The sequence below is a fragment of the Mesocricetus auratus genome, unplaced genomic scaffold (assembly GCF_017639785.1).
Source record: "Mesocricetus auratus isolate SY011 unplaced genomic scaffold, BCM_Maur_2.0 Super-Scaffold_6730, whole genome shotgun sequence".
Lineage (NCBI taxonomy): Eukaryota > Metazoa > Chordata > Mammalia > Rodentia > Cricetidae > Mesocricetus > Mesocricetus auratus.
In genome coordinates this window covers 93,935,749-93,996,696 of record NW_024429184.1, presented here as the reverse complement: position 1 = coordinate 93,996,696, position 60,948 = coordinate 93,935,749, and the positions used below count along the sequence as shown (strand labels likewise).

Sequence of the window (60,948 nt, the reverse complement as noted above, 5' to 3'; positions counted from 1 at the left end):
CAGAAATTCAAAGTCACCTTTAGCTACCTAGTGAGTTTGAGGCCAGCCTGGGCTACGTGAGACCCTCTCTAAAACAACATAATGCCCTTACAATTCTAGATCCTAAGGCTTTAGTGGTTCCTTTGACAGAGACCAGGAGCAGAGGCTAACGATCTTGCTTACTATGTACTTACAGTTGCAGGCACAGATGCGGTTGATAAAACCTTGCCTGTGCAGTTAAGTCTCCATGACACCCCGTTCTAGCTCTCTGCTACCCCTGTTACACTGGCACACACAGTCTCAGCATTGGGAAGCAGAAGAGAGTGGCTAAGAGTCTGGGCTTCATCCCCGTGAGCCCAGGCACAGTGTCTACACTGCAGTCCCCACCTGAAAGAGGGTGCCAGAACACTTCTCTAAGGTGCTTTAAAGGTCGTGTACAACACGACCATTTACGATCTGATCACAGTACCTCACAAGGATGCCTTAGTCAGTGAGGCAAGAGTCAGCCGAGAGCTTTCACACCATAAACAGGAGCAGAGGGGACACCAGTCCAACCTCTGCCTCCAGTCTGGAAATGACATGCAGATCACAGAGAAGGGGACTTGCCTAAACCCCTTCCTGCTCTTATTTATCCATGGATAAGCGGGGGTGGGTAGGCAAAGGCATTTTCTGCTCCAAAATGATTCCTTGTCTAGGGAGATTGCCTGCTTCTAGAGACGTCCAAAGAGCCTCAGGAATCTAGAGGTCTGCCTAGAAACAAGTGATGAGAGCCCGGGCCAGCCAATGGGATCATGCAGGCCTTCTACCTGCTTAGGGAACTCCCCCTGCATCCTGCCCAGGGAGGGCAACTTTGAGTGAGTGGGGTATTTCCAGATTTGTGGCTTTCACTTCCACATCTACCACGTGGGCAGAGTGACCTGCTGTGGACGAATCAGATTCCTCCCAGCACCAGCTTCAAGAGGTGATTCCAGGGCTCAAGGGTCTCAGACGCAGCAGCAGCAGCAGCAGCAGCAGCAGCAGCAGCCGCAGCAGCGCCTGTGGGGAAGACTAGAGGCCAGAGCCATGGACGACCAGCGCGACCTCATCTCTAACCATGAGCAGCTGCCCATGCTGGGCCAGCGCACTAGAGCCCCAGAAAGGTATGTGTGAGTACCAGCAGGGAGCCGTCAGTCCTGGAGGGCACAGAATGCAGGCCTGGGAAGGGGCACTGGGCTGAGTCGCAGGAAGGAAGCCTGGGTGATTTTTTTTTTAAGGCAGGGTCTCTCTATACAGCCCTGAATTTCTACATAATGAAACACCCTGTGGAGACCAGGCTGGCCTTTAAGTTACAGAGATCCACCTGCCTCTGCCTCCCAAGTGCTAGGATTAAAGGGGTGCACCTTCACAAGTGGCTCTGAGTAATCTTGAACCTAGCCCTCCTACCCCCTACCCCCGCCCCCCGCTAAGGGTATTGACTTCCCCGTCTGTTAACCAAGGGGCTCCTTGAGGACTTTAAGAGCTAAGAGAGCCCTGGATTCACTCCTCAAAGTTTCGTAACGTAAGGACCCTCTGAAGTTGGGTCATGCATGACACTAGGCCGGGACTTCAGACCATAGCGTTCCTCCCTCAGATGAGTTCTCAATTTTCCTCAATAAATCTGTTTGCTTTCCTAGCCTCAGAGCTAGAAAAGGTTCCGATGCCAGTAGGGAAACCATCTCTGAGGACAATGGAAGTGATCCCGTTGTTCCTTCACTGCCAGAGGCGGTGTATGAGCCTAGATGAGCACAGCACTCGCTCCGAGTCTCTCTCAAATGCCTTTCTGCCTGGAAACAGCTGACGTCACAGTCACATCCGGTTTTAGTTCCCCATAGTCAGCTTGGGGGAGTTTGGGAGCTTGGGGTTGGGGAAGGTGGACAAGAGGGCAGGTAAATTCTAGTCCTGTTTGGGTTTTGTTCTGGGGTGGAGGCACAAGGCTGAGTCCATACCCGACACAGGACTAGCCTTTCTGTGTGTGCAGGAGCTGGCTGCCATCCCAGCAGCTGCTCCAAGAGAAGGGGCTCCTGCTGCAGGAGTGGAAGGGGCTCAGCGCTGCTGTGGGTCAGACACAAGAACGCACCTCTTCTTCCTCCTTCTTGGCATCAAGAGACTGCCCCAGCCATCCAGAGAGCCCCAGGCTCTTCTCCCAGCCCCCAAATGACTTTCAGCCTTGTGCCTCCACCCCAGAACAAAACCCAAACAGGACTAGAATTTACCTGCCCTCTTGTCCACCTTCCCCAACCCCAAGCTCCCAAACTCCCCCAAGCTGACTATGGGGAACTAAAACCGGATGTGACTGTGAAGTCAGCTGTTTCCAGGCAGAAAGGCATTTGAGAGAGACTCAGAGCGAGTGCTGAGGAATTGTGCTCTGGGAAGAAGGTAACCAGATGCAGATTAGTAGAGCAGTGGGGAATTTCAAGGCAACTTACTGCTGTCATAGGCGACCACAGAAATATCACAGCCTCTTTCTGGGTCCCAGCTTAATGGCAATAGGTGGAGCAGTCCACCTTTGTGTACTCCCCCTAGTCCTCAGATGCTGCTGACTGTCACTGTTAACAATAGTCAAGCAACAGACGCTGTCTTAATCCTTACAGTTACTGTAGCTAGGAGTTGGACTATTTTTTTTGTTGTTGTTGTTTTTTTTTCGAGACAGGGTTTCTCTGTGTAGCTTTGGAGCCTATCCTGGAACTAGCTCTTGTAGACCAGGGTGGTCTCGAACTCACAGAGATCCACCTGCCTCTGCCTCCCAAGTGCTGGGATTAAAGGGGTGTGCCACCACCGACCAGCAAGTTGGACATTTTTATTATTTGTCCCTATATTTGTCTTTTTTTTTTTTTAAAGACAGGTCTCACTATGTAGCTTTGGCTGGAACTCACGGTGTAGCCCAGGCTAGCCTTTAACTAATAGGTATTTGCTTACCTCTGGCTCCCCAGTGTTGGGATTAAAGGTGTGTGCCACCATGGCTGGCATTTTCCCCGTTTTTACACAAAAAGGAATCTGAACTTAGATACTTCCAGGTGGTCTCAGTTGGTGAGTCCTGCACATAGCCTTAGAACCTTGACTAGGCTGAGTTTGTTCCCCTATGTGTGGCCTTTAGAGGCCTCATTTGTGGAGAGGAGAGGCTTAGGCTACTCAGGGGGATGGGGGCTGTGTTCAGAGATGGTGCCTTTGGCTCTCGGGCCATTCCACACAGGGTTTGATTTGGGGCCTTTTTCATGAACACTTCTGCCTGGCAACATCTGTTGTCATGATTCCTGATAATTCTCATTGGCCTCTGACTTTAGCTAGTTACTTTTTATTATTATTATTATACAAGGAGGAAGTACAAAGGAGGAAGTAAAACCAAGAGATGTCAGAGTTTGCACTCAATCAGAACCGAGGGCCAGACGAGGCATAAGAGGCTGAGTGTGATTGTGCATGCCTATAATCCCAGCATTTGGGAAGTGGAGGCAGGAGGATCAGGGGTTCAAGGCCAGCCTCATCTACGTAACACAATCTCAGAAAAACAAAATAATAGTAAATTTAATAAAAGAGGAAGAAGGGCAGATGCTAGATTTGACATCCAACTTCCCAGAGAGCAGTATTATTGATAAAGATGTGTTAGGTGTTGGAGCCAAGTGTCTCCCATCTCTACATTTTATTTATTTATTTAGTGTTTTTTCAGGCAGGGTTTCTCTTTGTAGTTCTGGCTGTCCCGGAACCCACTCTGTAGACCAAGCTGGCCTTGAACTCTGGGATCCTTCTTCCTCTGCCTCCTGAGTGCTGGGATTAAAGACGTGCACCGCTACCATCCCCTCCATGTCTGTTTTATTTAACAACCTCTCATTGTAAGCTCTTACCATTTCACATGCAGAAGTGTCGACTCGCTCACACTCCCAGAGTCAGGCAAGCAGAAGAACCAGGATGCCAGTTATGGCTACCTGCTCTCATCTTTAATACAAACCTTGTTCTTCGGCCTTCTGAAAGACTGAAGTTCAGAAAGGAATGTGGCTCCCCTAGCTTGTATCTGATTATGGGGTAGTAGAGGGGTTCAATGAGTCACCCAAGTAGATAACACAGCAGAGAGGACCTTGAACCCAGGCTATATCTTCCTTCAGAAGGCCAAGAAGTTAAACTTAGTCCCCTTCCCCCCAAAAGTGGTTTTGCTTTCTCCTTCCAAAATAACTCATGCTTTCGTCAGCCCTTGGCTTATGAAATACAGTTGGCAAGCATACAGCCAATGAAAATTCGCTGTGTCTGTGACATCATAAGTTACTAGGCAGACAGGTCTTCTGGAGTTTCCTAAATCTCCCTTCCTGGTTTCAGGAGGAGGCAAGATGAAGACTCATCATGAGAATTTCTAATAGAGTCTGTCTTAGTCTGAGCTACTATAATGTACTATATATATATATTTCCAGAGATTTCCCACAGTTCAGGAGGCTGGGAAGTCCAAGATGAAGGTGCTAGCACCTGATGATAACTTCCTTGCTGTGTTGCAGATGTATGGGTGGAAAGGCAGGAGCCCAGCTCCCTCTGTTGAGCCTTCTTACAGTAGAGTGCCTGATTCCATTCACTTAAACACTGTTCAAACGGCAGCAGAGTGCTGGTACTTCTTCCCACACAAGGACTAAGTGGGGGGAGGATGGACGGAACTCTCAGGGTCTGTAGTCAAGACCCTTATGTTCCATACTGTAACATGTGCACGCACCCCCCCCAAACAGTATTCAAAGTCCAGACTGTAAGCAGTCATGAAGTCTGAGGGTCTGGCCACCTAGGAGCATGAGACATTCATCCAGGCCCAACCGTCTCTGTTGCCATCGAATCTCCCACTTGGATATCACTACACAGTGCTTCTATGGCCACAGTACGGTCTTGTCTCAAGGGAAACTGTGCTCGGGAGGTGGCTTGGCTGACGAAGCTCTTGTTACAGGAGTACAAGGACCCCTGTTTGTATCTCAAACACACACTAGTCCTAGTGGAGACAGGGACAAGAGCATCCCTGGGTTTACTGGTGAGACAGTCTAGCTGGATCTCTGAGCTCAACGTTCAGTGAGAGACCCTGCCTCAAAAATAAAGTGGAAAGCAGTTGAGGAAAACATCTGAAGTGGACCTCTGGTCTCCACATACATGTACGCATGAGTACCCATACATTCATGCATATGCAGCACACATACCACACACACACACACACACTACACACACCTACACACCTCCCACACACCAACACATACACACACACTACATACACCTACACACCTCCCACACACCAACACACACACACTACACACACCTACACACCTCCCACACACCAACACACACACACACACTACACACACCTCCCACACACCAACACACACATAACACACACACACACACACACACACACACACACACACACACACGAGGAAGAACCACGTTTTGAAATTGCTGAGGTGAGAGTTACTCATATAACACATAACAGAAGCTGGGAGACTGGTGAAGATTTGTTCAAAGTTCCCAGAGGCTGTGTCTCTGGGGCAGGTGGTGCCTGGCCCTGCTCCTCCAGCCCAATGATGTCCCCCCCTCCACTTGTAAAATGTCTAGGCTCCACTTCTCTTTTTCAGGCATGATCTTTGCTGTCCCCATTACATTTCTTTCCCTTTTCTCTTTAAACCTGATGTACTGCAGCGATTGGGAATAACACAGGGGATGAAAATCTTCTTCCTCTTACACAGTAAAGGCACCTATCTTTTTCTGCCAACTAAAATAAATAAATAATAAATAAAACAAAACTAAATCCTTTTCCCCTGAGGGGCTCTGCTCCTCAGATCTCCAGGGCAGAGGGACCCTGAGTAAAGAGGGGGGCACTCCACTTTACCCCATCACTGCACAGATGGGACACCAAAACCCACCATAGGCAAGGACCTTGGCTCATTTTTTCCCGCAGAGCTTGGGTTCCGGGTGATCTGATTTCTTCCTGGGACGAGCCAAAGTCCTTACCCTTCTGAGAGGGCGTTAGTGAGGCTATAAGTTCCCACTCTCAGTCTCTAACTCTAGATCATTCTCTCACTCCCTCCTCACAACAGGTGCAGCCGTGGAGCCCTGTACACCGGCTTTTCTGTCCTGGTGGCTCTGCTTTTGGCTGGGCAGGCCACCACTGCTTACTTCCTGTACCAGCAGCAGGGGCGTCTAGACAAGCTGACCGTCACCTCTCAGAACCTGCAACTGGAGAGCCTTCGCATGAAGCTTCCTAAATGTGCGTGTTCTGCCTGTCCTGACCACCTGTCACTCACCTCACAGGCCCCACCCACTTCCCCATCCAGCCCCTCCCCGCTCCCCGGGGTTTCAGATCCTAACCAACCCCTAGTGCCCTATTTCTTTGACCTGAACTCATGCTGTCTGTCCTTCCTGCCCCACAGCTGCCAAACCTGTCAGCCAGATGCGGATGGCTACTCCCTTGCTGATGCAGCCACTGCCCATGAAAAGCATGCTCTACGGGGTAAGAAAGGTGACATGAAAGACTGTCTGGTCTAGGCAGAGAGAGGGCAGACGCCGAAGGGGACGGGCACAGGGTAACAGCTGACAAGGAAGCCAGGCCCTAACTACTGGGAAGGAGTAGGACACTCCTCAGAGAGGTTTGCCAGGGTGACAGGGCCAGAGCTCGTGGGGCTACCCTGATGGGGAGAGGGCAAGTCCTACAGCTTGCAAAGTCCCTCTTACCTTCTGCAGCACCCTCTCGTCCCTCACCTCCTCCAAGCCTCTGAGCAACGTTACTCATAAAACTACTATTGGTACCTTCCCCAGGGAAGAGCACGCTGATTGCTTGTCCAGTGCCAAATGGTCAGCTCTGAAAGCACACATACAGGTAGCATTATGTGGACTGAACCGGCTTTATTTAGGAATATACAGTATATAAACATATACGCAAGCAATAACAATGAATGAAAAAAGAGGCTATGAATTTGAAGGAGAGCAGGAAGGGACATATGGGAAAGTTTGGAGAGAGAAAAGTGAAGGGGAAAATGTAATTAAATTATAATCTTAAAAAAGCAAAAACTGCTTTTGGCAACTAAATAATAATAATAATTAATAAAAGCACAAACTGTCAGGTGGCAGAGCTGAGCTGGTGAGTGCATGGACCTGACTATTACCAGACTCCAGCTGCTCCACCCCCACAATCCCACTTTTCCACTAGTGCTGCTAACTGTTCCCTTTCCACAGCCTGTGCAAAACGCTACCAAGTATGGCAACATGACCCAGGACCACGTGATGCACCTGCTACTGGTGAGTGTCAGGGCCAGTGGGCGGTCCCATGAGACCCTGACCCTCATTCACATGCTAGGCTCACTATATAAACTCAACATCTTCTCACCCCAAGGAATATAAGGTGACCCTTAAATATTGCATATAGTCCACCCCTCTCCCGAGATAAGTGTCTATATAGTCCTGGAACTGGCTATGCTATGTAGACCAGGTTGACCTTGCACTTGAAGAGATTTGCCTGCCTCTGCTGGGATTAAAGTGCATCACTATGTCAGGCTCTAGCTTCCTCATTAAAAAAAAATTATTATTGTGAGCCACCATGTGGTTGCTGAGAATTGAACTCAGGACCTCTGGAAGAGAGGTGACTGCTCTTAACCTCTGAGCCATCTCTACAGTCCCTGCTCCCACAGTTCTGAGTTGGAAAAAATTAAGGTCCAAGTCTTGGATGTGACTTGGTCACTGTACCCCATTCTCTTTCCAAAATTAGTATCTCACATGCCTGCTCTGTGCCGGGCACGGGTTTTGTGTGGCTAATACCCATTCCTCAGAATGAACACCTGGGAACACGGGGTCACACTCCCATCCACTTGCATATCATGGAGTCCCATGAAACGTTCCTCTTGCCCTGCCACTCGGCAGAGATCTGGACCCCTGGATTACCCAAAGCTGAAGGGGACCTTCCCAGAGAACCTGAAACACCTGAAGAACTCTATGGGTGGCCTGGACTGGAAGGTGAGCAGCTTCTTTTGACTCTCAACACGGTAGCCTCAGGATTAGAAAGCAGGGAGGGGTGGGCTAGGGGAGGTGTTCTCTGGGCTACAGGGGACACAACACCCACAGAAATCCTGTGGGTCTTTAAGAGGCACCCAGGCTGCAGCTGGACTTCAGATGTTGGGGCTGTGTGATCCTCCAAGTTTGTTGTCGGGTGGAGTATGGTTGGGTAGGGTGTTGACCCCTGACCCTGATGACCTGTCTCTATTCTCATTAGGTCTTTGAGAGTTGGATGAAACAGTGGCTCTTGTTCGAAATGAGCAAGAACTCCATGGAGGAGAAGCCCACTGAGGCTCCGCCTAAAGGTATCAGGATGGGAGTTTCAGGATGCCAGGGCCCCATGGAGCTGAAGTTAGGACTCCAGCACTCTTGCGCGAAACTTGGAAACTCAAACAATTCCCCATCCTCTCAGCTCACTGTCTCTTCTTGCCTGTTCCTTCAGGCTTTGGAACCCCAGACACGCTGTTTGGGCCTGTTCTTTCACACACATACCCAAAGTATAGAGGCCTTTTGTTTCTCTGTCTTGGAGCAAATCCAACTCAAAACATACCAGGCAGGAGTCCTCGGAAGGACACCTCCCAGCACTAGCTCAGCACTGGGGAGGCAGAGGGCCAGAGTCACCGAATGCCCAGGGCCCTAAGCACCTCTCACTTACCAGCCATGCCTGCACACAGGAGCCCAGAGACCCAGAGCATTGGGGGATGCCTTGCTTTACCTTGGTGCTGTCTCTTACTTGTGCAGAGTTGGGCAAGCCTGTTCCCCTGGGCTTCTGTGTCTCACAAATGCAAGGTTAGCGGTCCATTCTGCTCTGGACCCCAGTTTCTCTGATACACAGAAGAGAGCTTGCATGTGTTCTCAACCAACTTCCAGCTAATTTTTGAATCCCCCTTTCAGCCCCATTTCTGCTTGGGTTATCCCAGTGATACTAAGGTCCGACTCCCAAAGGTGTCCCCACTACTGTCCCCCAGAAATCACAGTCAGAGGTAGTTACTAACTGTAATAGAATATGAATATGTTCCCAGGCAAATGACTCTAGCCGTGCTTTTTCCTTTTTTTGGACCTCACTGGTTTCAGCCTGGGGCCTCAGTTTTCCCATCTGTGCCGTGGGAGGAATAAGGAAAGCAGCTTGGATAGGCATTAGGCCCACGACAGTAGTGTGTGGGTCTCTGCTCTGTTGAGATCCTGGCCCAGAGCCCACTCACTCACTGTCTTCATCATGCCTGTAGCTTCAGTACTGACCAAATGCCAGGAAGAGGTCAGCCACATCCCTGATGTCCATCCGGGTGCGTTCCGTCCCAAGTGCGATGAGAACGGTAACTATATGCCACTCCAGTGCCACGGGAGCACTGGCTACTGCTGGTGTGTGTTCCCCAACGGCACCGAGGTCCCTCACACCAAGAGCCGTGGGCGCCACAACTGCAGTGGTAAGCAGGGGCCACTATGTCAGTAATCTAGAGAACTAGGAAGCGATAGGAAGGACGAGGGTACTGAGGTGCGTCCTAGTAAACATGGGGTCAGGACAGGGGTTGCCACTCTCAGTCACGCATCTGGCTCTTCATCCCCTGGGCACTCCTGTGCGTGCCGCTACCCTCTCTCCTCGCACATTCTCCACACGCTGTCCTACACTGGAGACCCCCATCTCACCACATCCCTAACCACTATACACTGTGGTGCCTCCTATCCCAGGCTCAAGGCCATACCCGGTTGGGAAATACGCCTTTGTGTACACTGGCAACAAAGTGTGTGTGTGTGTGTGTGTGTGTGTGTGTGTGGTGGGGTATGAACAGCATCGTGATTCCTTTGCAGAACCACTGGACACGGAGGACCCATCTTCTGGCCTGGGAGTGACCAAGCAGGATCTGGGCCAAAGTAAGGGGGGCCGCCCATACTCTGGTGGTGCAGCATGATACTGGGCCATTCACCCCCATCACTGGGCTAGCTGGCTTTTACAGAACAGGCTGGTGGCTGGGCCCAGCGTGGGGGTGCCGGGGGATGCTGGGAAGAGGCAGGGTCAACGACAGGTGTGACATCCACGTCCGTCCGCTTCTGCTTCCCTTCCCAGTTATGATGTGAAGACGGAGGCCAGCTCTGCATAGCGGCAGCTTTCCTGGGCCCCAGCCTTCCTACCTTCCCTGACGTCACACCCCACTTCCTGCCTCCCTGCACCTTGGGGCTTGAGTGGTGTCTGCTTCATCATCCCTGGACACGACAAACCAGAATAGAACGAGGATGCTGGAGGGCCCTGCTGCCCACCCCATCTAAAGGGAGACAAAGCTCAGAGTGGGCAATGCTTGGTGGACGCCCATTTCTGACCCTTTACAGTCTCCAATGTGGGGCTTTGAGATGTAGGCCCACTCAGGGATGGGGGGGGTGCTCGACTCATAACCCACTCCGGACACATCTGCCATCTTCTCCTCAAGGAAGAACTCACCCTCCTTCCAACAACCTTTCTCAGCTCCTGCCAACCCCCAAGTCCCTTGCTCAGCCAAGCTTGTCAGCAGTCTATAGGATCATGGCTCATGTGACAATAAAAGGTAGTAAGTAGAACATTCTTGCTCCTGGCTCTTCTGTTGAGATCCAATTAGTTTACCCTAGGACAGTCAATGAAAGCCTTAAACCTAGTCACCTAGGTAGGCAGTGTCCGTGGAGCCCGGCGTGGTGGGCCGCAGATACTTAGTACCTGTTTAACATTCAGAAAGAAACAGACTCTTACCCAGTTTTAAAAGCACAGCGCATGGTGTCCCAGCTTCTAATCCCCATGTCCCCAATTCCATTTCTGTACTAAGAACAGCATAAGTGTGAAGACAGATGGCAATGGACACAGGGGCCTAGTGTCAGGAATGGATGCAAATGGGGGCTGCCACCAGCTGGCCGTCTGTGCAGGACCCAGGGCTACTCAGCTCAGTCCATTGCTGCTGGAAAAGGGAGCCGATCCCTGGTAAGCCCAGGAGTCTGACGTGAACATTAGTTCCGTTTTTACCTTTAAATACTTCTGAGTCAGCACAGTCAACGAGACCCTCCTCTGCAGTCTGATGGAGACCAACACAGAGGTAATGAAGGGAATGGCTGTCCACGTTGGGTGGTGTCCCAAGACTCTGCGCACAGGGTCTCCAGGACCTCCAGCAGGAGGATGGAGGGCAACTCTGGGCCTCGCTTACTGGTCCTTCCACCCTTCCCATGGGGCCGCTGATGTCCCTGCCTCCCTCCACACCATCCTAACTCCAAAACTTCCAAAGGCCCCTTGATCACCCCCTCGAGCTCAGAGGCCACCTCCTTCAGGGAGCCCTCTCTTTGGCAAACTGTCTCACGCACAGTATCGTAGGGCTTGGCATGCAGGCAGGCAGGAGTCCTGTGCTCCCCCAGAGTTGCCATAGTCTTTCCTAGTCAGTAACAGTGCAGGCCCAGATGCACAGGGGAACTCAAACCTTTACATTTAAAGTTTTTTATTTTAAGTTCTTAAAAAAACCAAAAAACCCCCAACAGCTGGAAAGCTGATAGGACAAGGCCTTGGGATAAGCCAGGGATCCAGGGAGTGGGGTGGACTAACTGCAAGTGGGACCTGGCTGGGTCTGCAGAGCAGAGGGAGGGAGGTCCTGAGGCCTTCGCGCACGGCGGATTTGCAGGGGGAGGCAGGTCACTTACAAAAATATATATACTGTACACATCTTATGCAGCACTCAGAGGGGGTGGGTGTGCTTCTCCCCACTGCCTTCTGGGACTGCCGCCTCCTAGCAGGCTCACTGGCTAGGTCAGCAGCACACACTGGAGTTGGCCATCGTCTTCTGTCGAGGGAGGGAAAGTTAAAAAGTCCAGTCCCAACTCACACTGGCCAGAGGTCAGGGGTCTGGGGACAGTCGCACTCTGACAGGACTCTAGAAGGAAGCAAACCAGGCTTTGGTCACATCTCCCGAACTTTGCCTCCACAAGGAGAGCAGAGCTAAGGGAGGAGCACCAGCCTCGCTCAGGATGGGTCTTGCGCAGGTGGCTGATACACTTGCCGACAGTGCCCCTCAGTCCCTCTGACACCGGGGAAGGGAGTTGCTGTCTCTGGCTCCCTCCCTTACCTGCTTTATGTGCTGGTCCTCACACGGCAGGCTCTGCCGTCTTCTTCTGTGAAGAGAGGAGGACAACATGATCTTAGTGCTCACCACTGTGGCCCCATCTCGCAGGGCAGGGCTCCCTGGAGGCAGGGGCTGTACCTCATGGGCATCTCCGGAGCCACACCCCTGTAGCTCCCACTGCTAGGCTTGCCTGTGCTTCCAGGCCTGGACCTCAGGAAGTAAATGGCTGTCTCTTCGGTGGGCAGGACATGTGGGCCAGGCATTTCCCCATCCCCTCTTCTCACCTGGGGGCTAGCTGGCTGTAGCCTACCCAGTCCTGCCCGTGGAGGTCTCTCCTATCACCCCTTCCCCGCTCTTCCTCACATGGTCCCGGTGTTGGCAGGGGAGGGTCTGAATTTCTGGCCCAAGAGCTCCCAGGAACTCAATCTACCTTTTTCTTCTTCTTCTTGATCTGTGAGTCAGGGTCTTTGGCTGAGGTCTTCTTTCCTTTCTTCTTTCCCTTTTTGTCCTTGCCTTTTTTTTCTGAGGGAAGAAAGGGAGTTCTGACACTGAGTGCGTCAGTGTTAGGAGGCCCACGGCAGCTCCCAGCTCCTACGTCACGGGGAAGCCAGCCCTGATGGGGCCAGGGTACCCTTCATGTGCCAGGGCTCCATGCTTCCTGTCCATGGACCACACAGTCTAGGGCCTCAATACTAGCCGTGCAAGGTCTTTACCACAGAGCTATATATGTCCAGTCTTGAACTACCTCACTTTAAGAACCCCTCCCCCACACTTATTTTTAAAAAGACAGGAGCCCCATGGGTTCCCGACATCAAGGGGCAGCAGGCCCTCACAGGAGGGACCAGACGGCCAGATATCTCTTCTCCCAGACTCTTGCCACAGATGGGCAGACAGTGCACAAGAGGATTTCCATGCTGGGCGTGGTGGTGCACCCTTTTAATCTCAGCACCCAGGACACAGGGGAAGGTGGATTTCTGTGAGTTCAAGGTCAGCCTGCTCTACAAACTAAGTTTCAGGCTGGCTAGGTTACACAGTGAGACCCTGTATCAAAACAACACAAAAGGGGACTGCCCAGCAAAAGTGGCCTCTCCTCCTCAGAGCCTGTTTTCCATTTAGAAAATGAAAACCAAAGTCCCCACTGCCTGGGGCTGACAGGGCAACTCAAAAAGCCCCTGGGTGCAGGTTCCAGCATGGAGGGCAATAAATGCTGCTTTCACTGAGGAACTGGGCTCTAGAGGAAGATGGGTCCCGGATGAGGATGCAGGCACATTCTGCACCTCCAGAACCCACAGTGGACTCTGGTGTGACGCAGGTTGGAGTGGAGTGCTTCCTGTTCCCATCCTTGTGAAGCTGGAGTTGAGCTTATGCTTTCTACAAGCTAGTGTGGGTGTAAACGCTTGGCACTGTGAGGGTCCCCTGGGCTGTGGGGAGCAGGCCATGCTGCAGAGGCCCAACTGCTCGGCAATCGACGTTTGGCTTTGCCACCAGACACTCGCTCTAGACAAGCCACTCCCCAGGCTCTTGTTCTTTGTGGAAAGAACGAGCCAGAGGCCGCCCATCCCAGCCCTGCAACACAGCATTCGCCGGGGCAGCAGTCACTTACTTTTACTGGATTTCTTCTTTTCCTTCTTGTTCTTTGCGTCATTCTGCTCTCCACTCTCAACCTGTGACCCCGGCTCACTTTTGGACTTCTCCTTGGCCCCTTGGGAGCCAGGTGACCCCTTCTCCTTGCCATCAGCATTCACTTCGGCCAGCTTGGATTTCGTCTTGGAAGTCCCGGAAGCCTTCCTTTTCCTCTCTGGGGCCCCGGCTGCTAGCTGGTCCCCCGAAAGCTTCCGCTTATGGCCCTTTTTTCCACTCTCCTTGATGGCCGCTGTGGCCTTCTGCCTTTCCTGCTCCAGCAGTTCTGTCAGAGCCTTCACCACAGAGGCCTGCACCTGCGCCTCGCTCAGGGGCCAGGCCTGCTCCCGGAGGCACTGGCTGATGCTGTTCTGCAGAGCCTGTGTGGGTGTTGCTGAGGTCCACGTGCTCTTCTTGGCCTTCTTGGCCTTCGGAGGTGTGGTTTCTGAGGAGGTCTCTTTCCTACCTGTGGATCACAGGTCTCGGAGGTCACAGGTCTGGAAAGCTGAGGGACAGATCTTATACAATATAAGAACTGATGGGGTTCATCTCCTTACAACTGTACAGATGGAAACCGAGGCCCTGGGGGTCACTCTCTACATCACCCCCATGCTCCTGCCTTACACAGGAATCTCACCCTAACTTCCGGCTCTACTCTATGTCCTCACACCAAAGACTGCATCCAGTTATGGCTGGGGATGGACAGTGACCCCAGAACGCTAATGAGAGGGCGGGCTTGAAGTCTGCCAACAAGACGGAGGGGACATCAGGTGGGACACAAGCGACTCAGGTGCTAGGTCTGCCTTTATCAATTTACTGTAAGGCTCTGGCCAGGTCACAGGCCTGTTTCTCATTGTAAAACAAGAAGCTAGAAAAGCAATGGTGTCCTCCGCCATGAATTATAGATTTACACCGCAGGAGAAGGTGCTGCTGGCTACTGTCAGCTCCTGTCCCTGGACATATGATGGCTCCTTGACCCATCAAGGCTGGGGCAAGAGGCAGACCGGGAGAACTCTGGGTATGCTGTGTACGCATGTGGTGGCTGACTAAGCAGGTTTACTGCCTGCCAGAGTGACTTCTGGTACAGCCTTTGTTTAGAATTTTCCACGCCTCTGCTTGCCTTTGATAATTGTGTGCTGACTACACGTGTAAAAAAAAACCCTTCCACAGCCCCCTCGAAAATGTCTCCCTGTCGCACCCGCCTCTCACATAGACAAGAACACGGGGAGGAAAGTGAGCAACAACTCCGCCTCTGACCCAGTGCAGGAGAGCTGAAGCTAGAGCCCAGAGCTTTCGGTCCTCTGACCCAGTGCAGGAGAGCTGAAGCCAGAGCCCAGAGCTTTCGGTCCTCTGACCCAGTGCAGGAGAGCTGAAGCCAGAGCCCAGAGCTTTCGGTCCTCCCGACTTCTAGCCTCCCAGGTCACTCGGGCAGGCCTCTACCATTCTGTGCCGCACACAATCCCTACATCTTGTGCTCAGGGGTTGGACCCTAGCAGCTTGCCTCAAGCAAAAACTGACAGGAATGGAGTGGGGGGTGGGATGGAATGTCCCACCTAATGTCATGTGACAATTTTCTGTATGTTGACAGTACATGGAGGCATTCCTCTTGCCTTGCATGGTGAAGACATCGGGGCCCAGGAGCTTTTGCTACAGAACGAGTCAGAGTAGTCCCAGAGACCAGTCCACTATATAGCAAATTCTAGAGACAGGGTTGCTGGCCAACTCTGAGTCATTCTGAGTCCCTATACCCAATGCCCTGGCCCACTAACTAAGAAAAGTCACTAGGGACAGCTGGAGAGCCAAGGCCTCCTCCACGAGTCCATATCAGCTGCTACAGCTTCATTAGCTCCAAAGGGGTAGCTATACTTGCTCCCAGGGTGCCCAGGGCTGGAAACCTGGTTTTCCTTTCTGGTTCCTGAGGTTCTCGCTTCTCCCAGCTGCATTTGAGGGTAGTTCCAGTCCCCACAAAGGACCCACGGGCTTGCACTTGAGACATGTTGATGGAATACAGGCAAACATTGGTGAAACTGTTGCCATGACAGCAAGCAGGGACCAGCAGCCTTGACCCTCCATGCCCTGCTGTCTCCCGACTCACCGGTTTTAGGGAACATGGTGTCTGTTGCATCCTGGGACTTTGATCTCTGCTTGCCATCTGGGTTATCTTTGGTAGCCGGAGCAGAGGAAACCAAGGGGTTGGAGTCTGGCCTAGGAGTGGCTTTTGAAGCCTGGGCCACAGTCACCTCAGGAGTCACATAACCTGAGAGAAGAGACTGAAGAAGCCCAGCGTGAAAGACTGAGCCCCTACCCTTACCCCTGGAGGCAAGGCCTGCTCTGAGGAGATCAGGTCAATGACCCAAGATCAGGCTAATCCAGCAAGTAGAGAAGTGACACTGGGCCCCCAGAGCCCAGAGGCCCTCAGTGTACGGCTTCTAAACTATGGGAATTAATGTATATTTCTGAAGGACTGTGAGTTCAAGGCTGGCCTGGTCTACAGAGTGAGTTCCGGGACAGCCTGTTACACAGCAAAACCCTGTCTTGAACCCTGCCCTCCCCCAAAACAAAGAAAAAAAGGGGGAGGGGATTTATCGCCAATAGACCATTACCATCACAGAAAAGCATTAGCATTTTGGGCTGTTAAGATGGCTCAGAAGGTAAAGGCACTTGCTATACAAAACAGCCAGGGTTCAACACACACAAAGGTGGAAGGAGACAACAGATTCCACAAAGTTGTTCTCTGACCCCCCACACCCGCTCCCCGCAAATGAGGAAATCATCTGTCTTGTACAGAGAAGAGTCTTAAGAGAGATCCAAGGAGTGGTTTTCCGGGCATGTCTTAGAGTCCATCTGAATCCCTTCCCAGACCCCAGGGCAGAAGATGAGGCGCTATTCTTTTGACTAAGGGCATCCCACAGATGGGACCTTACCCAGGGACCCGGAAATGGGAATCTAGACACTTGATCCAAGGAGTAGCTGAAGTCTACAGCTGCAGCTCCAAGCTCTAGCCCTTACCCTGGCAAGTTACCTGTGAGGGCGCCACCAACTCATCTTCACTGGATTCAGCAGGGGTCTCCTCCACCACAGTCTCCTTCTGGGAAAGGTCTGGATCTAGTGCAGAAGCACAGGTCTCCTATTGGCTGTGGGTCCCTGGCAGCCATGTTAAGGCTAGGCAGAGTGCCTCAGGAAGGCTACAAAGCCTGGGGCTCCCTATGCTCATCATCCTCCTGCACAGGGCCTCCCATTTCCCACCCATTGATGCCTAAAGCACTCTGCCCGACACATTTGAATGTCATGGTTTTCCTTTCTGGTTCCTGAGGCTCTCGCTTCTCTGCTTTCCCCTGTAAGGAAAGCAGAGTCCTGAGACGTGGGACGTTCAATAAGAGAAGCCCGATACCCAGGAGTTGCCCACGGCTAAATAGCAGTCAGGTCTTTTAAGTCATGCAGTTACACCAGTGGATGAACAGGCCCAGGGTGGGGTGAGAAGGCCAGGGCCTACAGCTCTACCAGGTTGTGCCTTATCTGAGAATGCTCACCCAGTCTGGGGGCTGACTTGGCCATCTGGGGTCTCTTGGCATCCTCCTCGCTCCCTGAAGAGCTGTCACTGCTATCACTTGAGCTGCTGGGGTAGCTTGAGGGAGGCTGCTGTTTTGCAGGAAGTTTGGGTTTTCTGGGCTTGTTGGTTGTTTTGGACTGGACAGGTGTGCTCTGGGGAGGTGTCACAGGGAGTGTCTGCACGGCACCGCTGATCTAGTTCGGTACAGAGAGAGTGCAAGAGAAGATATACATTGAGAGGTACATAATAAGGCCAGGCCTTATGTGGGAGGCTTCATAAGTGGCTTCCCATGATTTTTCCCACAGCTTTCTGGTGGGCCCTGCAGCTTCTTATTCTGTACCAGGACACTGAGGCCCAGGGAGGTAAAGTAAGGGCTAGTGGTAGGAGACACAACCATGCTGGGCTCTCACTGAGGCACGGCAGAGAGAACCCAGCCATGTGTATGGGAGGAGAGTGGGTTCAATATGGCCTACACAGCCCACCAGACAGAGTACTCGAAGCTGGGGCTCACTGGCTATGTGTGTTCATGTGTGTGCACATGCACACTTAAGAACACACACACACACACACATACACACTTTAAGCGCACTCATGCTCATGTTGAAGCTGTAAATTCAGGAGCTGTTCTCAGGAAGCCATCCATGTTCTTTGTCTCTCCGTGTGACCTGGGGTTCACCAATTAAGACTGGCTGGCTAGTGTGCCCCAGGGATGGACATGTCTCAGCCACCCTAGTATTGGGATTACAAACCCCTGCCACCACGCCTGGCTTTTTCCTGTGGCTACTGGAGAATGAACTCAGGTCCTCGCTCTTGCATGACAAACGTTTTACCCACTGAGCTATCTCCCCAGTCTGTTCACCGGCTTTTTGTTTGCTTTGGAACTCGCTCTGTAGACCAGGCTGGCCTTGAACTCACAGAGAGCTGCCTGCCTCTACCTTAAGGGATTAAAGGAATGTACCACCACTACCCAACTAATTTATGTTGCTTTTCCTGTTTAATGGCTGCCTCTTTGCTGGCTTGGGAGCCCCATGAGGGCCTTGTACCTGCTGTAGCCTCAGTGCCCAGCAGGGCAGATGGTCAGTGCCCTCTGTTGAGATGACCACAGTCCATTAGTGCACACAGCCACACGCTCCAGGAGCTCTTTTTGCCTACAGCTTGTAATGCACCCAGGAACAGGGTGGCACAGCAGCCCTTCGCAGCTGGAAATATCCAGTGCTTTAGCACGGCTCTCTCCTGCCCTCAGGGGTTTGGGTGTGCAGAGGACTCCTCTCCACACGACAGTTAACAAACCCCAGTAGGTCAGCAAAGCAATGAACCTGGAGCGGGAAAACCCAGGTTCTGGCCTGAACTGACCCTGGTGGGATGTGCCCTCAGTTCTACTTAGACATTGTCCACTCACCAACAATACACTGAAAACGGCGGTGGTCAGGAGAAAATGCTAAGGTCACTTCCATTCTGAATACTAAGGCAAGCAACTCATATTCACAGCATTTCAAAACCAGGAGACAGAAAATGAATTCTGAGTCCAAGCTGCGAAGGAAGGGGAGGGAATTCCACTTGCCTTCCTGACAACACCATAGGGATTTGGGAGCTTGGCTCTAGGCCTGAATGACAGTGCCAGGGTGCTGGGAGAAAGCCACTGCCTGCCATGCAGCCTAGTGGCACACCAAGGCAGCAGAGTGACCCTCCCACAGCCCTCTCTTACCCGACAGTACCTGAGTGGATGCTGCCTTTGGTTTCTTGCCTTTTGGCATCTGACTAGATGGCTCACTCTTGCCGGGCTGGGAGGCCATCCGTGGGAGGGATGTGGGCACAGTTGCCACATTGGTTTTAGTGGCTGAAATGGAGAAGAGAGGGTAGTCAGGGTACAGAAGTGCTATGATTCCCCGGCAAGGCATTACCCAATTACCAGTCCCCCCCCCCACCTGGTGTCGGGTTTAGGATCATAAAGCCAATGTCAGCTTACTTTCCTCAAGCCTTCCAGGCAGCAGCTGTCATGTCATTTGACAAGGCTCAGGGCCTTCAAATGGCTACTGCGGCAGTGACTCCAAGCCTTATCCTCATCTTTTTCTCTTGAGCAGGCTGCTACTCCTAAGCAACAAGCTAGACCATGGTGCCAGAGACTCTTCACAGCTCGGAATCAGTGTGAGAGCGGCCGGGTGCTGACGAAGATATGCTTATCACAGCCCAACAAGATCTTATGTCCCCATTATGTGCCAGTCAACCACAGCACTATTTTGCTGCCAGTAGGAATCTTGCTGTCTGTACATAATGACAGAAATGTCACAAGTGTCCTAATATACTTCCAGAGGGCCTTGCCACATACAAATCCACTAATCCACCGTAGGCTTGGGGACGAGACCAAGTATAAAATGTTACCTGTCTTCTTTTTGTACGCTACAATGGAAGCTCACTGCTGGGCTGACAGCCCATCCCACAGCCAGCTGGCTACAGCCGAGCTGTCTTAGACTAGCCTGGTCCCTGCAGCTTCTAGCCATCAAAATGCTCGGGCTTTCAGGCTTGAGACGGCACACAGAAGCCTTGAATGCGATTCCTTCAAAACAAGGCAAATAAATAAGCCATCCTCATCAAAGTAACAGTGCAGGGACCGAGGACGAGCTTCTAGTCCTCCTGGCCAATGCCTCTGCTATGCCGCTTGCTTGGTCTCCACAGGAAAGGGCATGGGCAGCGGCAGCCCCTCCTAGCTGAGCAGTAAATGCAGCAGCACTCACCTTGAGTGGAGGGCTGTGTAGCAGGAATCATGTCTTCGTCCTCACTCTCAGAGGAGGAGCTCTGGGCCACAGTGCCTGAGGCCTGGGCCTTCCTCGGGATGTTCACAGCCTGGACTTGTGAAAGGGTAGCAGCTGGCCCAGCTGGACTACGATTAGGGTTGGCAGAAATCAGAGGGGATTTAATCACCTTGAAAAACAAAAACAAAACACACACACCCAGTGATTAAAGGCTTGGCCAGGGAAAGGGAAGGGGAAATGGGTGAGGGAGGGTTTTATAAGGCAAAAAGTTCAAGGAGCTTGGGCATCTGCAGCCCACTCCCACCTGTACCAGCTGACCCTCAGCGCAGCACTTCATAGCTCATAGGAGCCCCGCTGACCCTCAGTGACCCCCAAGGTAAGCAGTATACACGCCACTGGACAAATGGGAAGGGCTTAAGTCCAGAGAGGAAGAGTGGAGGGCCCAGGCCACACAGCCAGATAGGAAGCAAGGCGAAGAGCTGGAATGTCTGATTTAGCCTTTCTTCTGATGACATCAGATGGCCACCTGCTAAGCGGGGAGTTCTAAAAAGCATTTCCCATAGCAGCCTGGCTATAAGATACGGTTTTCCTGAAGTCTCATCATCCCTTCCCCCAGAGATCCTGATAAGCCTCCCTGGGGTATGGCCCAGCATACAGCTCCCAGTTATACTGATCTAGTTTCTTTAGTACATAAGCTGCCCAGGGGTAACAGTGAGTGGGCAGTGGGAAAACCACATCAAGAAAGGGTTCGAGAATATAACGTAGTGTGTGTGGCTCTTATTTGTTTCGAGACAGGTTTTTCTTTGTAGCTCAGCCTGGCCTTGAATGAAGAGATCTACCTGCCTTTGTACCACTACACACTAACCTCATTTGGATTCTTAAATAGGACAAGTATAAAAATGTCTGTCACTCGTCAGATAATTCTGACTCCTGAGCCTCCTGCCTGGTCTCCTAAATGCTGGGATTGTAGACATGCTCTCGAATGCCCTGATTCATCATTTCACCTTTGGGCCTGCCCTGAGATGGTAAAGCAGCACAGATAGTTGGACTGGGAAGGCCAGTTTAGCAGTGAACCACAAATTCCCAAATGTGTCGCCGCACACCAGGGGGCTCTATTTTCCTCCAGAGCCCCAGGCAAAGAAGGCAGAGTCAGGAGTCAGGAAACGGGAACTCTACTTTCGACTCTCCACATCAGGACCTGTTCAAGGCTGCTTGTGCTTTGGTCAGTGGAGGGCTGTCTGCGGCCCACAGAGGGACACAGTCGTCCACTACAACACCCTGCCCCGCCTGCTGCGCTCCATCCCTCCACTCCAGGGGCTGGGGGCAGAAAGAAAGCATCGGGGAGCTCAGCACCGTGGTACCCACCAAGCGAGGCAGCGCTGCTGCACTCAGGTCCTCCCTACCCTGCCAAACAGCCTCCCCCGCGGCTGCTCTGATCCGCCACTTCCAGAGCCTTCCTTCCCACGTGATGCAAAGGAGAAGGGTGGAAAGTGGGAGAAGGCTGTGGTGGAGGGAGGGGGATCTATATATATGTGAGAAGACAGAAGAACAGATTGTTGGGGACCAAGAGAGGCAGCAAACCCACTGAGGCAAACAATAGCGTCTTGGGATGTTAAAAGCAGCTCCGGAGCACAGCCTCCTCCAGTTCCACCTGCCCACACCACCCCACCCCAGTGCAGCGAGGGCAGGAGGCGGAGGTGGTAGTGGTCTGGTGGCTGGGGGCAGGCTAAGCACAGGGAGGCGGTGTTCAAGGTCTCTAGCATTTGCTTGTCACCAATGCCCTGGGTGAGCAAGCCCAGCTGCCCGTCTGTTGAGAGGCCTGCTAACAGCCCCCACCTGGGTGTGCCCACCTCGAGGAATGCACAAAGCCCAGCACGTGTGGACTGTGCTTGGATCAAAGAACTCGTCAGAGGCAAAACAGGGAAAGAGGACATCACCTTCGCTGGAGCATCCCACTGTTCCCTGTGGGTGCTGGGTACTGAGAGCAAGGAGTGGGGTGGGGGATGCCCTTCCCATTTGCAGAAATGATGCTTCCAGAAACATTTGGGGTGCTTTGGGCAGTGCCCACTGCCTGTGTCTCAGCTGGGTTCATACCCACTGTGTCCTTATTCCAGTAAATCTGGGCCAAAGTGGGAGGTGGGGCTGGGCTAAAGGGGCACAGTCACTGAGAATGTCCCTCAAAACTGCTTTGTGTGGTTAGAGGTGCAGATCAGCAGCAGGGTGGGTCCTTAGCACTTGTGAGGTCCTGGGTTCCACCCCAGAATCACAAAAACAAAAACAAAAAAAAAAAGAGGAAGATTATCATCATCATCATCACCACCACCACCATCATCATCACCACCACCACCACCACCATCATCATCACCATCACCTGAGGCCAGTTAACCCTGGGCCAATTCTACTTGGGAATGACACTTTTGGAGGTGCAGCTAGGAGACTTGAGAGGGCAAGCACCTCACCCAGAAGACCAGCAAACTGGTTTCAGGTCCTGGACTGGAAGGCAGCTCTCCAGGGACCAAGCAGGAAGGAGGTCCTTTCAGACCTAATCATACAAGCCCCCAATTAAGTACAATTTAGATTTTTCCAAGTTCCCTGTTCTCCGACTCCAGACAGGGCCCATTCCTTTGCTTTGGCAAAACACCAGATGAAGTAGTCTTTAAAGAAACGTGAGGGAGCTGGAGAGATGGCTCAGAGGTAGGACTTGGGTTTGATTCTTAGCCCTCGAATGGTAGTTCACAACTATCTGTAACTCCAGGTCCAGGGGATCTGACACCGTCTTCTAACCACCACAGGTACCAGGCACACATGTGCTGCACATACATACATACATACATACATACATACAGGCAAACACTCTTACATTTAGAGATAATTTAGGTGGGAGGTAAAAACTATGGCGTTTGACGTGTTGTGATACAATGCTATAGCACAGAATGGATCATCCACTCTACTTAATGTCTGCATTACCTCACATACTCACTTTGTTTCTAATTTGGTACCCCCCCTAGGTTCTGCAGCCTTGACGTTTATACGCCACACAATGGGTGAACTGCAGGAAGGGACCTGGGGTTAGCACTGATCTGGAGCTTGGCAAATGCTCTGGTCCCTGGCCCTTTCCCCACTGACAGGCTACTTAAAAACAACAAAACCACCAGTTTGGGAGGCTGAGGCAGGTGCAGCTCCAGTTACCAAGAGAGAAGTGCTCCATAAATGCCAAATAACAACACAAGCACAAGTAAGCTAGGACTCTCCCAGAGGGGAAAATGACAGCTTCCCAGGCTGTGCCCACTCCTCTGAATCCTTCTGGGAACCCAGAAACTACAGGCTTTGTTTTTTCAAAATAGAGACTCCAGATCTTCAAGACTAATGTACCAATTTGACAGTTCAATTTCAGCATAATGCTTATTTTAATTGTGCTAGTCCCCTCCCACAGAGACAATCAAGGCAGTCTTCCCTCCGCGCTGAGGTGCCTCAGGAAGACTGTACAGCAGCAAGCCGACGTCCTGATGGATGAAGTGAAGGGCCTGAGACCAGCAGGTGTTGGGACACAAGGAAAGTGTGACAAAGCCAACCTGCTCACGACTGGAACTACCAAGGGTTGGGAGAGTGTGAAAGCGGACCATAGGGACAGCTGGGCTGGACTAGGTACAGACCGCCAGCATTTGAACACCATTCCCAGAGCTCTTTCTGAGCTACAGCCCCGTCTCCTCCAAAAAGAGGGCAGTGCTGTCTCTAGAAAGGCCTCGGTTCATATGGAGTATGTACCACCTTGGCGACTATTGGGCCTCTGAAGCCAGACACTTGGGGATAAGGCTAGGCAGGAACAGGAAACAGCAGAAAATGAGGTGCAACAGGTCGCCCAGGCTTGATTTGGGGTGAGGCCCATAGATTACAACTAGGCTTGCAGGAGAGGCTCTAGATTCCCAACAGTACCCAGACCAAAGGGGCCAAGGAGCAGTGCTGTGTTCTTTAAGCCTCTTTATGAGAGGTAAGGGGTTTTAATTCCTGGCCTGCCAGTGATCAGGCATTCCTACTCAGGCAGGGGACTTGGCCAAGGACCTGGGCCACCTGTATTGGTTCATAGTCACCATTACCAACTCCGTTTTACACAAAACACCTGAATCGTAAGAGGACCCTGGCCCAGCATGGTGGAGCTGGGGGTGTGAAACCTGCACCCTACCATGCTCTGTGGACTATCCACAGCAGAGTGTATCAGAAGACAGACGAGAGCTCAGAGGCTGTGAAGTGCTGCCTGCATGTGGTGAGATTGTCCCAGCAGGGAAGATGTACCCTCTTCCCGGAGAGTGACACCCAGGCTCAGCCAGCAGAGCCTTTAGAGAAGTGACAACCTACCTGGGCGGATGGCAGCTCCTCACTACTGCTCTCTGAGGACTCCTCTATGTTCTTTTCTGGGGCTGCAGGTGCTGAGGCTCTGCTCCTGGCAGGCTGGGAGGTAGCACCCTTTGGAGGGGACACGATTTGAATAAGCATGTGATAGGGAAGGGTGCCCAGCTGGGGAAACCTCGTGCTGATTCTCCAAGGACAGTGTGGTCTGCCTTTCCTTCCTTCCTAGGATAGCTAGGATAGAACTTGTTCCACAAACCAGGATGGCTTTGAACTCACAGAGATCTGCTTGCTTCTGCCTCCAGAGTACCAGGATTAATGTCAGGTGCCACCACTGCCGCTGGTGACCTTTCCGCATGAGCCTTTTAGGAGCAGGCTTCACGGAGCATGTGGTCCAAAGCCACAGAATTTGTCAATCAGCGAGGAAGAGCTGGCAGTGAGGCCAAGTAAGGGGAGGCCCAGGGAGGCCTCTATGCCTCCGTGAGTGGGTGGAAATGTACTCATGCAGCAAGTAGGACCCAGGCTTCCAGATTCTCAAAAGAAGTCAGAATATTTCAACTTGTATGTGACACCTCTTACTTCCTGTAAGGCCACGATTGGTTGAAAGTGACAGGGATCATTTCTTCTGATGATCTCCGCTGTCACCTTCCTAATGTGCCACATCACCTATCAATTCTACCAATGCCTGAGCTCAGACTAGACCTGTCACCTGAACAGAGCCAGCCTCACTGCCCTCTGCAACCAGGACAAGACTCTCTCTCTCTCTCTCTCTCTCTCTCTCTCTCTCTCTCTCTCTCTCTCTCTCTCTCTCTCTTTGGTTTTTTGAGACAGGGTTTCTCTGTGGCTTTGGAGGCTGTCCTAGAACTAGCTCTTGTAGACCAGGCTGGTCTCGAACTCACAAGGATCCGCTTGGGATTAAAGGCATGCGCCACCATGGCCCGGCCAGTTTCTCTTTCTTTCCCATTCCCTGGGCCCAGGTTTCACTAAGTCAGGCAGGCCCTCCTTAGACAGAGACTACAACAGCCCAAGCTTCCTTGTGGCTCTCTGATAGGAGTATCTTTGCAGGCTGGCCTCGTATACCTTGGCAGAACCTGCCTCAGCTTGTGTGGGACTTCTGGGCCCAGTGCTACAGAGGTCCTGTAAGCTAGGATAGGATGGCCTTGGTTTCAGACTTCTAGCACATTTCATCCAGAGGACATGGGGGCCTCGGGGGCAAGGGATCCTGGAGTTAGAACTTCTACCTGCTCTTCCCACCAGGCCAAGACCAATTTATGATGAAGAAGTTGGTGACAGTGGCTCCCAGGCCACTCACCTGGGCTGGGATGATCGCTGATGGCATCTCCTCATCACTGTCCGATTCCTCACTACTGCTCTCTGAGTCTTCCGTCTTCCCTGTCTGGGCCTGGGTAGCTGTAGGTCCTGTCTTCTTGGCGGCTCCTGGATGGGCTCCTTTTCCAGGGGACTCCTTAGCAGGGGCTGAGGCAGCTCTAACCTGAGAGGTCTTCCCCACAGGTTTTGTCTGGAGAAACAGCGAGGGGAGATAGCCGGAGGACCCAGGGAGATGCTGAGGCATACAGAGCTGTGCCCACAGGCCTGGCCCAGACACTGCCGTGACCCCAGCCCGGCCGGATACCTGGGCTGCTGCCTCTTCTTCACTTTCGGATTCCTCTTCACTGCTGCTCTCCGAGTCCTGCCCCACTCCAGCCACTGGCCCCTTCTGTGCCTGCACTGCTGGGGGCCCTGCTTTCCCTGTGGCTGGAACCCTTGCAGAGACAGCACTGTTCTGGACAGTACTCACGGGTGGCTTTCCCTGAATTGAGAGGTGGCAATGGTATTAGAGGAGGGGGACAGGGTCAGTGCTTCTTAGTCAAGCTCCTACCAGGGTATGGCTACAATAGAGGGTTATCAATGCTGGGTCCCCTTTTAGACTTATCCCAACTTTTTGTTGTTTCTGGTCCCACTTGCCTTGGATGAGCTCTCCTGCTTTGCTGGAGCAACTACAGTGTTCACTTTTCCAGATGCAGATACTGGCCGTTTGGCTGGAGACGCCTTAGTGGGAGGGGGGTTGGCTTTGGCCTGAAGAGGTTTCCCCGAGGGTGTAGTCTGGAAAGTAGGCAGGGAATCAGTAAGATGGAAAGTGACTTGCCACAGAGCAATAACCAAAGAACACTGCTGCTGCAGACACACTGTGCTTGTACTCTTCCCAACTAACAAGTGTGAACTCAACAAGTCACTTAAGCCAGGGGTGGTGGCGGCTCACACCTTTAATCCCAGCACTCAGGAAGCAGAGGCAAGCAGATCTCTGTGAGTCTAAGAGTGAGTTCCAGGACAGTCAGGCCTATACAGTGAGACCTGTCTGTAAGGATTCAGACACGATGATGGCCTGCCTCTGTCACCTGGCAGAATGCACTCAAAGCAGTACCCTAGTCAGCCCAGGGTTCCATGGCTACGTAGACTGCACACAGGTGCAAAGGACCCCTTTAAAGGAGACCCCAGCCTACTTATGCTCTCTCTTTTCCTGCTGTTCCCCTGGGGCAGACAGGACTTTTACTGTCTCCCTCTTCTCTTCTGTCCCCTGTCGCTTTATCTTATTTTCTTACCTCCCCTTCAATAAAACTTTCAACATGAATCACATCTCTATGTCTGTTTCCCCATTTGCCCCAGGGACTGCAATCCTCGAGGTCCCAACATGGGACCAGGGACCTGCCACCTGTAGTCCCAGTCCATTTATTCTTTATTCCTAACACTGTCTACAAAAACAACAAAACAAAACTCACTTAATTTTACTGGGCCTCAGTTTCACCTCTATAAAAGGAGTATAATAAACTACATTTACGAAGTTTCTGCAAAAATATTGTATGTCTAACACAGTACTGTGTCATTAACAAACGCTCACATTCCACACTGTACAGCCAGTAGGTATAATCCTACCCAGACGAAACTGGTTCCCTTTCAGCTAGGCATCAAGTCATCAAACTCTACTTAACAGAATGGAAGTTGAGTACCGTATAAACTGTAAACCTGTGTCTTTCTTTTCCCTGGAATGCCGAGGGAGCTGCGGCTCAAGCATCCACCTCAGCCCATGAAGTAGGAACTGAGTAGGAGGCAACAGAACAAGATAGAAACATTGTTTCAGGCTTTTCTGTTTCACCGCATCCTTTTTCCTTTTAAAGGATTTTTTTTTCAGATGTGGATGAGATTTTGCCTGTCTATGCGTCACCTTCACACCTGAAGCTGGTGGAGATCAGAAGAGTAGGAGTATCAGATGGTTGTGAGCTACCACGTGGGAACTAAACCCAGGTCTTCTGCAAAAGCAACATCTCTCCAGATGCTAATTATGCTCATCTAACTATTATCTACAGAATTCCTAAAGTATCTGTTAGGATTGCACAGTCTACAGCGATCAGAGTAACACAGGAGGAAACAGTTCAGAGTAAACACAGTGGTGGGGACCTAACCCAGGGCTTTGTGTATGGGAGGCAAGCACTCTACCACTAAGCTAAGGATGGCCTCAGCCAGTGTGAGACATCTGACACAAAGACTTTGCGGGCAACCCCAGTAGTGTGAAAGGGTAGCAGCACTTCCGGCCCTGACTTATTCAGATGTCATCTGGTCAGTGTCCAAGTAGCTCCAGTCTCTTAGTGCCCCTCATGTGTATAATAGTCAGGACTTAAGGAAGGCCCCCACAGTGCAGACTGTGACAAGGTCACTTTCATTTCCTCTTTTCATGGGCCAGATGGCGTGGCTCTCATTCTGCCACCAGCAGCCTAGCCCACTGCCAGTAAGGCAGGTGCCTGGGTAGTAGCTGGGCAGGTGAAATCCTACCCACACCCACAACAGTAGATTTCTGACAGGAGAGTAGCTAAGGCCCCAAGAATAGCACCATTCATCAGATGTACAACTGAAATCAGGTAGCTTGCCCCGGCCTCTGCCACTTACCCTGCTTCTGGTGCTACAAAAGTCAACTTTCTTTGCTTTTGTGCAGGCTGCTTCTCTCCTGAAGAGTTTCCCCTCTATTTCACCAGGTGACTTTCAGTTCCTCACTGATATGGCATTCCTCTTTTAAAATATCTGAGTGCCTGGCTAACCCTACTGCAAAACTCGACAAAGTGCCCCACCTTATCCTGCTGGAACAGTGTGCACAGGACCACACCTTGTCCAGGTGGGACCTCGTTCAAGGCCAAAGCCACAAAACTCCTGCCCAGAACAGCAGTGGGGAGAGTGCACGGGACACATCCAGATTTGTGGGAACCTAGAACCAAGGGGCTCAGGAAACAGAGGGCAGGGGAACTTGAGGCCCAGTCAGTCTGAGTCCCAGGATGCTGTGCTTCTGGGACCAAGAGTCAGGTGAGCCATCCTCAGTCTTGGTACAGGGTGGCTCCTCCGTCCCTCACCTGTGCTGAGGTCTCATCTTCCTCACTGCTGGCTTCCTCCTCGCTGTCCTCTGAGTCTTCCTGAGTTGTAATCCTGACATGGGCAACTGTAGGCCCTGGCCTCCCTTGTCCCAAGGCATCTCTCCCTTGGAGGCCCTTCCCCACAGACTTCCCCTAGAATGACAAGAGGATGAAGGGTTTTCACAGGAGCCTGCAATGCCCCATGGGGGAACAGCAGTGAGCCACCCGGGCAAATGTGGGCCTCACCTGCACCTTCGTGATGCCAGGAGCAGCTCCTGACCCCTCCTTACTAGAGGGTGAGGTGCTCACTCCCACAGAGGTGACCATGGCAGATGCAGGGGTGGCCGGGGTGCCTTTCCTAGGGGAAGCTGTTGTCTGCTTTCCCAGAGCTGGTTTGGCCTGTGGAGAAAGTGCAGGGGAAGGCTGGAGGGAACCCTTTGATTCCCAGGCCACATTTGTTCTGGGATGCAGCGCCTCCTGGCCTCCCTACCAATCAGAACCCAGGGAATTCTTGAAAGGAGGGGTATCGATTAGGGCAGTACCCGGCCAGCCATGCGGCCCCGCCCTCTCTTTTCTGGTCCCCACCTGAGCTGCAGCAGGAGCTGCTGGGGCTGCCTCCTCCTCGCTGTCAGTCGATTCCTCACTACTCTCTGAGTCTTCTTTGCGCCTTTTGATCTTGACCTGGGCAGCCACAGGCTCTGCCTTCTGAAGGAGTGCTGGGGTAGCCCTTTTCCCCAAGGCCTTTGCCTGGAATGAGACACACGAGAGGAGCAGAGAGCCCCAGGAAGGACTTAGGCAGCATCAGAGACCCAGACAGCAGGACCTGAGTGAAGGATCTGGGGCTGGCAGGCCACGTAGGCTCCCACGGCTCACCTTGGCTGGGGTCACAGCCCCGTCGTCAGAGTCCTCACTGCTGCTCTCTGAGTCCTCTTCTACCTTTCCCATTTGGACCCCAAGAGCTGCTGACCCTGCCTTCCCAGGGCAGGGCGGGTGGGCGCCTTTTCCAGTGGAAGCAGGTCTGACCTGCTGGCTTTTCCCCAAAGGTTTCACCTGTGAGTGACAAATGGCAACATCAGGGGAAGACGTTCTGGCTCTGAAGAGCCAGGATCATAGCATGTAGGCTTCCTGGACAGGGCACAAGGCTCCGGGTCTCACCTGGGCAGGACTTGTGCTTAGGGTCACAGCTGCTGGTGTCTTCTCACTGTCACTCTCTGACTCCTCACTGCTGCTGTCCGAGTCCTCCGGCTGCCCTGCCCGGGCCTGGGCTGCTGCAGGCCCTGCCTTCCCAGGGGTGACTAGAGGAGCCCTTTTCTGGGAGGACCCCTTGGCAGGGCTTGAGGTACTCTTGACCTGAGGCTTCTTCCCAGAAGGCTTCACCTGGTGTGAGAAAGTGAGGAGTGAATCAGAAAGGAGACAGCTGTGTGCAAAGCTCTGACAGAGCAGTCAGCCTTGTCTGTAAGAGGGGACAGGCTGGGACCAGCTGAGACTTTGACAGCAGCCTTCTACGTCTAGGCTGTGATGGGCCCTCCCCAGGTTCACCTGAGGAGCGGTCACAGCAACTGGCTCTTCATCCTCACTGTCGGAACTGTCCTCGCTGCTGCTCTCTGTCTCCTCTGGTCTTCCTGCCTTGACTTGGGTGACTGTGGGCCTAGTCTTCTCTGGTGGTGCTGAGGTGGGCCCTTTTCCAGAGACCTCCTTGGCAGAAACCGAGGCAGCTTTGGCATGAACTTTTCCAGGGGCCTTTACCTGGTGAAAGAGAAAGAACAGTTCATTCTTCTGAGTTCCTCTGCGGATGGTTAGGGAAAAGCCCAGAGGCTACCGAGACAGCAATTCCCTTCCCTTCTTCACTGATGTCCTTCCTAGCTACCTCAGCCCTCTGGTTCCTTGGCACTGACCAGCTCCATATCCTGTTAGCATCAGAGACCTCACCCATTTCACCACACCCTTAGCCCCTGGAGACATCAGATTGGGTGGTGATGGATGCACAGAGGTGTTTAAATTCCTAGCTGCTCTGTGGGTACAGGCACAGGCCAGCTCATTAGGCAGGACTCAGGCAGAGAAGGGTTATATAGGTAGTTGGTGAGGGACAGCCGGAATACGGCAAAGTAAGGCTTCCCTGGGCTTCCTGGGGTAGTTAGCCAACGGGACCCCAGAATGCCTGTCCCCAACTCTTCCATCCCGTTCCCACACTAGCCCTCCCTTCATCTATTCTCCCTGCTGTTCTCAGCAACGGCCCACCACTGCCACTAGGGTTCGGCAGGATGGCCACAGGTCTTGTCTTCTCATGAAAGTCTTGTCCACCCAGCCCTAAACTTCCTAGCAAATAAGTGACTCTGGTCCTGGAAGACCTTCTGTGAGGGGTGTGGTGACTTCCCACAAGCTGCTTTTAGCTTGCCGCCTCTTCCTCTCCACCATCTTAGTAACTGTCATGCACAACACGACCCGACCCGACCCGACCCGACCCGACCCGACCCGACCCGACCCGACCCGACCCGACCCGACCCGACCCGACCCCACCCCACCCCACCCCACCGTCCTGGGTATGCACTGCCCTCACCTGCTCCACTTTTTTTTTTTTAATCCTTTTTGCTTGTCCCAGTATGTGATCAGGGCTATGTATGAGATTGTTAGTTGATCTACACTCCATGAGAAAGACCCCCCAAAGAGGAACAGGATAGATTCTCTCTAGCGTTTGACTGTTCAGGGTCTGGTTTGACTAGAAATGCTAAGAGAGAACCAAGAACTTTAACTTCTCAGGACTCACTGTGTTTGAATGAGAATGGCCTCCACAGGCTCATGTTTGAACACTCGGTCCCCCACTGATGGAACTGTTTGGAAGGATTAGCAGGTGTGGCCTTGTTCAGGCTGTGTCACTGGCTTTGAGGTTCCAAAAGCCCATGACATTCATTCCCAGTTAGCTCTCTCTCTGCTTGTGGATCAGATGTAAGCTCCCAGCATAGCCCCAGCTCCATGCCTGCCGCCCTGCTTCCCATGTGATGGTCATGGACTCTAGCCCCCGAACTGTAAGCACCCAGTTAAACTTTCTCTTTCATAAGTTGCCTTTGTAATGGAAAAGTAACTGAAGACAGCATGACATAGTACATGCCTGTAACCCTGGAATTTGGGAGGCCAGGCAGGAAGAGTATGAGTTAGAGGTTAGCCTGGACTACAGGGAGAGACTCAAAATGAAGAAAACCACAGGTTTCTTCCCATCATGGCCAGCTATGCTGAGGACAGTAGTATATCTGTCACTATGGAAACCAAGGCAAATAATGTAACCAGAGTGTAGGACCTGCTCCCAGGAATTGGTCATTCTAACTGCAGTGTGGGCCCAAAGGGCCATTTCCAAAGTCCCTGGCCAAGCTGCCATTGTTTTTCAATTGCCCCTCCACGAACTCTAGAACGTCTTTCTTACACTGCAGGAGCCAGCATCAGGAGCCCTAGGCATGGTCAAGGGACAGCCCTCCCTGGGCTCACCTGGCTAGGCATCCCAGCAGGAGGCTCGTCCTCACTCTCAGAGTCCTCCTCACTGCTCTCAGACTCTTCTGCATGTGCAGTCCTCCCTGGTGCGGCCGGTGTACCTTCTTGGAGCCGGGACGTCACACTCCCAGACTTGGTAGGGACTGGGGCCGTCCTTGCTGGAGGCTCCTTGGCAGGGGCTACAGAAGGTTTAGCCTGGGCTGGTTTTACTGAAAGTTTCACCTAGAAGCAGGAAACAGAAGCAGCAAATGAAGAACCATTTCCCCTTTGCTGTGAAAGGGGTGTCAAGCTCTGTGGCAATGAGAAAGAGAAGGGCCCCCTTAGGCTCACGTTTGAAAACTTGGTTCCCAATTGGAGGAACTGTTTGAGAAGGATCAGGGTAGGCTTAGTTAGGTTTCAAAAGACTTGTGAATCGAAATGTGAGCCCCCAGCTCTTCCTGCTGCCATGCTTTTGACCACCATGATGGACCATAAGTCCAATCAAACTCTTATAACTTGCCTTGGTGTCACAGTCACGGTCCTATTGCTGTGAAGAGACGCCATGTCCAAGGCAAAACTTGTAAGACAAAGCATTCCACTGGGAGCTTGCTTACAGTTTTGGAGTGCAGTAGTTTGTAATTTGCCCCCATAAGCCCAAAGGGAGTGGCATTATTAGGAGGGGTGACTTTGTTGGAGGAAGTGTGTCACTGTGGAAGCCGGCTTTGAGGTCTCAGATATGCTCAAGCCACGCCAGTGTCTTACTTCCTGTTGCCTTCAGGTCAGGATGCTTCTCCAGCACCACATCCGCCTGCACGCCACCTTGTCACACCATGATGATAACGAACTATGTCTGCGAAAATGTGAGCCACCCCAATGAAATGTTATGAGAGCTGCTGTGGCCACCGTGCCTCTCCACAGCAACAGAAACCCTAAGACACTGAGGTTTAGCCCATTATCACCAGGGCAGGGAGCGTGGCAGCCTGTAGGCAGGCATGGTACTGGAAAAGTAGTTGAGAACTACATCCTGATCCACAGGCAGAGAAATGGGGTCTGGCACAGGTTTTTGAAATTTTTGAAACCTCAAAGCCTACCCTTAGTGGTGACACAATTCTTCCAGCAAAGGGCACAACTCCTAATCCTTATAATCCTTTCACACAGTTCCACTCCCTGGTGACCGAGCATTCAAAGGTATGAGCCTACGGGAGCCATTCTCAGCAATGAAAAGTAATCAATACAAGCCCCTTCCTAAAGGCACATGCTCTCCTGTCTCCCAGAGGCATGCAGAATCTTACACCTTTTCCCCCCAAAAGGCAGATTCTTCAAGGGCAGCACAAAGGCTTATAGGACCCCTAGATACCTTTGGGGCAGAACTCAGCCACCCTGCCCATTGACACCCAACAGGGTTCATCCCAAAGGGACCCTCAAACTAAAAAGCATCTGTCTGTGGTAGCTTATCCAGGGAGAGGCACCTGGTATCTGTACTGGCATGAGCTTCCTCCTGGGAATTCCTTAGTGTTGCAAATCTGACATGCCTACGGTAGCTGGCAGTCAGTCAGCCCCTGCTCTACTTCTGTGTCTCATGCCCAACACAACCCTTTGGTATCATGTTCTTCCCAAACATCTCACTGCTGCCACATCCACACTGGTTTCTGGTCCACCCAAGTGGTACCCTTAAGCTGGACGTCAGGAGCAAGGCCTGGAGTGAGGGGGTCCAGAGGTGTCCTTATGTCTTACTAGACTCAGGGCCCGACAGCAAGGGGGAAGGTAAGGAGAAGCTTGTGGCCACATCGGATAGATGGGGATGGCTCAGCCTTCACAGGGTCACTGTGTCAGTCTATCCCTGGCTCCTGCTGGCCCTCCCTCTAAATTGTCCAACCTTTTGACATTAGGATATAACATTGGAATTTACAAAGTTCATGCCCAAGACCCAACAACTGAAATAAAAACACCCCTGTGTTTTATATAAGCTTATGGCTTTGTATCAGGCTATAGGCTGGCTATACCTGTTAACCGTGTTTCTAATGAGACACCTTGGTTGCTGCCACTGGCGCCTTGTCACTGTTATGACAGCCCTTCAGTGGGCCTCACTGCTTTTACTTGACACTTTCTTTTAGCCCAGGCCACAGTAGCAGTCTTTGAGAAGTTATGCCACCTCAGTTTTGTGCTTGTAACTCTGTGACAGCCCCTCAATGACCCTACAAATAATCCTACCTAACGCCTAGCTCAGACAGGATCGAGGTCCTGACTTGTCTAATTTCATCTTGTACCACATTCCCCTCATACAAGAAATTGTGGAACTATGTGCTTCAGAAACACAAGCTCCCTCTGCCGACGCTGTGACTTCTGCCACATCTGCTCACTGGGTGTCAGTCAGGCTGACCGCTACGGCTTCTGTTTTCCTTTCCCGCTGCAGTTAAATATCCAAGTCCCCACGAAGGCAGGAGCTCTGCCTACCTGGCTCACTTTGCATTCTCAAGGCTGGTGTCAAGCACTCAAAATTCAGAGACGAGGCTGCAGACCAAGGGTCCTGTCCAATCCTAGCCCAGTACCTACCCTCACCATCACCCTCTAGGTAGCCTTACCCCTGACATCACAGACTAACTCTACCCGGGGTCTCTGCTCCCCGTTTTCCTCTCCCGGCACTCCGTGCCTACCACCCAGGAGGGTATCTCCTTCTCGTAACACTAGACCCTGGTGCTCGGCAAGCTGTACTGTGCTCTTCACTCCACGGCTGCCTAGCCTCTGTAACCTTTCCAGCTGCTGAGCTAACTGGCTCCTGGGATCCGAACACCAGCAAGGCTTCTGGGAGGGTCAGAGGCTGGAGGACAGGCGTGCCTGGGGATGGGTGTCATTACCTCTACATCTGTCTCATCACTCGAGCTGGAGGTGTCTTCACTGGAACTGCTGGCTTGGCCCGTTGACAACACTCCTGAGGGTGGACACGGGATTGAGTGCCTTTTCCACATTCACCTCCCTTTCCAGAACCCCCATGACAGCTGCTAGAAAAATCTAGGTGTTGAGCACTCTTTCTCACCTGTACAGGGTTGGGTATCTGCCCTGACCCAAAGTCCCACCGCTGGGGTAGGGAGCGTCACTACCACTTTTGCACACCCTTCTGAGGCCTTGGTAAGGCCAGCAGCACCTGATGGCTAATCAAGTCACTATTTGCTATCATGCTGGGGGATGGGGGACAAGCTGGGCAACTACCTATTCTGCCTAAGAAATGGAGACAGACCACAGTGGTCCCTGTAACCCACCTGAGAGAAGTCAGGACATGCCACCCTCTGAAAAGTCCATGTCTTGTCTAGGCAGCTGACCAGGAGGTCAGGAAAGGGAGAAATGGCTGTTTATGCAAGACCCTGACTGTCACAGAGACAAACCTGTGTTCACAATGTCTTAAATACATAGCAGCGCTTAAGCCAGCCTCCCTGTCCCGGGCCCTGGGGGCTCTCACCAGGCTTGGCAGTGGCTCCCAGGGCTGGGACACTGCCCTCCTCCTCAGTTTCGGAGGCCAAGACAGTGTTTGCCAAGGGCTCTGCTGACTTCTTGGGAGACTTCCCGGAGAGCAGGTGGACCATTGCCTTTCCTGGTGCAGGGTGCTGCACAGAGTTCACCATCTTGTTTGCTGCCTTAGTCTTTGCCTAAAGTATGAGAGGGATGAGCAGATGTCAAGACAGAACACATGAGAAACAGAGCCCCCACATGTAGGCCCAACAAGGCCATTTCCAACCTCCTTCCCTAGCCTAAGGGCAGTCAGTTCTGGCCTGTAACAGCCAACTGACCTGTCGCCTTGTCTTCACAGCGAAGACACCTGGTTGTCAGGCTGTAACAGCCAACTGCCTGTCGCCTTGTCTTCACAGCGAAGACACCTTTGTCAGGCGCCGAGTGGATTACCATTCCCGGGTCACAGTATTTCCTGCTCTGCCTTAGTTCATTGTGATATTACTACTTTTACATATTATCGCTACACTCTGGTTTAGGTGACATAATCATTTATGTACCTGCAACAGTGTTTATAGATTACAGACAAATGATACTGTCTAAGTACTTTCTGACTTAGAAAGTTTGTAGAGAGCACAAGTACAGAAATCTCATTTGGGATGGCATTCCGCTGCCTGGCAGAGCCCACAATACACCAGGTGCTGGAGAAGAGCTACTCAGCGAGCAGGTGAGTGTAGGGAGAGGAAGGAAATGGCCCATGTGCCATGTGGCCGAGGTAACGGGTACCACTTCCATTTCACAGAAAAGGCACCTGAGGCCAGACAGATGAAGACACAGACTAAGCCTTACCATCCTCTCCTGACACAGGAGACTATGCTCTACTGGGCATAACTCCCACAGGTAACAGATAATCGGAAACAACTTACCTGGGCCTTTTCCTTCTTGTTTGATGGCAAATCTGCAGCAGGGGCTGTGGAATTGACAGATGTCGGTCTTGGGACTGGAAGACACAAGTACCGTGAGCAGGGCATGCTTTTCTCATCTGAGGAAGATGGGCAGAGCTCAGTCCACCTCACAGTCCCACTGGTACTGGCTGCTTGGTGCTAGGGTGAGGACCTGAGGCCTAGCCCAGAACTATGAGCAAGAGCTCTGTGCCACTCAGCTTGCTTACCATGTCTACCCCTGCTCCACTGCACAAGACTCAGAGGTCCCCAGAGGGAAAGGACAGGCTTATATTCTCACCACCTACTGCTACAAAACATGCCCCAACTCTGGCCGTGTTCTTTGCATAGGGTGCCAACCCTTTGATAGTCACTGGCAGGCAGGGAAGTGACCAGGTAGCCAGCCCCAGGGCAACAGAGGGAGCTACGTGGGAGTCAAGTGGTTTCTTGGTGGAAATGGTGCTGACCCACGAGCTGGGCCTAGCTGGAGATGTTAAGATTCAGAATATGGATGGTTTTAGGGAATGGCCACCCTAGACCTTGGCATTTAGGGGAAGTTATAATTAAAGAGGCAATTGCTGAGCAAACCTCAGGACTAAATTCTTTTTTTTTTCTGAGACAGGGTTTCTCTGTATAACAGCCCTGGCTGTTCTGGAACTTGCTTTGTAGATCAGGCTGGCCTTGAACTCACAGAGATCTGCCTGCCTCTGCCTCCTGAGTGCTGAGATTAAAGGTGTGCACCACCACTGCCCAGCAGTACCGAGTATTTTCCTGGCACTTCAATGCAATGTTTTCAACATACCCGGAAGTACGGAAGAACACTAAAAACACCTGGCTCCAGTCTCTGCTATAACTTCCTATCAACTTGTGGCCAATCTCAGTTCACAGCCTTGCTTTCCCTTTCCACATGACACTGTTTTGAAGAAAAGCTTGACACCCTGTCACGTTACCCACAAACACTTCAAAGAGGACTCTAATTAAGCCAGATGTGGTGGCACATGCCTATAATGCCAGCACCCAGAAAGCTGGGGGCTGTTCCTGAGTCTGAGGCCAGTCTGGACTACATAGCAAGACCTTGTCTCAAGAAGAACCAAGGAAGAACAACAAAAACCCAAAACGTAAAGTCAATCACAAGTCCATCACTGAAATTCTAAAATGATTCTTGGCTCAAGAGACTGCAGGCTGGGGGCTGGCACATATGGAACAGGACCCACTACTGCTGTTTTGGTGTGAAATCGCTCCCCTGTGTATGTATTCATCTATCTGCATCGGAAGAGACCCAATACTTGTCAGAGTTGAGAGTAGTGCCTGCTGAGTTCCCAGTACTAAATGGGACACAAATCAAGCCTTCATTACAGAAGAGCAGGTAGAAAGAAAGCCAGAACTGGTGCAAAGATGTCTCATGGATATGACAAGGTCATTCCCATGAACTCACTATAGCTATAGTTAACTATGGTCAACATTCCGGCAGGCAGCACGAACCTGACTCAGTGGACTGAGTCCAACACAACACAAACATGAAAAGAAGAAGAGGATATTAAGGTAGGAGGACATACTGAAGTATCCTGGGGAAGCCAAGCAACATAAATTGTATGAAATTGTCAAAAAAATAAAAGACACTTTAAATATTGATTACTACCAGATACGCAGTCAATACAAACATTTGTTATTTCTCTTGGAAGCAGGATGTGGGTCTGTCCACATGCACGTGGGTGGACACCTGTTTGACCCGGAGAAGCGGGGCAGGCTTACCGGCTGCCCACAGAGAGACACGGGTAGGACATGATGGGGACAAGAACAGGCACCCTGTACTTTTCTTCTGTATGCTTTTTATATACAAACTGGACCTGTTTTGCATTTATGATTTAAGATCAAGATATAAAATATATAACCAATATCCTTTCAAACATCTGGCACAGCATAACAAGAAAAATCAATGAAAGACAAGATTGTAGAATTTGCAGGTGGCAAGAATGTGAGAAATTTCTCCCCTGCCTTCTCTTGAAGCAATTTTCAAATGTTCTGTAATGAACATTTTATAATGAATCCTGCATTTCCTTTATAATCAGAAAACCTAGTTAGAAACCAAGAAACTGTCTTCTATGTAAGTAATATGATGCCTTCGAGACAAAGAGACACAGCAATTGCTTGGAGGTGTTGCAGCTGCTGCCAGGAGAGAAGAGGCCAGAGGCCTCTAGACCACTCTGCTATCAGCCCTACCACACACTGCCAAAGCAAGGAGAAGATCAGTGCGTTTGAATGAGAATGTATTTGAACGTGTGGGTCTCAGCTGGTGGATTGTTTAGAAAGGATAAGGAGGCATGGCCTTATTAGAGGTGTGTCAAAGGTGGTGGGGTGGAGATGTGTGCTCTGAGGGTTCAAAAGCCCACAACAACCCCAGCCTCTGGCTCTTTGCTGCAGGCCAGAATGCAAAGCTCTCATAGACTACTCCAGTGCTTTGTCTGTCTGCTAGCCACAATGATGATCATGACCTGATCCTCTGAAGCTGTAAGCAAGCATACCAATTAAATGTTTCCTTTTATATAAATTGTCTCTTCATAGCAATAGAACAGTAACTAAAACTACCAGCAACTCTTGAAGCAGCCCCAAGGCCATTCATAAATGGGAACTGTCAACACCTTCTAAAGTGGTCCCAACACTTGCACAAATGTGGTCTCTGTCCTTTCTTTAGCAGTAGCATGGAAAACTTGGGGACTGAACTACACAGCTGTGTGGCCCTTCTTCTTTTTTCTTGAGACATGCTCATAGTTCTTGCTGGACTAGAACTTACTACATAGACCAGGCTAGCCTCAAACTCAGAAACTCACTTATCTCTGTGCTGGGAATAAAGGTTTGGACCACCACACCCAGCCTTCGGGGTCTTATGATTCTCCCTTGGATCCTCGGAGTTTGGGGTCACAACATCTGCTACAAAGGAAGGGCTCCCTGGTACTCGCTGCTCTCCCTCCGAAAAAGCCCCCCCCCATTCTGGGCCCACACTACAGGCTGATTCAGAGGGGCCTCTGCTGTAGAGCTGACTGCTACCCCACAGCTGTCCCAGGGCAGGCCCCAACCCAACACAGCACCCGGCAAGGAAGCTTCTCTTACTGGCTTTGGCAGTTTTTGTTTCTGCCTCCTCTTCCTCCTCCTCCGAGCTCTCTGAGCTGCTAATGGGGTCTGACACCCGGGACTGCTTGGCTTGCAGTGATGCATCATCCTGTGCCTTCTGTTTCTGGCCGAGCTCTGAGGTCCTGCAGGACAGGGGAGACAGGACACATCCATCATCTACTCAGCCTTCAAAGGAAATGTGCACACACAAGAGTTGAAATAGCGACACCAACACAGCGTGGAATGATCTGCGCTCTGTATCCTCACCCACTTCCTAAAGTACTATACTTAGTGTCACAAGCAGCCAATCATGCTACAGAACAGCAAGAGCTAACAACCATCAGGCGACTGGCAACAGCCCATGGGGCACTGTACAGAACATTCCAGAACTGTGTCTTCCTCTTGTGCTGGGGTCCTCGTTCTTCCCTTCCTGAACTTGAGTTTGGTGCAACAGATCTCTGCTAATGATCACCCCCACAGCACCCTGCCCAGCCCTGCCATCCAGTTTCAATTCCTGCTGTCTCCTGCCAACTGCTTTCTGGATGAGTCCTCCTCACTGCACAAACAGGCCCCAGAGAGGAGGACAGCCGCTCACTACAGTCCCCCAGTGCCTGGCGTACATCTGCAGAAAGGACCCATTAGGGACTGGCCTGGGTCAAGAAGGAAGCAGGATGGGCGGCGGGAGAGGCAGAGATAGAGAAAGAGATAGAGATAGACAGACAGTGTGTGTGTGTGTAAGGTCTAAGTCTTCACTCAGCTTAGTCCCCTGAACTTTGACCTTACCCTCCCACCCGGAAGCTACTGCCTAAGCCCCATTCTTCCCAGCTGGGTTTGACACTGCTGCCAGTTTGGGATATGCTGCCAAGGTCCCTTCTTCCTAGGAAAGCCACTTATTACATGTATCAGTTTGTTCCACCCCTGTCCTCCCAACAGAACGTGAGTTTCACAAGAACAGAGACTTTCCTTTTTCTTGGTCGTTCTCTGCTTCATCAAGGGTATTATCTGAGGAGGGTAGGGGCAGGGTTTCCACTGGCCAGTTCTAGGATTTTATTAAACAGACCACTGCGTTTGAGCTTCACGATGCAGTAAGATAACAACGCTCACTTCACAGAGGGAGACAATCTAGAAGCTCACAACAGTTGCTCAAGGTCACTCAGCTCACTTCTAGGTTTGACTTCATAGGTAACCTCAGGTCTAGGCTGACTTGGTGGGTGAGACCTTTGGTCCACTCTGTACCCCTCACCCACAGAGAGCCAGAGGTGGGAAATAATGTGTGGGACAGCTCAAAGTATAACAAGTAACACCCACACCTGGGCAGGATGGAGAGAGCAAGGACCTGAGCCCTGTGCTCTGCGCTTGCCAAGCAGCAGAGGAGTATTAAGTATGGATGGGAGGGTGACCTTAGCTCTCCCCCAGAGCCTGGTGTCCTCTGCCTTCAGAGCTGTCATAACGGAACAGTCACCATCAACCCCACTTTTCAGAAGCTCAGATAAACGCTCAGGCCCAGTACCAGGCTCCTACCTTCACCAGTCCCTACCACCACCAGCTCTCCTTTTGAGTCACACCTGCCTCTTTGATTACAACGTGAGTGACAAGAAAGAAGAAACCAGCTGGGCGGTGGTGGGGCACACCTTTAATCCCAGCACTTGGGAGGCAGAGGCAGGCGGATCTCTGTGAATACGAGGTTAGCCTGTCGACAGAGCTAGTTCCAAGACAGCCTCCAAAGCAATACAGAGAAACCCTGTCTCAAAAAAACCAACCAACCAAGCTGGGCGGTGGTGGGGCACGCCTTTAATCCCAGCACTTGGGAGGCAGAGGCAGGCGGATCTCTGTAAGTTCGAGGCCAGGATGAACCGACAGCCTCCAAAACAATACAGAGAAACCCTGTCTCATAAAACCAAAAAAAAAAAAAAAGATCCAGCTTTCATTGGGTGTAGCCAGCCACTCCTTTAGTCCCAGAACTGGAGGCCAGCTTGGTCTACAGAGTAAGATGCTGTCTCAGAAACAAAACAAAAGGAACAAAAAATAAGAAAGAAAAAAAGGTGAGCTCCAACTCAGAATGTCTCCCCGGATGATAAGCTACACACAGAGAACACCCATTGTGATATAACCTGCCTTCTGAAGGTGACAGTATCCGCAGTGGGCTATTGGAACATATCTTGGGCCACATTAGTATATTACCTCGCTGCCAAGATGATCAGTTAGGATAACCCTGCTCTATCCCTTCCATTCCGCCAGACTTACTGTTGCCAGTGTGTATAGATGTCCAGAAGGGTTGTGGGCTGAGTCAGGAAACTCTTCTGTAGAGAAATAATAACAGAAAGCGTCAATGAGTAGTCAATGAGTACCCAGCCCAATAGGTATGTATCCTCCTTGAGCCTACAATAGGTGCTTCAAAAAATGGTCTGTCTTCTCTTAGATGTCTACTTGGGCAAACAGTTCCAGTTACAAACCTTTCTGTATGATACCATGGTAAGAGGTACCTTTGAGAGGTGGGCACGTGAATAGTCCAAACCAGCATCATCCAACATCCCTAGCACAGGGATAGAAGCTGTATGGCAGTTTTCTCTACCTAACCTCTTAGATGGTTTTCAAAGGCCTGGCTAGTCAATCTCCCCCAAACACAAGACGGCCCAAATCCTGAAGGCTTCCAGGTGACATACTGGAGTCTACGGGATGTCTGGAAAGACTCAAAGGAGAAAGGGTTTCCTCTGTGTCATTGTCCTGGCTGTTATGGAACTCGCTCTGTAGACCAGGCTGTCCTTGAACTCACAGAGATCCGCCTGCCTCTGCCTCCTGAGTGTTGGGATCACAAACCAAAGGCATGCACCACCACTGCCTGGCTGGTTAAGGGTTTCAGTTAAAACAGACAAAAACAAGTACCAGGCTGAGGCTGAGGATACACTGTGTGGACATCAAGACCGAACAGCCAAGGGCTCCAACGAGAGTCAAAAAAGAGTCACACGTGGAGGAAAAAAACCAGTCTGGAAGTAGGAGCCTACTCACTGGCTGAACTCATTTTTTTTTTTTTCTCTGCAAACTCCAGGATCCTTCTTCACAGCTCAGTAAATGTAAGATGGGAAGGGTTGCTGTCAGTCTGAAGGGCACTAGCTAGTCAACTTCATTCTGCACTATGCCAGTCATAATAAGTAAGTTGGGCCACCAGCTCCTAACAGGGCTTTGCCATTCCTGTTACTGTTCTCTCTTGCCAACTGCCAGCCTGACTCCCCACCTCCTTCTAGTCTCTACTCCAATGCCATCTTCTCCATAAGACTGCTCTGACCACCTGAGTTGTAACTGGAGTCTGACATTCCATATCCTCCTTGGTCCCCTCACCGTGGCCAGCACCTGCCACAATCTTCGAGAACAGGACACTCTTGCTTGGGCACACAAACCGTGATGATGGGCGCTACGTCCCGCTTCCCCTATTTGTTAAGTTACACAGCTGGAATACCAATGGGAAGGGCCCAGAGGTCCAGGAAGGCCAGGAAAGCCACAGATAACATCCTAAAGCCCAGCAGCCTTCGGTTTGTTTGTTCCTGAGACAGGTTCTCACAACATAGCCCTGGGCTGGCCTTGAATTCACAACAGATCCACCTGTGTGATCCAGCCTCAATTTCTAGAGGGTTGGAATTACAGGCAAGCACCAGGTTAACATCCATCTCACCAGTGAGTACCACTGTTCTTCTGGGAAGATGACCCATGGATCATCCCAGCCTTTGCCTTCATCTCTCTGGGAGACCCCATAGTCGTGCATTTCAAACTTCAGCAAACTTTCTGGAGGCTAGGACACTCAGAAGCTCCACTCCAACTCCAGGGCATCAACACCTCTCACTATCCTTGAGCACTCCAAACCAACTACTACACCCAGATTCTGCCAGCGATGTTTTAACACCTCAAATCTCCCATTCTACAGTTTAAGACAATGTTAACCGTACAGACACTCCTGAGTCTTTTGTATCCTCTACTAGGCTGTGAGATGAGCAGAGAGGCCTGAGACTGACGCTCCCCATTTCATCATCTGCACCTCGGGGTCAAACTAAAAGTTGCCAAGTGGAAGAACTTTGAAATTACTGCACCGTGAGTTCGAGTCTTGTTATAACCGAAGGCAGTCAAGGGCCCGCACGCCCTGCATTCCAGATCATCAACTAAGGGGGCCTTCCTCTCGGTGTTCCAAACAAGAGTGGTGACAATCCACCCCGAGAACAGCGGTTAGCAGGGTGCCCTAGGAAAACTGCATAGAGCCACGTGGCCTGAGCCTAGGGAAACTTTAAACCTGCGGCTACCGGGAACCGGGGCGGGAATTACAAAGCTGCATGCCTCGGATCAGAGGTTCCGGCCCGCCCACTGCACCGACGAGGAAACTGAGCCCCGGGAGGCGGCTGGAAGTCGCAGGGAGTAGAGCAGGGCTTAATGCTCCTCCTGAACCCCTGGCCCCGCATCTCGGACCCGCGCTGGCCGGGTCTCCATGGAGGGGCGCGGGCTACTGTTCTCTAGGTCTTGCACTCGGCCCTCCAACGCTTACCTGGCCGCTCTGTTCCTTCACTTCCCGCGCCGCGCGGACGTAGCCAGCCTGCAGCAGATGATGGTAGATGAGGGGAAGCAGCTCCCGTCGCTTCCTGGCCTCGGCCATGCCAGAGATCCGGCCAGCCTATTCACGTGCACGCCCCCTAGCCCCCCACCAGCCTTTTCCCTCGTGCCCTAGGACCTCATGCTCCTCACTTCCGGCTTTGCGTCACCCAGCCGTGTGGCGCGCTGGGAAATGTAGTCTTGCAGCTGGAGTGGGCGATCCTGTCTGAGAGGGCGGAGCCACAAAGGCTAGTCAGCTCTGCCATTGGCTTGGAGGCGTGACCTGATTTGAACCCACCCTCGGGCCGGCCATGATGCTTCATCTTAATTCTGGTTTACTTTTTTTTTTTTTTTTCGAGAAAGGAGGGTCTCTCTGCGTAACAGTCCTAGTTGTCCCCTAGCTGTCCTGGAATTCACTTTGTAGATCAGACTGGCTTCGAATTCAATCCCAAGTTCTGGGATTAAAGGCGTGCGCCACCACCGCCCTTAAAGGGTTTTACTGTCCTGGTCCCTTAGGGCGTCTTTATTCATCTTCGAACTTCCAGATCACTGGCCCCAGCTTCCAATTGCTCATTATTTGCACACAGTGTTTAGGACCCATAAACTAGGCATCAGTTGTCACCAGTGTGTTGAATCTAAATAAATCCTTACCTGAGCCCCATGTGCTAGGCTAACACCCAGCTAGACTGGAGACTTGTAAAGAGAAACAAAACAAGCAGTTGACCTCAAAGATCACCCAGGCGGGAGATACAGTTGACAATTGCAGTTCAAGAGAAGGCAGAGCCCATGGAAGCATGGAGGAAGGGCACCTAACCCAAAGAGGCTTATATACATTTAGACTCAAAGCCAGGAGACACCCCACCCCACCCCGCTCCCCACACCCCAGATAGGGTTTCTTTGTGTAGTCCTAGCTGTCCTGGAACTCGATTTGTAGACCAGGCTGTTATAGAAACCACAGAGATTCCCCCCTGCCTCTGCCTCCTGTGGGCTGAGATTAAAGGTGTGCACCACCACCTCCCAGCAACAGCAAGAACTGAAACTTTTGAGCACCGAGGAGAGGGCAGGCTGGAAGTGCTGTGTGAGTCAGGATGTGTGAACCACCTTGGTGTATGGTAAGGGAACCCCAAACTCTGTACTGCTAGGCCGGAGAGTTGTGAAAAACAGGGTCCAGAACACCGGAGGATGGAGAAGCAGGCTTATAGTATCTTTCTCCCAGCAGAGTTCTGACATGCTCCAAGGAGATTACAAAACCAGGGGCTGGTGGTGAACCATGCCTTTAATCCTAGCACTCAGGAGGCAGATCTCTGAGTTCAAGACCAGTCAGGTCTATAGAGCAAGTTCCAGGACAGCCCCGGTTACACAGAGAAACCCTGCCTCCAACAAACAAAGAACTCCGATGTGGCTGCTGTGTTTGATGAGGGGACACGGACAGGGAAAGAATGGGAGTGGCCTGGGCATATTTGAGGCAGCAGTTCTTAATTTCATGGGCAGGTTGGAAATCTACTGGTAGCTTTCACTCTAGGAGTGTTATATCTGTCAACATACATTTCCACCCAAATTCAGGACTCACATAAGCAGGTATGATGATTAATCTTCAGGGGCAACTAGGCTTTAGAACTACCTAAAAGATACTCCTATGGGCGTGTCTAGTAAGGCGTGTCTGGGTAGGGCATCCAGACTGAAAGCCTAACAAAGGCCTGCCTGCATTTTTGTCTTTCTCTGCTTCCTGGCCTGCTGACATGTAACCAAAATTCCTGCTGCCGTACCTTTCCTGCCATGATGGGCCGTGAACTGTGACCCAGAATTAACTTTTCTAATTTAAGTTGCTTCTTGCCAGATATTTGGTCATAGGAACAAGAAAAGTGACAAATGCACACTCTAGGAGATGCGCAGAGGACCAGGTGACAATCGTGAATGTAGTGTGTGAGGAAGCAGACTAATCTATTTGGATATCGAGCAAATATTTATTGAATAGCTACTATTGGAGACCAACTGGTCTGTACTCCTGCAAAGCTTGCAAGACTAATGAGGCAGGCACATGCTAAGCAAATAGCCATAGCATACACTGAAGGGCCAGATCGCCTTTTCTTGGGGAATGGTACAGTGTTTGAAAGACGCATTGAAGTCATACTATCTGGTTTTAAAAATTTGGCTTTGTTTCATATTAAGTGGGCTTGGCAAGTTTTATAATTTCTCTGTACCTTAGTTTATCTGTGAAGTGGAGGCAGTTGTCATTTCTACCTACAGCGGTTGTCATGGGGGGATTAGAGATCTAAGCAGAAATGTTTAGAAAGGTTCTTAACAATAAAATGAAGTACCTTAGTAATTACTGCAAAATAACAGGAAGAAGAGATCCCTCTATTCTTAGGAGAAGCAGAAACATTCCCAGAGGAAGTTTATGAAGAAACCTGAATTATGTGTGAGGAGGTCTGGGTTAGAAAAATCATAGTCAGAGGGGCACCTATTAAAAGAGCTTGAGGTAGAAGGTACAACTGAATCTGGGAGTGGTGCTGATGCTGGGAGAGATGCTGAAGCTGGTAGTGGTGCTGAAGCTGGGAGAGATGCTGAAGCTGGTAGTGGTGCTGAAGCTGGGAGAGATGGGGAGAGATGCTGATGCTGGGAGTGGTGCTGAAGCTGGGAGAGATGCTGAAGCTGGGAGAGATGCTGAAGCTGGTAGTGGTGCTGATGCTGGGAGAGATGCTGAAGCTGGGAGAGATGCTGAAGCTGGGAGAGATGCTGAAGCTGGTAGTGGTGCTGAAGCTGGGAGAGATGCTGAAGCTGGGAGAGATGCTGAAGCTGGGAGAGATGCTGAAGCTGGTAGTGGTGCTGAAGCTGGGAGAGATGCTGAAGCTGGGAGAGATGCTGAAGCTGGGAGAGATGCTGAAGCTGGGAGAGATGCTGAAGCTGGGAGAGATGCTGAAGCTGGGAATGGTGCTGATGCTGGGAGAGATGCTGATGCTGGGAGTGGTGCTGATGTTGGGAAAGATGCTGAAGCTGGGAGTGGTGCTGAAGCTGGGAGAGACGCTGATGCTGGGAGTGGTGCTGATACTGGGAGAGATGCTGATGCTGGGAGTGGTGCTGATGCTGGGAGAGATGCTGATGCTGGGAGAGATGCTGAAGCTGGGAGTGGTGCTGAAGCTGGGAGTGGTGCTGAAGCTGGGAGTGGTGGCCTATGCCTGTAATCCTAGAACTCTAGACAGAGACCAGGGGATCACTCTGAGTTTGAGGCCAGTCTGGTTTACATAACAAGTTCAATACAGCCTGGGCTACATATACAGTGACACTCTGTCTCAACCTTGCCTTACTCTGGATAAAGGCACAACTTGGGGAAGAGGCAAGTGGAAGTGACCAGAGGTGGACTATGGCCGGGGGACTGAAGAGCATAAAAGGATAGCAGAAGGCAGACTACATATTAGAAGTTTTTTCTTCAGCTTGAGGGTGGTTGGAGGGCAGTGGCAATGTGAACCCTAGAGGGATAAGAGGGATAGGGTACCATATGAATTGAATGTGGTCTGTGTGAGTGTCCAGTGGGGAGTACAGTGAGGGGGTATTAAGAGCCAGAACGAGCCAGGTGGTGGCGGCACACACCTTTAATCCCAGCACTCAGGGAGGCAGAGGCAGGCAGATCTCTGAGTTCAAGCCCAACCTGGTCCACAGAGCTAGTTCCGGGACAGCCAAGGCTACACAGAGAAACTCTGTCTTGAAAAACAAACAAAAACCAAAGAGCTATAATGATGAGAGGTCGGGACAGCATGGGAGCAAGCGGAGGGTGGAGTAAGCTCTGTGACACAGAAGACCGATGGCCTAGGGTGGTGCTGAGAGCTGGTCAGAGACACCCCCGACTCCTGTTGGCATGAGAGCATGAGCCAGGAGCAGTTCAGGGCAGAAGGGTTATGGAGTGTCTGTGCAAACAGGTGAGCAGAACCTTTCAGATGAAGTAACAGGAGGAGAACTCGGGGAGGGGGAAGAGAACGGGGAAGGGGTGGCAAAAGGGAAGCAGAGTGTCAGTCCTCCCTCAGACATCCTGTGGTTAGTAAGCCACAGGTTACTAAGGTTAGTAAGGTGTTTGCTTTCCTCTCTGTGTATGTGTGCTGCTTGGGATGGCATTGGGGATGGAGCCCAGAGCCTTGTGAGTGCTAAGCAAGCATTCTACCCCAGTGCTATACCCCAGGCCCTTAATCTGGTTTGGACACAACTTAGTCTGAGCCAGGAAAAAAAAAGATAGAAATCTGTCAGTAGAAACAGGTTCCTTGGGACTCTGAGTGTAGACATACTGCTCACCAAGAACACACACACAGAGAAAGAAGGGGGTACCAGAGGTGGCTTTGAGGCATGTCCACAGGTTAGATCTGTTCAAAAGACAAGCCCACTGGAGCTGAAGAAACCAGCCAGAGGGAGCTTAGTGAGAAGTTTCAGGAATGTGGAATGGTGGGGAGTGCTCCAGGGATGCCAGAGGAGACGGGCATGGATCATACTTGGTTAGAATACTACCATGGAAGAGTAACTCAAGGAGTGCTGCATGCAGATCAGGGAGGGCTGTGGAGGTGCTTGCTATCAGGAAGTTTTGTGTGGAGGAGAGAAAAGTGTGCGTGTGCGTGCGTGTGCGTGTACGTGCGTATTTGAAGAGGTGTGCTTTGAGTTGGAAGAGACCTAAGTTGCTTTAGAAACTGATGCAGGGGCCAGGCGTTGGTGGCACACGCCTTTAATCCCAGCACTCGGGAGGCAGAGGCAGGCGGATCTCTGTGAGTTCGAGACCAGCCTGGACTACCAAGCGAGTTCCAGGACAACTTCCAAAGCCACAGAGAAACCCTGTCTCGAAAAACCAAAAAAAAAAAAAAAAAAAAAAAACTGATGCAGACCCAGGGGAGAGAGGGAGATGCTGGGAAGCATTTTAGGTGGGGAAGCTGGGGAAAGAACTAGGAAGCGATGTTTGAGGGCCTGTGGGAGGGAGAGATCAGGCTGTGGGTGGAGGGCTGGTCTGAGAGAGGGGGAGGGAGGACTTCAATAGAACCCCAAAGCGGGGAGCCTGGAGAGAATGGGTACACATGTGGATGTAGGTTTGCAGTGGGATGTTAGAGGAGATTTCATCTTGAACTTCTATTTTTCTCTTCCAAGTAGGAGGCAAGGTCTGCTAGAGTGAAGAAGAGGGGGTGAGGAGTTGGAACGTGGAGGAGTGATCATTAAAAATGCCAAGCAACTTACCTTCAAGATCCCTGGTGGCCTGCTGGATTTGATGACCCAGTTGGGGCTGATAGTGGCCAGTGTGCTGGGTCCTAGCCCGTGTTGCTGAACAATTTCTGTGGCCAGGGCTTACCTGCCCAGATGCAGGCAAGGAAAGCCCTCAGAGGGTTTATCCAGGGCTAGGGTTTTGTCGCACAACCAGAAAACAAAAGGGTGTGGGGGTCAAGGTGTTCCCAAAAGACCGTAGTGCCCCATCCTCAGGCCCTAGGAACTAAACTGATGGGGGAGGTATGTGAAGGGTTAGTTTTTAGGGATTCAGCCTTCAGGGACCAGGGACACCTTACGTTTGGGGAACTGGAGACCAGAATCTAAGTAAGCTGGCCAGTGGGTGAACGAGGAGCCTAGGAGTCTGCTTACTTGCATAGCTGGTTTCTTGATGAGCATGAAGGACAAGCAGACGAGATTCAAAGACCTGCGCTATATCTTATTAGCCTCTCCTCACGAGTTTCTCCTTCTCCAGGGCATTCTCACCACAAATGATAAACAAAATACCCTTAAAAGGACCTTGTGATGATGTCTGACCATAAGGACCCACCCCCAGCTGGGTGGCTGTACACAGTAGGCTCTGGTTAGTGGTGGCAAGTGCCTTGAGAAGACATCAGGGTGCCTTGTGCCAGCAGGGGTGTGATCAGAGAAGGAGCTGGGTGTGTATCCCCAGCCGACCCTGGAAGGAATGGAGAGCTAGTATTAAATTAAAAAACCAAACCTACACTAAGCCAGGGCGCTCTAATGCCTCAACCTGGCAGCAGGTTGTTTTGTTTTGTCCCTAATAAAATTCATTGTCAGATGCCTCTTTGGCAGACAATTTCTTTATTTCCTGGATTTTCTATATCGTATCCTTCAGTGAATTGCCTGAGGACCCAAGCACAAAATTAAAACCCATAATATATGACATGGCGACACTCAAGGCCGAGGCAAACAAAGATGTGCATTAAAAGCATTAGCCTTGGAGCGTTTCTCTTCCAGTTAGGAAATGTTGACTTTGTTCGTGGAAGAAGCTAGAAGCTTCCAGAGCACTCAACTTAAATGTCCATGGGCAAAGCAGCCTGCCTTAGTCACCTCAGATTCCCAGGCAGGTCAGGAAAAGAAGGGAAAGTGGGCTGGAGGGATAGTTCAGTGGTTAGGAGAACTCACTGTTCTTGACCGGTGTTTGAGCCACAGCACCTATATCAGGCAGCTCATAACTGCCTGTAATTTCAGCTCCAGGGAATCCAATAGCCTCTTCTGGCCTCCTTGGGCACCTCCACTCATGGGCACATGCCCACATACATGTATACATAATTTAAAATAATAGTAATTGTTTGATTTTAATTAATTAGTTAATTAATTAGTTTGAGACAAGGCTATCCTGGAACCCATTTTGTAGACCAGGCTGGCCTCAAACTCACAGAGTCTACCTCCCTCTTTGTTCAAGTGCTGGGATTAAAAGCGTGCACTCCCATTTCCAGCATAATAGTAGTATTTTTTTTAAGAAGAAGAAGAAGAAAAAAAAAACCCAGAAAGGAAGAAAGTCCATTCAGCAGGTGGGATTTGCTCTCTACACTCTTCCCAGCAGGGTGGATGTAGCAGGACCAAGGACCACTAAAGAGATTTTATGGCTAAGTTATGCTGTGTGACCTTGGGCCAGTCTCTTGTCTTCTCTGGTCCTCAGAAATGACCTTGTGTTAAACGGATCTGTGAACAAAGGCTGTTCTAGCAGGGGCTTATCTGGGAAGGTCGTTTATGTCATTGTGTCAACTCCAAACTCTGTCATTACAGTCCCCTTTTTCCATCTTCTGATTCTGGCTTCAAGTCACTACAGCACTGGTTTTTTCAGTTCCGCAGGCCGGCAATTTCTGTTTGTTGTTCTTAGTCCAGAGAAAGCTTTTGAAGGTCATCAAGTTGTTACTAAAGTAGCATGTTAAGCAAAGCCTAGAAGTAGCCAGGCACCCCCACCCTCCCAGGCCGCTCCACGCTGCAGCCCTTCCTTCCAGTCCCGCACATCCCTGCTCTGCTCCCACAAGCACAGCCTGCCTTTGACTTGAGTCCTGTTCTTTCTCTCCTTCCCTCCCTCCCTTCCTTCTTTTATTCCTTAGGGTGTTCACAGAATACACAGAACCCCGTGACCCTCTCTTTCACCTAACAGTTACCTGGTAGATCCGTTTCTCCTGACACCAAGATCTGCCTAGGCCCAGGAGTGGACTCAAAGTGGGCTCATTTTGTGTGTGTGTGTGTGAAGTGCATTCAGTGAGCCAGAGCGAGAACTCCAGGCTGCTAAGCGCCCACCAGTTCAGTTCCATGGAAAACACCTGAAATGGTTACTAGCCCCGCTAATAGATAAGAAAATAGAAGTTTTGAGAGGTGGAGGCCACTGCTGGTGGTACATGGGAGGATATGGGTACTGCCAGCCGTCAAAGCCTCTTAACCCACCAGGGTATACCATAGACACTAACCTCACTCAGGCTGGACCATAGACACAGATGATGGAAGCAGGACATAGGCCTTATAGTTAATCTAAAAATGAAATGCAAGAAATACATGATTATTGTCTGAAGTCTTTTTTTTTTTGTTTGTTGTTTGTTTCTGAGACAGGGTTTCTCTCTGTAGCCCTTGCTGTCCTGGAACTCATTCTGTAGACCAGGCTGTCCTTGAACTCAGAAATCCGACTGCCTCTGCCTCCTGAGTGCTGGGATTAAAGGTGTGTGCACCACTGCCCAGCTTAGGTTGAAGTTAATGCTGCAGGATGTAATCAGTGGGCAACAGGTAGACACACATTCTGTTATAATGGGTAGAACCAATTTAACTGCCCAAAGTATAATTTCTTTCCTTCTTCTTCTTCTTCTTCTTCTTCTTCTTCTTCTTCTTCTTCTTCTTCTTCTTCTTCTTCTTCTTCTTCTTCTCTCTCTCTCTCTCTCTCTCTCTCTCTCTCTCTCTCTCTCTCTCTCTCTCTGGTATTCTTTTGAAGATCATCAAAAAGGGTCCATGGAAAGCACCTAGCTAGCTCAGTCCTTTTATGGTTAAGGAACCAAGCCTAGTGACAGCAAGTGACCTGCTGGGTAAGGTCCTTGGCAGGTAGGGAGCAGAGGTAGACCAGTTGGCTTTTTCCCCTGGGCTATTTTCTATTCTCTCTTTTTGGTGTTCTTCCTCCTCTCCCCTTCTCTCCTCCACACAAATGGTTTCACAGCATATCCCTGCTTATCAGTCTTTCCCTGACCACAAACTCAGGTCCCAGCTGCTGTTTCTTTTTAGAGACAGGGTCTCATGCAATTCAAACTTGATGTCTAGACAAGGATAACCTTGAGCTTCAGAATCTCCTGCCTGTACCTCCTGGGTGCTAGGATTAGAGGCGTATGCCAATTTATTTAGTGTGTGTGTGTGTGTGTGTGTGTGTGTGTGTGTGCGTGTGCGCGTGCGTCAGAGAGAGAGAGAGAGAGGACAACTGTTTTCAGGAGTTGATACTCCCCTTCCACCATGTAGGTTCTGGGTGTTAAATTCAGGTCTTCAAGCTTGGGAGTAAATGCCTTTACATGCTGAGCCATATTGACAGCACAAAGTCCCAGCTGCTGCTTCCCTTCCTCCCCCTCCCCTCTTCTCCTACCTCCTCCCCTTTCTTCCCCTCCTCCTTCCCCTCCTCCTTTTGATTTTTGATTATGTGCATATGTGTGTGTGATCTGTTTGTTCCCATGAGTGCAGTGCCCGAGGAGGCCAGAAGAGGGAGTCAGATCCCCTAGAGCTGGAGACAGGCAGTTGGAAGTTGCATGATGTGGGTGCAGAGAGCTAACCTCAGGCCCTGGCTCTGGTATGTGTCTTCCCAATTGAAGCAGAACCCAAATCTTGAGGACACGTTGTTCTCAGAACATCTCACTCCCTTCCTTCCATTTGGGTAGAATTGCCTTTTTCCTTTTTGATGTTGCATTATTTCTTCCTTCTGCTTCGAAGCCAAATGTAAATGTCACTTCTTCCACAGTGTTTTCTCTGAGGCCCCATGCTCCCTACCTTGGTCAGTCATCTCTGCTTGGTCAGGAGAGGAGGTCCCTTCCTCTTGGCTCTCCTTTCCATACAGTGCTACTAAAGGACTAGCCAGGAGGGGGCAGTACAGAACCAAGGAAAGGTCTCTGAAAGGTCAAGGTCACTAGGGTCTGTCTAGTCATGTTCTTGATACGGATGCTGTGAATATATCAGGTTCAACTCCAAGATCATGACTCCTGGTAAGCTGGGTCTCCTCCTCGGACCTTGGTTTGGTTGCATCTCTGTGCAGTGCCTGAGTTGGGCTAGTTCCGTGTTTCCGAAAGCTTGGTAATACACAATGTGGCTTCAGGAGAGAAATAGAAATAGATGGACATATTTAAATGGAAGTCATTATGTATTTATTTTAATGCGTATTAGACAAAAAAGAACCGGCACATCAAACCTGTTATTTTGCAGATATTATTGCTTAGGATGGGGCTAAATAGGCATTCAAGTAAAAAAAAAAACCCAGTGATTCAATGTAAAAGAAAATACCAATTAAATAATAGTACAGATGGGAAGCCAGCAGTGAGTGGCTGCGATCATCATGGGTCTGCCTTCAGCTTCTGGATGCTGTGATCTGTTCTGTAGGGATGCCTGTCTCTGGTGGGGGTGGGAGAGGGGAAGGAGTTGCCTGAAGAGTCAGGATGCTGGCCTTGGTATAGAAGGGCAGGAGCTTAGCAGCTGAACCTGCTGTGTCCCTGCCCCAGACCCCCCTCCACCTGTGTGTGTGGAGGGCTGAGTGCTGGCTCCCCTCCTCCTTCTTCTCAGCTTCCCTGCGGTTACCAGGGAGTGGGAGGCTCAAAGGGGCTGCATTCTGGAAGCTCATCTGCTCCTCATTCTCACTCAGCACCCTGCTTGGCATAAGCTATTCAGGGTGATGATTAGCATTGCTGCAGAAAAGCACTGGGGCTGAGGGGAGGGAACAGGTAGACAGTGTTTTCCGGGACGCACGCACACCCAACCTGCAATGTCTGTCTACTGATTCCCAAGCTTGGCTGTTGGATGGAATTGCCGAGTTACCCAGCGGAAATGCAATTTTAAAGTTCCAACGCAGCAGCAATTATGATCCGGGGCCCCCCTGCATCTGTATTTTTAGCAGCTCCCTAGGCAATTTGGAGGCTCCTGGGTTTAGAACCACTGGGATCATCAGCATATCTCTCTCATGCACAAGAAGAGGGTCAGAGTGGTTGTGTCATTTACTGAGCCCAGCAAGTCAATATCAGTTACCCAGACACATAGAATTCCACTGGCAAATGGAGTTTATTTCCATTTTCCTGGCATCTGGGCTGGTCAAGTACTTTCTCAGCCATCTGCTGAAGAGGCCAGAGGGGTAGTGAGAAATGGTGATGGGAAAAGGTGTCTGCGGGAGTGCCAGTAGAGGTAGTGGCTAAGAGGCTTTCTCATAGTGACTGCCAGCCTACCAAAGGCAAGAGTCAGTGAACTGGTGTATGCACACCACTCAGAACTGGGTTTCACATGGGATTTTACAGTGCAGAATTCAGACTAACAAATAGGTGACAAATTCTAGAAGGAGCTTTCTCTCTCTCTTTCTTCCTTTCTTTTTTTGTTTGTTTGAGACAGGGTTTCACTATGTAGCTCTGGCTGTCCTGGAACTCACTATGTAGACCAGATCCACCCGCCTCGACCTCCTGAGTGCTGGGATAAAAGGTGTGAGCCACCACTGCCAGCACTAGGGGGAACTTTCTAACAATGACCAGTGGTCCAGAAGACAGTTAACCTGGGACAAGTGCCCTGCTCCCTGCTGAATGTTAAATCATGAGACATTTGACATATTTTGAACAAAACAATATAGTAACAGGGAGGCAGCCGACAGAGCCCCATGGTCCAGATTATGAAAAAAGGTGTTGAGAGTGACTAGAACTTGTAGCTCATCTCCATTCTCCTGCCCACAGAGGCTCCCCGACTCCTCTCTCTGAGGGGGAAGGAATCATCTCTGTAGGTGGATTCACACTTAGGAGGCTCATGAAGCAGAGACAGCATTGCTTTCAGACTCTTTTCAGCTTTTTTGTAAATGATATAATAATACAGCCTTCTCATTTCCACCCCACATCATGTTTGAAATTTATCTGTGGTGATGGATGTACAGAACTCCAGCAAATCATTTATTCCCAGTATCCCGCTGATTGCATTGTGTGTGAGCCATAGTTTATTAATCTACCCTCCTGTGGGTGAGTACTGCAGTCATTTTTAATTTCCCACAATAAAAGCCACCCCACTGTGACTACTCCCTACATGTGTCTTGCATGGGCCTGGAGAGGACTTATGGGAATGGCTAGGGTTCATCTGTGTGGCCCAGCTGCTTCTGCTGGCATTTGATAGGTTTCAAATTGTTTGGTACCCTGATGAGACCAAATGACTGATTCTTGTGATTTTTTTTTTAAACCAGGGTTTTGTGTAGTTCAGGCTGGGTTTTGAAATTCCTACCTCTACCTTCCAAGTGTTGAGATGACAGATGTTGTTCTCATTCATTCATTCACTCATTCATTCATTCAGTTTTTGTTGTTGTTTTTGTTTGCTGTTTAAGACAGGGTTTCTCTGTCTTATTCTGCAGAGCAGGCTGGCCTCAAACTCACAGAGATCCATCTGACTCTACCTTCCAAGTGGTGGGATTAAAGGCATGTGCCACTATGCCTGTCTGTCTTTCTTTCTTTTTCTTTTTTTTTTTCTTTTTTCTCGAGACAGGGTTTCTCTGTATTGTTTTGGAGGCTGTCTTGGTACTCTGTAGACCAGGCTGGCCTCCAACTCACAGAGATCCGTCTGCCTCAGCCTCCCAAGTGCTGGGATTAAAGGCGTGTGCCACCAATGCCCAGCCCTGTCTGTCTTTCTTATTAGTCTTTTTGACAAGCAGGAGATCTAATCTTGGGGTCTGTTGCTAGCTTGTGGCTTGGCCTTTTTCTTTTTCTTTCCTTTTAAAAATAAAGATAAGTCTTATGAGCTTGGTGTGGTGGTGCACACCTTTAATCCCAACACTCAGGAGGCAGAGGCAGGCAGATCTCTGTGAGTTCAAAGCCAGTCGGATCGACATAGGGAGTTCCAGAACATCCAGGACTATGTAGAGAAACCCTGTCTTGAAATAAATAAATATAGAAAGAAGGAAAGAAAGAAAGGAAGGAAGGAAGGAAGGAAAGAAGGAAGGGAGGAAGGAAGGAAGAAAGAAGGAGAAAGAACAAGCCGGGCACTGGTGGCTCACGCCTTTAATCCCAGCACTCAGGAGGCTGAGGCAGACAGATCTCTGTGAGTTTGAGGCTAATCCAGGACAGGCTCCAAAACAATACAGAGAAACCCTGTCTTGAAAAACCAAGAGAGAGAGAGAGAACAAAAGAAAGAAAGAAAGAAAGAAAGAAAGAAAGAAAGAAAGAAAGAAAGAGATGAAGTCTTATGTGTCCCAGCTTTGAACTTCTAATTATAGGACTGGATCCCCATGCCTGTTTTGTTACTAGTCTTCCTCTTTTTTTCTTTTGGCTTTTCAAGACACTGTTTCTCTATGTAGCCTTGACTGTTCTAGAACACACTCTGTAGACCATCCTGGGCCTTGAACTCAGAGATCCACCTGCCTCTGCCTCCTGAGTGATGGGATTAAAGGGGTGTGCCACCACTGCCCAGTCACTGCAGGTTTTTATGCACAAAGCACGAGTGCCTTTTAAAGTATGTATATATGTACACACACACACACACACACACACACACACACACACACACACAGGTGTTTTGTCTCCATGCATATTTGTATACCTCCCTCAGAGGCCAGAAGAAGGTGTCAGATTCCCTGGAACTGGAGTTGAAGATTGTTGTGAATTGCTATATGGCTTCTGGTAATTGAACCTAGGTCCTCCTGAAGCAGCCAGTGTCCTTAACTACTGAGCTGTCTCTTCTGCCCCATGAATGTCCTCTGTTGCGGTGTGAGACACTGTGATCCTCAGGAAGCTGAGGTCGTTTGACAGTGTGGCATAGTTAGGAGTGAAGTTATAGACAAGTGATCTCAGGTGAGTTGTTTTTCCTCTGGGCTTCAGCTTCCTGATCAATGAACCAGAGACAGGAGCAGCTCCCAGCTCCCAGGGATGCTAAGAGGATGTAAAGGGAAAGTCAAGGAATCACCAACAGCTCCACAGAAAGCAGGGCTCACACAAAGCCTTGAGAGAAGCTGCCATCTGAGAGCCAACCGGTACAACACCCCCATCCTGAGTGAGCCTGATGGGTCCCCGGGTCCCTTCTGTACTCAGCTCAGGAGACACAGACCTGTTTGGACAGACATTGGTGACCTCTGTGGAAAGCAAGGCAGGAGGAAGGGTGAGCTCACGACCTCTACACAAGCTCAAGCTGCCATCACCCGTGGTGGCGCGCTTGAGACAGCATCAGGTAAGGAGAGAGAAGGACGCACGTGCCTGGTCACGTTCATTCCTATCCGTGCTAGCCCTTACGAACCCTTGTCCCCTCTGAAGTAGGTCATTCTGGGCACAGCACACACCACATTGGGGGCAGGAACAAGCTGAGGGATAGACAGAAGGGTCTAGGATCGGCAGCCTCTTGGACAGTGTTACAGAACTTATGGTCAATCAGCCTGCTGCCACCACCTCTGGGTGGTCAGCCTACTCAAAGGGCTGAGAATGCTCCACGGTGGTGAGGAAAGCTGTTTAAAACAGAAGCTTGTGTCTGGGGTGGGTAACAGCTATGCACAAATGGGTGCAGACGAGACTGACCCCCTGCCCCTCCTGTTGTCCCCCAGACTCGCAGCAGAAGCAGTGCTGCCAGAGATTTCACATATGTGCATGTATAATAACATCGATGGGGAGCGTTATAGATCCATGGTAAGCCTTGCCTATCCCCCTCCCCCCCTTGTCTTTTTCTTCTGAATTTAGTAACTGGAATACAATAGGCATCAGAAAACGAAGAACAGATGAGGGGATGGGTGGTAGATGGGGCGCCTGAGACCCATCCAGGTTTATGCTTTTGTACTCTGTATTTCTAGACTCACCCCTGACCTCCAGAGTTTCTTTCTCTTTCAGCAAGTCACTATAGATGGATAAATCCAGGCCTTCTTGACCCTGGCAAGGAGCCATAATGGGGGAACTAAGAGAACCAGGCAGCCGAACAGCTTAATTGTCATTTCCACCAGCGATGGTTACCAGGGAAACTTGAAAACTGTTAGGTTGAGGAGGGGCCTTTGGGCAAATGTGAAGCTGCAAGACAGGATCTCAGAATGGGGAGGGCAGCTTCCCGAAAGTTCCTCAAGACTTTTAAAATTTTTAAATTTCCTTCCGTGATAATCTGAAACAATTAGGCATTCATTATATTTTTGGATCATTTTTGACAATCTACCTTACATATAAAACATCCCTTGGCCATGTGATGTGGAAATCATGTTGGTGTTTGCATTACAATCATATTAGCACTGCAATTGATAGACACCTCTCACAGTAAACTGAGATTTTGATGCTAGTCAAATCACTCTGTGTGTGAGAGTGTGTGTATGTGAGTGTGTATATATGAGCGTGTGAATGTATGTGAGTGTGTTCGTGTAGCGTGTGTGTTCACATGTGTAGACATCTCTGCTCAGGTGAGCAGAGGCCAGAGGTTATTACTCTTGACCTTACTTCTTTGAGGGAGTCTCCCTCTCTCTGAACCGGGGGCTACCTCTTTCTTTTGTTTTCCCCACATAGGTTTGCATCTGGCATGCTCGACTGATTGTTTTGTCTCCGCTCCTCACAGGGATGCTAGACCATGCCAGACTCGTTCGTTACGTGGGTGCTGGAGTCCAGACTCAGCGTGGCTGCACAGCAAACCACAGTGCTACCCCTCTAGCCAGGCTCTTCAATTTTCGTGGATCATAACAATGTAAAACTATGCATACTAATGGGTACTGTGTTACGCTGCAGGTACTCAGATTTGGGTCTAAGATTTTTAAGATCCTGCACATACTCTGAGAGAACTCTTCGTTTTTCTAAGGCTCCTGTACATTATTCAGGTTGAGAAATCCCAGCGAGGACGAGAGGCGCTACTCGAGGGCAGGAGCCTGGATTACAGCTCTTCCTCCTCTTTCTTTTCCTTGCGTCACTAGGACACCATTGTCTTTTCTGCTTTAATTTCCACACCAAGAAAACAGGGCCTCAGCACTTGGGAGGCGGGAGGTTGGCAGATTTCTGTGAGTTTTGGGACCACAGCCTAGTCTATATAGTGAGACCCTGTGTGGTGGTTTGAATAAGAATAGTCCTGTAGGCTCATAGATTTGAATGTTGTCACCAGGAAATGGAACTGTTGGAAAGATTAGAAGGATTAGGAGGAAGTGTGCCATTCAGAGGTAGGCTTTGAGGTTTTAAAAACCCACACTAGACCCAGGCTCTCTCTGTGGATCAGGTTGTAGGTTTCAACTACTTCTCCTGCTCGGTGAGTGCTGCCATGCTCCACAGAATGATAATGGCTGAACAACCCTCTGAAACTACAAACAAGTCTCCAGTTAAATGTTTTCTTTTATAAGAGTTCTCTTGGTCATGGTGTCTCTTCCCTTAATAGAACAGTGACTAAGACACCCTACTTCAGCAACAACGACAGCAACAAGCAAACAAACAACAAAAAGAAAACAGGGCTCCAGTTGCCTTCAGCCCCGGAAGTCATGAATGTAAAAGGAGACAGTGGATGTGAAGATTGTCTTTATCAGCACGTTCAACTCTCTCATTTTCCAAATGTGGAGAAGGAGCCTTGAGGAGGGGAACTGATGTTCCCACCATCACCGCTCAGGCTTCTTGTCCTCTGCTACCAGGGGCAGTGGGTCACTAGCAGTAATGCTGGATTCTAATTCTGGAAAATATAAGAATAACAACTCAGGAAGAGCCTGTCAGCATTTGGGCAAACATATTACATTTATATTTGTTAAAGGGATTAAATTAGCAAAGCCAAACAAATAAATGAGCACACTGCATTCCCCACAGCCATACCTCTCTTCTCAGAGCAAAACTAAATTTGCTGTCAGGTGGAAGGTCAAGGAAGGGGCACACAGTGTCAGGGCACCCAAGTCCTTCAGTGCTGAGTCCCTGGGCTCTGTTTTGCTACATGGAAGGGCCACTTCATTGCAGCGTACAGTTACTTGGGCATGTGGTTTCATGGTGCGGTCACCTAGAGTACCATGAGGGTTCCAGAAAACCAGGGACCATGTCTGGTCACTGCCGTTTCTCACAAACTCACCTCTGTGCTTTGCAAACACACCTGAACCAAGAATAAAGGGGCAAATTAGTGAAATCACATTCTTTGCATTAAAATATTTAGACTAGTGAAGCATTCAAGAGACTAAGGCAGGAAGATTGAGAGTTTGAGGCCAGCCAAAATCTACATAGTAAATTCTAGGTCATCCCAGGTGACAGCAAGACCCTGTCACAAAGCAACAAACAGACTTGGAGGAACATGCATTTCTTACATCCAGGTTTGTGTCAGGGAACAAGGGAACTTGGGGACCAAAGTGACTCTTGATTCAGACTTCATGGA

General features: G+C 50.6%; 2 protein-coding genes across 5 annotated transcripts; one reads left to right on the top strand and one right to left on the bottom strand.

The window, feature by feature from the left end:
* The first annotated feature begins 910 nt into the window (after positions 1-910).
* Positions 911-10,533, top strand: Cd74 (CD74 molecule). 2 transcript variants are annotated; one of them, XM_013116726.3, is made up of 9 exons: positions 911-1,118; positions 6,039-6,208; positions 6,372-6,451; positions 7,174-7,236; positions 7,855-7,947; positions 8,204-8,291; positions 9,213-9,410; positions 9,793-9,855; positions 10,049-10,533. In XM_013116726.3, the coding sequence occupies exons 1-9, from the start codon at positions 1,042-1,044 to the stop codon at positions 10,057-10,059; spliced, it is 843 nt and encodes a 280-aa protein (XP_012972180.1). In that variant the 5' UTR covers positions 911-1,041; the 3' UTR covers positions 10,060-10,533. The 2 variants fall into 2 exon arrangements, with proteins under 2 accessions (XP_012972180.1, XP_005074750.1); XM_005074693.4 differs by lacking the exon at positions 9,213-9,410 and having other exon boundaries at positions 927-1,118.
* An 879-nt stretch (positions 10,534-11,412) lies between these two features.
* Tcof1 (treacle ribosome biogenesis factor 1) lies at positions 11,413-44,391 on the bottom strand. Of its 3 annotated transcripts, XM_013116838.3 has the most exons (26): positions 44,180-44,390; positions 41,899-41,954; positions 39,655-39,797; positions 36,532-36,605; positions 35,619-35,805; positions 35,020-35,093; positions 32,183-32,407; positions 30,245-30,451; positions 29,861-30,082; positions 29,579-29,755; positions 29,291-29,452; positions 28,952-29,104; positions 28,706-28,858; positions 26,277-26,414; positions 25,945-26,121; positions 25,624-25,830; positions 24,321-24,428; positions 19,950-20,136; positions 18,933-19,054; positions 17,198-17,411; positions 16,690-16,772; positions 15,763-15,937; positions 13,651-14,133; positions 12,478-12,569; positions 12,051-12,096; positions 11,413-11,858 (listed from the first exon to the last, which is right to left on the bottom strand). In XM_013116838.3, the coding sequence occupies exons 1-25, from the start codon at positions 44,285-44,287 to the stop codon at positions 12,070-12,072; spliced, it is 3,954 nt and encodes a 1,317-aa protein (XP_012972292.1). In that variant the 5' UTR covers positions 44,288-44,390; the 3' UTR covers positions 11,413-11,858; positions 12,051-12,069. The 3 variants fall into 3 exon arrangements, with proteins under 3 accessions (XP_012972292.1, XP_012972293.1, XP_021085523.1); XM_013116839.3 differs by lacking the exon at positions 24,321-24,428 and having other exon boundaries at positions 44,180-44,391; XM_021229864.2 differs by lacking the exons at positions 11,413-11,858; positions 12,051-12,096; positions 12,478-12,569 and having other exon boundaries at positions 14,037-14,172; positions 44,180-44,391.
* Between the last annotated feature and the right edge of the window lie 16,557 nt (positions 44,392-60,948).

What these genes read in the sequence shown, in the direction of transcription:
- Cd74 (XM_013116726.3), top strand. Translation starts at nt 1,042, where the DNA reads ATGGACGACCAGCGCGACCTCATCTCTAACCATGAGCAGCTGCCCATG. An exon ending in CACTGAGGCTCCGCCTAAAG is followed by an intron (nt 8,292 to 9,212) that starts GTATCAGGATGG and finishes TCATGCCTGTAG; the next exon opens with CTTCAGTACTGACCAAATGC. An exon ending in TGGGCGCCACAACTGCAGTG is followed by an intron (nt 9,411 to 9,792) that starts GTAAGCAGGGGC and finishes ATTCCTTTGCAG; the next exon opens with AACCACTGGACACGGAGGAC.
- Tcof1 (XM_013116838.3), bottom strand. Translation starts at nt 44,287, where the DNA reads ATGGCCGAGGCCAGGAAGCGACGGGAGCTGCTTCCCCTCATCTACCAT. An exon ending in CTGGCATCACGAAGGTGCAG is followed by an intron (nt 28,859 to 28,951) that starts GTGAGGCCCACA and finishes TTGTCATTCTAG; the next exon opens with GGGAAGTCTGTGGGGAAGGG. An exon ending in CAAAGGCAGCATCCACTCAG is followed by an intron (nt 17,412 to 18,932) that starts GTACTGTCGGGT and finishes GTACCGAACTAG; the next exon opens with ATCAGCGGTGCCGTGCAGAC.